We start from the raw sequence: 72,089 nt of genomic DNA, 5'->3' as shown, positions 1-72,089 counted from the left end.
AAATATTTTTACAGGGGAGGCAGTCACGAACACGAAAGCCTCAGGTTGTTGTGGCGTCTTGAGCAACCTTGAAAAGCGGCTCTAAGCTGAAGACTGCTCTCTGCTTCTTCTCAAGGGTCTATTTACCAGGAAATGCTGATGCCAAATAAGCAATCAGGTGGTTTTCTAAACAAACGCGAACTCGTTTATGTGGATATCCTGCGAGCTCGGCGACTGGCGTCGACTTGTGCTCTCAGAAAAAGGTAAGCTTCGTGCCAGCGGGTACCATGGCGTTTTCGCCTGAAGGGCTTACAGTCCATAATGTAGAGCACCGCTGAGCCACAGACAAAATACACCATGGTATAAAATGGTCTTAATGCACGATAAATGCACGGGCTCTACTGTGACGTTGAAGGCATGATGACTGGTACTTGCAGTGCCCACCGGAACACACAGCTGACAAAGCAGGCACGAGATAGTCGTCACAGACATCAAATGCACCTCCCTCGCTTGGAAAATCATGGCTGAGCTCGTAAGAAATGTCACCACATAGAAATAGTTCCCCTGTTCGGCCATCCACTCTGGCACCACACATATGTAGGAAATTAATCCCATTTATACCATTATGTGAGGATCAGCGGAGAACTGCATATTCAGTCGTGAAAACTTGACCGCCCATTGAGACTTGCGCGGTGATAACACCAGCAGGCCGCAACGAATCTCCACTCACGCCCCAAAATATTGGCACTTCGTTCCATTGAAATACTACTTTGCGTCTTAATACCCTTTTAAAAGCAAGGATCATAACAGAAACGAAATAGCACCAGTGTTCACTAACGTCACTGTTGAGACACCGTCAACAGGGACTTCCAATTTCTTTTTTAATATAAACACAGGCAGAAGCAAATCTTACAGCCGCGAACCTCAAGGAACTCACCTCCATTGGCCGCGGATTCTAGTTTTCCGGCGCTGGTGACCTTGAACGAGTCGTGGTAAAGGAGACCGGCGCAAACCAGGAACAGGAGGCGCCGTTACGCTGCGGTTGGAGGAAGGTGAACAATTCTGGACGTTTCCTTGCCAAAAGTTGCTCCTAGATGGGATGGCGTCATTGAAAGCCATTCAGTGTTGGATGTTGGGGCTGCACCTTGTTCATACCGACACATTCGGCGATAAAGACAAAAACGTGATATGTGACCAAAAACGCCGCAGATAGAGCGTGTAGGAAGCAGAAGGCTTCTGTGATAGTTTTCAGAACAGTCAGACTTTTCCGCATGCCAACGACGAATGAATGGGTCGTAACTCGGAGCATTTCCACTCGCGGGGCGTGCAGAGCAACGGGCGTAATGAGAACGAGGTTCAAATTGTGTATCCGAAGAGTAGTTGCCTGTCAATTACAGTGCGTGTCGATACTCTGATAAATCCACGACGTTCACCGATGGATGCCATACATTAAAAGGTGAAGTAGCCAGGGCTTGCACGAAGGAGACGTCAGAGACATCAGTCAGGCGACGTGCATTCTATTTATGCTTGTACTTCTCCTTGCGGACCATGTTTCTTATGTTCGATGCTAGGTAAAATGAAGAGCTCATGTTGATACTGGCCAAGGTGGTAACTTTGGCCAATCGGCCAGGCTTTTGCGTTATTCGGCGCATATTTAGTGTCTCGAACGTACGGCAGTGTTTTATGACATTAGACACTGAGTACAGACTCAGGAAATTGTACAGATCCTCAGCTGTGCCCTTAAGCCAGTGCCCGACTTTGTCATCCTCGGAAATTCTTGCGCTGGCTGGCTTGCACAACTTCAGAATCGGCTCAATGTAGGATTCAAAGTCTGCCCTGGTATCTCTGTATCTATGCTAGGGTGTGCTCTGCGTATTCCTTTTTTGCATACGAATCACCGAAGCATTTCTTTAGCTCATCGATGAAACATTCCCATGTTGTTAATAATTCTTCATAATTTTGAAACCACATCTGGGCAGTGTCAGTTAATGCAAAGAGAATGTTGGTTATTTGGTTGGTAGTGTCCTAGGTGTTGGACTTGCTTACCCGTTGGTAATGTCCAAGCCACTCGCCCACATCTTCACCTGCTTTCCTAGCGAAAACCCTAGGTTCTCGGCTGTAGCGCCACGTATCAGTAGTCATTGATCCTGAAGTGGCAGGCATCCGTCCTTGAGTGTCTCTGTTTTTGGACATGTCAGTGGGCGGCAATGGTAGCCCATGGAGGCGACGATTTTGGCGCAGCATAAAGGGTCCCGGGTACGTCGTTACTTTAATTACCAAGCCCATCCGCCAATACTATCACGATATGGTTTGCTTAATAGGCTTGACGTCGAGCCCCAAACAGGACAAAAACGTCTTTCTTCTCTTTTTCGTACACCCACTCGCACGTTATTTTTTATTTATTTTCAAGGAACAGCAGGCAGCAGTGCTGCCCAGGCACGAGAGTTTTATCTTTTTCTTACATCAAGTGCAATGACAAAGAACTCACAAAGGCATTTACATTTGTACTATCAACAACAGACGCTGGCAGATATTTCCCCTCTTCAATTGTAAGCGAAAAAAAAAACTTCTGAAACGTTGTGGTCCTTGCAAAGTACGGGTGGTTGACATTCGATTGATTATTTTTTTTTATTTACAGATACCTTACAGGCCCCTAGAGGCATTGCGTAAGGGGGGACAGTACGCCCAAAGATTATACAATAATTAAACTACACACGTGAATACATATACAAAAATTGAGTGCTAGAAATGCGCTAACATACATTAATGTGGTGTTAAAATTGTACAAAGGACAAACCCGCGTGCTTTTGAACGCTAGAGGTCAGTGAAGAAGAAACGCTCACAAAGTAAGACATAATCAATAGAATGAGAGAACATTTAATTCTAGATGACCTGTGTTGTGCACGGCAAATATAAGTTTCGCGTGGCAGACCAATTCTGTTCTGCTAGATCAAATAAAGCATTTTTAGTCTCGCAATCTTTAGCCGGAGACGGAGGGGCTCCAAATTCAGTCACTGCAGTATATGGGTAACAGATGAAGAATATCGATTGTCAGGTGCAATAAACCTAGCAGCGAGGCGCTTAATTCGTTCTCTTGTGCAATATATTTACCGTAGTGTGGGTCTCACAATACGGAAGCTTACTCAAGGACTGGTCGAACTATAGTGCGGTATGCCCAGAATTTAACACTTGACGGAGAGTCTTTTAATTTTCGGCGCAGAAAGCAAACTATTTTAAATGCTGTTGTGCAAACGTTCTTCAAATGCTTATACCATTTTAGGTTCCTTGCGAAAGTTAGTCCTAGATATTTGACAGAGGTTACTGACAGAATATTTCTATTAGCAATGTAATACGTATGAGACAGTGGCTTTTTCTTTGGGGTTATTGTCATAGCAGCTGTATTAACAAAATTGATTTGCCAGTCCCCAAGTTAAGAGAGGTTCTTGTTCTGTAGTGTTTGACAAGAGGAGCTATTAACTACACTCTACATCACGAAGTTGTCAGCGAACAGTTTTACTGTAACAGAGTTATCGTTGTGAGAAGCAATACGGTTTATATAAATGAAAATTAACAAAGGGCCAAGGACTTCTTCCACTCATGCGCCTAATTTACTGCAATAATATGTTAACACTATTTCCAATAAAAAAGATGCGCCTTACCTGGACTATCAGCCGATTCCAGCGCCAATGTGGCTACACAGCCGTAGGCAGAAATTGCAATCAGCAAACCTACTGCGGCAGGATGCATCTCCTATGAAAAAAAAAATTCCATAGAAAGCTCTCTGTAGCGCACTTGCAAAACCCAAACCAACTGAAAGCTTTACTTCACGAGTTGTGAGCCATGTTAAATGCTTCAGCAATAAAGGTCACTTAGCTTTGAGTAGACCCATCTAGAAATAACACAAACTATTCTGTCTACCGTTATTACTATTACACAGTAGATAGATAGCTCAGACGTTAATAGCATTTGTCTCCAGTAGTTTATCCATGCTAATTGTTTCTATGTAGCTAACAGCAGACTTGCAATAAAACTAAGGAAAGGAAAGTCATTATAGACTTTTGCAGAGCCTAGCATGTAGCATTTCACCGATCGCCAAACGGCTCACACATCAACAGAAAAAAGATCGTGGACATTAAAACCAATGAATTTCCAAGTCGGCGATAATTTATTTCAATACAAATCTCCTATTCATTTTACCTCCTCTTGAAGAGAGCGTTCTGCGCACTTATTTACTCAGGCGCAATGATCAGGCGGTTCCATTGTTTTACAGCGAATCTCCTTGTTCAACTAAACGAACTTGACAAAGTTGTATACTAGTCTTTAGGCATGCGGGGGAAGTCGTATAGATACTTTTCTTATAGTTGGAGAAAATGCGTGTTATGTCAAGGGTGACGTGTACGAAAATTTTGAAGTGTATAGATGAAAACTGCCTACATGAAAATTCCTAAATTCTAGTTTTCAGCCTTCTTGAAAGTCTCAAGTGAAACAGTACTTTGACTTCCCTGGAAAGACCAAAACTCTCAGCTGTTTGATATCGCACAGAAGCGTGAGGGATATATTTTGGGTGATGTGTAGAGTAAACTTGAAGTGTGTAGGTTACCTATAGGCTTTGAACATAACTATTCAAAACAAGTTTTGTTCATATCAGACGAATATCAACATTTCAGACAATGTCTTGAGTAACAAGTTGGCCTTTATTGTGGATTTTGGGGGACTCAAGTTGGCGTCAGTTAATTGCAGCCATTGCGAAACATTCTTGCAAAGCAAGGTCTCCAAATTCTAATACAAACAATATCCACAATGTTTTCTATTGTCTTTGGAGAGATATACCTGACACCAAGTGCACACACAGTGGAAAGGGAGGCCACCCAAGTGTGATGAGTAAAGTAGATGTTTCTGAACAAAACATTCACATGCATGCTTCTTTCTCTTTCTCTGGCGATCACTTCACACCGGCTAAAAAAATTAAAGGGTTAACGCTCGACTCAGGACGTGCCTGCATGTATCAGACGTTTCTCGAATGTTATCGATCGTTCTTTCCATTGTCTGTTGTCATGGAACCTTTTGTAATCTGATTCTACGCGTGGCGCAAATTGTGTAGCACGTTCTAGAAGCCATGCGGGCACCAGAGATTACGCTGGAACCTTCAAGGAGTCATGTACACTCGCCGGCGCGCTGAACGCGCTGAGAAGAATTTCGAAGGTCGTCGACTGTGTTCGCCGCTATCGTTGTGCTTTAAGTGCGACTTGTTTTGCTCGGCAAAGGATCGCCCAGTAACGAGCTCATGTTTTCAAGTCACATTTTGACTAGCCTGTTTCTCTGCGCCATCACGTCAGCGTGACAATATACAATGCAATACGTTTATTTAACATCATTCGGATGTTGGTGGCGCCAGCAAAAAGCCAATGAGAAGACTTGACGAGGCCGACGTGCCCTACAGAGGCTTGGCAGTCATACACGAGAACATACAGAGAAACAGCGTGAAAACGTTTTCAGATAACAAACACCAGATAACAAAGTTGGCATATAACTGTTGCAACTAATTACTCAATGCTTGTTTTTCGCTATAACAAAAAGCGTTCTATGAGGTACGCAATTGGTTAACCCAGCGTACTCACAGAACTGAAGTAGGTGCCTTGTTTATATTTGAGAAAAATAAAAGGCACCCTGTAGGTTATTTGTAGCAAAAGTTTGAAAAGTTGTAGCTAATTGCCGCTTATGAAGCATAATACGAGCGCAAGCGCCGCGTAGCATTACAAAAGTTTTTGATGAAGGAGGCCGATTTTAGCCTGCTGTCCTAGGAGAAATACAACAGTCACTGAAATCAAGATTGGTGGAAGCGAGGGAATATAGTGGCTGATGCGCCTGCATAAGCAAAAACGTGTTGATACATTACAGCGTTTCTAAGAACATTCGTAACCGAGTCCTTAAGGGCAGTAACGAACATCTTCAATAATGTTTGTTATTTTGGTAGGTGAACTGTGTGGCCAAAGTCGCAGTTAGCAGAAAAGAAGTTGAGAATAATTGCACTGCCATACAGAAGTCTATTGTTTGAGAATGAGCGTTGTAGGTAGTTACAAAATACCTGTTTTTCCTTGTTTCTGGCCTTAGTACAAGACATGTGGTAGCTTTTATCAATGCCCTTGATGAAATACTCAAATGATATTGTGTAGAGATAGACAAAATAAGGCGCAGGCTGCGGGCAATGCGGAGGCATTTTTAGAATGATTTCAGGTAAATTACTGCTTTAGGAGAAAATGGGCTAATAAAGCTACAACTTTAAGAATACCGTTACAGAGAAATCCGTCGTCGTCGGCGTTCTTCGCGCGTTGACCGTGCATTGTACGGGAGTGAAAATTTCCAATAGGAGTAAACAATAAAAAAATTCTTGACAGGTCACACAGTGTTCGCGTTGACGCCATATGTCTCAGAGAGGTTCCTGTAACCAAAGGAAAGCAATTGAGCTGAAAGAAACGATAGGAGTTTAGGTGGAAAGTTAATCCAGGACCCTCGGAATGTAAAATGGCCAGAAACGCTCATTTCTTCAAGCGTGTTAGAGGGGCTGTAGTGAATAATTTGCCGTCTTAGACGTAGTAAAGTGTCTTATAGAAATTGATTGCATGACAATTATGATTTCGGTAAATAAGAATGAACGAATTTGTCTGAAGTGAATTCGAATGTTAAAGTGGTTCATTGTGGAACGTGCTTGTTTGTGTGACGTATCGTTGATCAGGTTGTGTTCTCACTTGGTGATGTCAAAACATCACACATGCATGTGTATGTGTTCTGTATCAATGAGAAGGGTGTGGTTCGAGTATACGATATCGTTAACGAGCGCATGTGGTAAATATCAAGTTCATTACAGGTGTTTGAATGCCTCATCCAATTATAATTGATGTGATTTTGTACTAGAGGAGTATGTCACATGATTGAGTACATATGAGTGTCGCAGTAAGTGGTGATTGATATTCAAGTGGTGATCGATATCGATTGGTTATTTGTGATTCCTAATGTGTGAATAAGTGCCCGTTGAAATTTGTGCTGTAATTTTATGTAAAATTTAAATCATGAACCTAAAACGTCGAATGGACTGTCGGATTGTCAGGTGATACTCTAACATTTTGGTATGTGATTCACGTGATGTGTTCGACATATCTACATGCGGCGTTTACGAGAGTGTCAGCACCTTCGGTGAACACAGCTGGTGGAAAGTACAAAGCCCCTGAGAGGCCGTTCTATAGGCCGTGGTGGGCCACAAGAAGGCCTAGTGCAGCTAGAGGAGTGGAAAGTTCCCGCTTTTCTCGTAGGCCACGAGGGGAACTGCTATTGTTGACGCCATCATTTGTCTTCGAGCAAAGCGGATCACACCAGGCGGTGATCGCTCTGCTGCCGAGGGCGGCGCAGCTCTGCCAACGCATGTGCACGAGTGCTTGAACGACAAGTACATTGCTTTCATTGCTCGCCGAGGCCGCTAATAGGCAGGGCGTAGGGAAGACGTCAGCGGTACGCAGAGCCGGAGCGCTTGCTTGCTCATAAGACACACATGATGGATGGATAAGAAATGTGTGCTCAAAGCGTGTGTGTGTATGTATGTGTGTCTGTGTCCGTGCGTGCCCGTGTGTGTGTGCCAAGAATCGAGCCGGAAACTCAGTCTGTGTGCGTAAGCGAACAAGAGACTGTAGTGTGTAGAGACGATGTGTCGTGCATAAAATGTCGTTCAAAGTAACACGGAGCAATGCATGCAACAAAGAATTGTATAAAGTAGTTAAGCATTATGAAGACAATGATACATCGAAGCAAAAAAATTGTAAGAGCTCAAAAGTCCGATCAGAGCATATAAACAGCGATGGGATGAGAAGCAAGTAGTGGTGCGAAATGAAAAATATTGTGGTGGAAAGCAAGTATTTGTGTGAAATAAATAAATTGATGTGGAATGAGAAGCAGGTAATTCTCTGGGTGGAAGGCATTAGAAGCAGGTCGTGTTGAGGGACGAAAGCATGAGAAGCAATCAAGGAGCCTCTAATGATGGGGCGTTCTACTCTTAAAAGCAAAGCTTAAGCGTCCGCAATTTTTTTTTATTTCGCTCTAAAGGATTAAAGATACGTTTTACCAACGTGGTGTAGTTTAGGACACTATATTTAGACAACAGTCACTGCCATAAAGGTTATATAGGGTGAAGAAGGGGGAACATAATGGCTGATATGCTCGCGAAGGTAAATGTCTGTGTATAAGTTGTGGGCCTTGTGGAAAGCTCATTTTCAGAGAAATAAATATTTGCTGTTCTTGCGCAAGGAGGCGAAATATTACTAATGTCACTATAGTCACATGCATGCGTAACGTATATCTGAACGCGAATGTTTCTTGCGACGTCACATCGTACAATTAAAATATAGCAAACTCTAGAGGAAAAGCTCCCCATAGGGCTCATGCATTGAAATCAATAACTGCGAGGACGACGCCATGTTCCAACGTTGCGCAGGCGTACAGGCGCAGAGGACGGCATAGGCTGCAGACGAGACGCGCACTGAAACGCAATACTTGGCGTTACTCAGTATGATGATGCCATTTATTTCAGGTGCCTGACAATGCAAACTAGCGCAATTTCAGTACGTTATTTCCTGAAATAGCTAACGAATCACTGCCAAAATTACATGGCATAATTTCTGCACATTGTCGATAACTACGTGCTTGGTGTGAATGCTAGTTTTTCCATCGTATTTTGATTATTGTTAGCGTTACAAAAAAGAAACGCAACAACATGGCAACGCTTTTGCGCTTAGCACTTCTTTCGCCCAGCATTTTCTGTAGAGTAAGTATACTAACTCGTATTACTACTATTTAATTCGCTTTCTCACCGTCAGTAGTACAATCATAAGATTTTCCTGATCTATAATGTGCAACACTATTTTACATTGTCGCAATAGTGCAGCTTTTTCTGACCGGTGTGCACGTGTGCCAGATCCACCGCATGAGATGATTAAGGAATGTAGATGTGGGACTGGGTGGGTAGTTCATTTTAATGAAAATATTTGACGCCGACTTGGAGCACTGGGTATATGTCAGTCGGCTTCTGCTGATCTTCCATGAGCCGCATTGATTACAGCTTTTGTCACTGGGTATGTGCCAGCATTTGCGTGCCGCTCTACAATCACAAAAAGAGAGCCTTTAAGTTTTTTCGATGCTGAGCGGGATCGAAGCCACATCACACTGTTTCGTCAAAGACAGCGACCTTACACTTTAGCAGGCTGCGCCACAAGTGCCTTGGGTACATGTTTCTTTTTTTTTTTTCTTTATTGCCGACTTTGACATTGTACTGAAACAATACACAAAATATAAAACGTGTCAGGAAGAATGTTTGCGGGCCCGACATATTACATTTTTGTCTGTGCTGCCATCTTATGAAGCGTGTCAATCCACGTTGGCTGTTCAGGGAGTGTCCGATGGACATCCCTGAACCGTACTACACCTTCAATGAAATGATCGCGTACAGATTGCAGTTCAACATAAGCATTTGCTGTACTGCGCTCTAGTTTTCCACAAACTGTGGAGGCTAAGGAGCATTATAGCGTCACACAGAAAATGTTCCGTTTCTACCGGTAAGAATTTTATCCCCTGTGGATCTAAATGATACTCTTTCTTTAATGTCCTTTGAAGTAAATCCCAGAAAATAAGAACTTGGATCCCAGCAGTATAAGAAAACCTGCTCTATCGTTTTAGTTTGCTTACATAAGAAGCACTGGGTACGTGCCACATTTGCATGAATGTCTTTGACGCCAACGCTTTAGCGACTTGCGCCATGTATGCACTGGGTATGTCCCCTTATTCAATGAACCTCTCGCGAACGTGAATGCCTGTGTATGGGGCACGTAGCGCGCGGCAAGCGAGGGAACAAGTGTCAGGGTTTGCTGGCGCCGGCGCGCCATGCTTTTCCTTTCGGAGCCCACGTATTGACTTTTGGGCAGCGCCACTACAGGGCAAAGCGTGTCCTCAAAGAAGCGTTGGAGAGGAGCCGCTGTTGCCGCAACCCTCTACAAAGTGTGACGTAAATATACTATGTAGAACACGTCGAGAAAACGGTCGCTTCCCTCAAGAAGACACCATGGAACAAAAACGTTCGGACTGTGATGATTAGGAAATACCGTAACAGAGTATGTACACTACCAATGTGATCCATGGACTACTCTTTGGGGCTTTGAAACCAGCGTCTGTGTAGCTGTTAATTTGCAGAAAAAGGAAGCTTTACCACATAGGACGATGCGTACATATTCGTTATGTATGTCCGAATTTGAATAACACCTGCTGTGTAAGTGCTGCTTCCCCGGATAAGCGAGCGCCGCATTGGAAAGTGCTGGTCTGTCGTAAGGTACGTTACCCTCGTCGTTATCCTTCGGAAAACGTACAAGCAAGTAACCTGATGTGTTCGAGGTACCACATTACAGTAAGCCGATTGCTTATAGCATGTTCAGATTTACATTTTGGTGTTTCACGTGACAACATCACCATCACACTATGAGGTACGCCCTGTGGGAAAACTCCCGACTTCGTTTGACCACCACTGGTTATCTAACATGAAGCCGATGTCCGCTACAAGAAAATCTTTCCATCACGCCACCATAGGAAAGTGGCCGCCACAGGCGAAACTGAACCCGCGACTGTGTTCTCAGCTGCGTAGCGCCATAGTAAGCAAGGTACCCCTATGGGTGGCGCTACAAGATGCACATTCTTTTAATTAAGCTAATTAATCGAAAAACGATATTACTCACACTAAGTTGATTAGAACACTGATGCTACATACAAACTTGGTATACCCGAACTGATAAACATTTTAATACAACGAAGACATGCACAATATTTGTCTGCTTACCAGAGAAGACAACACGCGTGCTCCTAAAGAGAGACAAGACAAAAACCGTTCCAGGCCAGCTCAGTTCACAGTGGAGAACTATTTTCACACTAACATGTGAACATTATTTATATCAACCCAGACTTGCACCTCAAGCATAGTCATTTAGCGTCATTCGTCATGTGCAAAGTTCAAACAACCAAGCTCGCATCACTCGTGTCAGCCTTGTGATCAGCATTGTCCTTTACAGCATTTTTTGTGTGTATGGTATTTTTCAAATTCATTTTCTCTCTCTCGCCTATCGCATCCCTTTGCCCCTCACCCGATACAGGGTAGTGATAGCCAGCCGGGGGTAATCTCTGGTTAATCTCCCTGTCTTTCCTTGCCTTTCTCTCTCTCTCTCTTTCTTCTTCCACTCTTAATTCAATATTATTTTATTATTGGCAGCTATTTTAATCCATTAAATGTTGTATGTTAATGCAGTACAAAGCGTTTTCTGCTGCTAGATTATTCTTTGGCCCTATCCAGTATAATTCTAAACTAATAAACTTGTGATGCAGTTCACATTGCTGTAACTATCTTTTACTGCGAAGCTGTTAGCCTTTAGTTGGTGGAGATTTTTCGTGTTGCCGGCGTGGGGCTCAAACGAAAGCAAACGGCAGCTGGAGAGCTTTGTATTTCAGTTTGCGCGTAACAGAATTATATTTTCTGGTATATTCCAATTACAGTCCGATGCTATCATGCCTGAAGGTTGTGTGTAAGTCGTACTTTACCTATCTTATGCGGTATTTTTCTTTGAGAAATTTAATTACTTCTATAACTTCCTGGTGCTATAGGCGGAATCGCCTACAAAAATGAAGATGTATCCTGTGCTAACGATACTGCCACCTATCGGCCGCGGCACTCAGACCTCAAACGGCTGCTGAAACGGCAGCTGAAACGGCAGCTGAAAGAAGCCTTTGAGTTTCGGTGTAACAGATTTGCTTTTTTTTGTATATTCGAATTACAATCCGAAGCTAACATGCCTGCAGCTTGCATGTGAGTCGTACTCTAGGCATATTCTGAAGGAATTTACCTTTAGAGATTCGTTTAGTTCAATTATGCGCTTGCGCTTGGCGAAGGGCAGTAGAAGAATAAGGAGGCATGCTGAACTTCCGTACACGTGCGTGCGTGCGTGACGTACGTCCCTTGTGGTGATGAAGCTTGTGTAACGGCGTCAACCGCTTCGCTGTACAATCGCTTTCACAGGGTGGAATCGAGATGGAATTTCTTTAATTTCGCTGGATAGTAACTGCGAGGCATCAAGCGCGATACGTGTGCGGTCAGACGTGCAGTGTGAAAAATTCAATTAGTAATTTTTGACCTCTTCGCGCGTATCTAGCGATCCGTGAAAAACATGGCACTGTAGAAAAGGCACGCTTGCAGAAGCGCACCGTAGTGTTGCGCTTCTGTGGTTGACAAAATATAGACCGTGGTTGGCAGGGGGGGGAGGCACGCCTATCTGTATCTGTCAAAGCAAAGGTAGAGATGCGGCACGTTTCACGCGTTAAGGAAACGAACAACCTTTATATCTCATGTCGTCGCCTCCCCAGTGCTGTAGAGAAGTGATAAGCAACCTTCTTCCCTACAAAAGTAGAATTCCTATATGTCAAGGTCCAGCGCTTGCGCGGATCTAGAAAGAAGATTAAAATAAATTGTGAGGTTCACCATCTCGAACTGCAACTGGGTTTCTGAGGGATGCCGTAGTGGAAGGCTCCGGAATAATCTTGACCAATTTGTGTTTTGTAACGTGCAGGTTAATGTGAGTGCCGAGCACTTTGGCATATTTATTCCATCAAATTGAGTTTTGTGTGACCACGAATCAAAACCCTAATGTGAGGCTTAGTACCTGATCGTTATAGCCACTGCGTCACCATGGCTCGTGCGAGATATAACAATGATGTGAGTTTTTGAGGAGCTTTAGTTGCTGGTAAGAATTGGAATAAATTATGGATGAGGAAAATCTGCCAAAAGCCCGGCTTGGTTTCTAGTAAACTATATTCTCACTCTTGAAAGTTTTTAAGACCAAATCAAAGAAGACAACGCATCAGACTAAATAGGTTGCGGTAGCATCATATTGCATAACTGTGTGCCCAATACCTGCGTTGTTCTCTTTCTGACGTTTCCACTTTCATATTGACAACATTTAGAGCGAAGATCTGATTACGTCCGTTTGTTGCCTGCAGCGAAACGTCTTTGATGTGACCATTTTGTCAATGTCGCTCTGCTTTTTTCATACTTTTGGAGAACCAGTGCAGCAAAATATATGCTGTGTTTGCGTGTGACGTGAAATTGTGTCATAATACTTCAAACGAGTATACAATCCCACGCCTGCGTTCCCCACTGTGGAGGTCGTCGTAAACACGACCCTGAGCGAACTTGATAAAGAGCACGGATGGTAAGATGAACGGAGCAGTAACGGCTGCGTCCAGCCTAGGCGATGGCCGAACGTTTGTTCGGGGCGGCTGTTCGCGTGGTTGTCTTCTTTGTCGGTGGTGTGGCTGATGACGATGCCCGCTACAGGAGCTCTCCACCTAGTGCGTAGCACTCTGAAGAAGCGCTTGTTTATGCTGAGGGTACAAAAACTAATGAAAGCAACATGTGCACCAATATATACAAGTCACATGAGCGTGAGTGTCGTAGACGCATGTACTTACAGGCGATCAAGTGGGCTGTTCAGGTGACCAGTAGAGGGCACCGAGGAAGCCAGTGGCTCTTTCGCGTGAAGGAGGCCGAAAGAACTGCGAAGGGGCAGGATCTTGACACCTCTGATGCATTTGTAAGCCAAGTAAGCACATGTACGCCTGGAGGGGGGAGGGTAGGAATAAACTTAAGGGAGGGAAGAATGGAGCCGAGGCAGGACAGGAGAACTAGGTCGGGGCCCAGGGAGCTGCAACACTAGCCCACCACTCTGCCAGCCTGGTTTCAATGACCAGGCCTGTTGAACGCTGTGTCGACTCCCGCACTTCAGGTGAGGGAGGTTACTTCGTGAGTTATCTAGGGGGCGGGTTGCTTAGGCATTCTCATAAAATGTGGTACTGGCTCGCTTCCGCCAGGCCACTACATGTACATTTTGATACATCATAATCTTCTATAATGGCAGCTAGGCACCTGGGGCTTAAAACGCTATGGGTATGCGCTTGCCTTTGGGCGGTGGCCTGCGAATGCGCAAGGAAATCGTGCGTTGGCGGATAGAGTCGACGTTATTTTCTGTGGATGTTCAGCCGGTAACCCTACCTTGGGCCTTCACGTTGGGAGTCCGATACCTGAGGCTGGCCTACCACCCGGTTGGTTGTTGCTCGGGCAGCAAGGTGGGCCGCTTCGTTCCATGTTGCACAAACGCTGTTGAAAGGCCAAGATACATACTACACGGACGCTAGCCCGTATCCCTGGTCGTCACGTTGCGGGCCCAAATACACACTCGCCGTTGTTAATCAGGGGAACCTGGTAGCCTCTGCCTCCATCCGCGCCACATGCAGCGCAGCAGCAGAAGCAGCAGCGATCGCTCTCGCACTTCGCGACGCCGAGAGCAAGGGAAGGTCCGCCCGCATCCTTACGGACTCACAAGGGGTGTGTCGTTTATACATGAATGGAACAATCCCTATACAAGCCATTCGAATCTTGGGTCGCTCACTAGAATGGACCTACGGTATCGTCTGGTGCCCCGCGCATAAAGGGCTGCGGGTCAACGAAGAGGCGGACTGCGCAGCTCGCGGTCTCACTAGCCGAGCGGCAGACCACACCATTCTCCAGCCCCCGAGAGACCGACGAGCGACCCACGAGCTATTAACGACGAGTCAACAAATACTACAGGACCAACGTCTCGGAAGAACACAATACGCTCCCCCACACAAAGCTCTCAATAAACTCCAGGCAAGGAACTGGCGCCGCCTGCAAACTAACACATACCCACACTTGTCTCGTCAACATGCAATCTCCCCCGACAGTTATACGTCCCGGACATGTCCCTAGTGTAGCAACCACACAGCGACACTCGCGAACATAACACATGAATGCGCTGACCGTCCGGGCGACGCAATTTCGCCACGAGTCACAACACACACACTCACTACGTGTTGTTGGGAGCCGAGACTCACCGAACTGGACCGGGGAGGCCAACTGGCGACCCTCGACCAGGCCCGGCGAGCCATCACCAGTGGAGCCCTGTCAGAGGGAACCACACAGGAATAAACCGCGCAGCGGTTTCTGCAATATTAAAGTTCCTCGTCCTCCTCCTCCTGGATTTGCCGTTTGGGTAGGCTCCCAGATGAGCTTGATCTCTTGAAGTGCTTTTAGGATATTTTGGGCTGTTGGGCTGACACATCCAGACATATAACTTTTCATGGCGGACATTCAGTTGGATACGACGAACCGAGTTCCCGTGATAGTCGTTCCTAGAGCAATCGCCGCTTCTTCGGCTTCCGTGATTGAGCTTGGGAGAATCTTCATTGACTGCAGCGTTCGGCCGAGGACATCAGCCGCAGCTAAAGCGTATGTCTTGTCTACCTCGTGAGTAGCGTCAACGTAGGCTACAGGTTTGTCATGGAGCCCTTTTAGTAGTGAGGACGCACGTGCTTCTCGTCTTGCAGTGTTGTGGTTCCCTACATTTTAAGGTTGGGGGGGCAACTTTTATTTTACCCCTCATGGGACTGGGAATTCTGATTCTCTCGGTTATGACCGACACCGGTTGTAGGTTCATGTTTTTAAAGATCTGCTGTCCTTGCTGAGTGCAGGAGAGGCGCAATATCTGCGACGCTCTTTGCGCTTCGATTATCTCTTCTACGGTGTTAGGAACTCCGAGCTATCATAAGCGGTCATTGCTGGCCCAGCTCGGGATCCCGAGAGTAACTTTGTAGCCTGATCGTATCATGCCGTTGATCTTGTTTAGGTGGGTCTTTCTAAGGTAGAAGAATGAGCATGTATATTCTATTCTGCAAATCAGGAAGGCTTAAGCCAGCCTGTTGACATCCTTCTCCTTGAGGCTGAATTTTGTTCCAGTCACTCATCTCAGTAGCCCCTTCGCCTTACGAGTTGTGGTCTGTAGTCGTTTAATGGTTTGTTGATTGAGTAGGTTTTCCTGTAGCAGCAGCCCGGGCTCTCTTATGGCCCAGACGACTGGGACGACAGCATTTTGACTGTAATTTTGAAAGTGACTTTGACTGCTTGAGGTATCTTATCGCCGATAAAGCGCGCTGACTTTGCCGATGAGCATACTAATCTGTTGCACTTGACATGAGCTTGCACAACGCCTGCAGCTCTTTGGAGCGATTCTATGACTTCGACTCTGGACCACATGGTCACGCCATCGGCATATATCCCATGTATAATATGTTGTATGCGGTAGAGCTTGTGTGGGAGTCCTCTCATAGTGCAGTTGAAGAGAAATAGCGAGAGGACCGCCCCTTGAGGCGTGGCGCGCCAACTTAGCTGAATTTAAGTCCTGTTAATGTTGCCGAATTGCAAGGTGGCCATAGGGTTCTTGAGAAAGGGCCCTGAGATGCGTAGTTACAGGTTCGCTCCCCCATATTTTGGTCGGACACATTTTGAAGGATAGCTTGATGAGCCACGTTGTCGAATGCTTTTTTAATATCCAGACCCAATATAGTTCTTGTGTGAGGGATCTCTGGGTCTACGAAGTCCCTTTTAATTCGCCACATCACGTCTTGCGGGGACATTCATGTGCGGAAGCCGAACATTGAAGGCGGGAAGAGCTGGTTTGTTTCCACGTATTCCACCAGCCATTGAGGATGAAATGGTCTGGGGATTTGCCTAAACACGAGGTCAGTCATATTAGTCTAAGATTTGCTGTTTCATTTATTTCGTTCATAAAGGCCCGAGGACATTAAATTAGGAGGGGCTCTAATTCGTGTAGGAACAAGGCATAATAGAAACATAAGCACAATGAGCACACACACTGCAAATATGGAGAGCTTAACGGAATAAAGATGAACAAGAGATTAGTAGGAGATTGGCAATGTACAGAAAACAATGCACGTGCGGCAACGTGCACAGATCAAAGTTAATGGGTGACACATGGTGAAGTCGGCGAAATACTCCCGCGTTCTGACGAGGAGTGGCGAGTTTTGCGCGAAATGATTTCTGATAACTGGACAAACTATGTCGTTTGGTAGAAATTTCAAGAGGAATATTGCATCCGGGTAAAATGAATTGCTCATTGCCTGAGTACGGCATTTGTTACTGGCTCTGGGGTTACTGTGGCTAAGTCGAGTGGAAGTTCGGACTGGTGGTGTTAGCATGGGGTGTCTGGATTCTGGATAATAGTAAAAACTGTGCAGCAGGCAAAGGCGTGAGATGATGCCACGTGACTGAAGTGTGGGGAGGGAGATTGATCGTTTGAGTGCAATGATGCTAGTTTCTTTGGAATATTCGGAGGTGATAAATCGGGCAGCACGGTTCTGGATGGCCTCGACTTCGGCAGTGAGGCATGCTTAAGATGGGTGCCAGACGGACGATGGGAACTTAAGTTTGGGTAGAACGAATGTTTGATAGGTCAGGTTTTGCACTGCTTAGTGAAAACACTTCTCAGTGTTTAGAAGCTTGCCCAGTTTGGGAATAAAACCACCTTAGCCTCCTTCCATCCTTTGGGTAGAACGCCGGAGGGCCTAATCTGGTGAAACAGTTTGGTGAGGCTCTGGATAGATTTGTCATCTATATTCCTTAGCATCTTATTGGTTACTCCATCCTTTCCTGCTGGGGAGGTGGCCTCCAAGTCGACCAGCGCAGTTGGGACCTCACCTCGGTGATATCTTGTCCAAGTTGTAACTCCTTTTTACGAAATGCAGGCATTGTCGTTTTTATCTGTGCTCATGTACCTGGAGCAGAGGGAACAAATCATGTTTTATTCCGAGCCAGGAAAGGTGTGGACTAGCTTCTGCATTCTTCTGTGTGCTGCCTCTTTGGTACTTTCCAGGTCTAGCACGCGTTTAAGTAGTAACCGTGTTTTTTTTTTATCCAAGCTGTCCATTGATCCGATCGCATAATTGCATCCATTGGCTGGAGGTGAGCTCTGCGGAGTATCCTTGAATCTCTTTTTGTAGTTATGAGAGTTTAGGTTTGAGATCACGATTGAATTTGTTTTTGAGCCATTGCTCTTGTCTGTTATTTTCCCCATAGGTTCACCAGCCGGGAATCTGGATTCGTGCCATCCTCCTCGACTGCCGTTTCTACAGTGCCTCCGTTAGCGTCCTCGATGAGGTTCTTTACCCATTCATTGATGTCTGTGATTTCCTAAGGTTTTTTCACATTTCGTTCATATCGGAAGAGGTCCTATTTGGTGTGCTTAACAGCGTTTGCTTCCTCTTAGAGCCGATTGATGGAATAGTGATGGCCAACATATGATTGCTTCCAAGTTTGATCTCAGTGTTTTTCCCAGGTAGCCCTTTAGGCATGATGCACAAAGCAGAGGTCTGGGATGGTACTTTTACAAACGCTGTTGCCGATTCTCGTCGGTTGTTCCGGGTCTGTTAACAGCGTGAGTTCGTTGTTATTGGCCCCGTTGAAAATCGAAGCACCTTTTTTGGAAACATTTACGCAGCCCCATGCTGTGTGGTGGGCATTTAGTTCACCCAAGATTGCCAATTGTAGCTCCCCGGCCTCTTGTACTTTTCCGACGATGGCGCTGAATGCGATTGTTTTTGCTTGTGGCAGGCTGTATGTGTTCAGCACGCAAAGGCACTCATTTTTTTATTCTTCGTTGGTAATTGTAGGACGGTGTAGTGGACATCAATCTGCATTGATACACTATTACGTTGATACACTGCATTGATACACTGTTACGACCTAATAAAAGGCTCACGAGCAGTGATACGTTCATGACATCTTTCTTCGCTTGGTGAGGAGTACAACTTGTTAGGAATTCAGTAACACGTGGCAAAATATAGTCGTTGGCTCAAAAACAAGCCATCCACGACTACGTTCATTGATAATGCTTGACTCGAAATATGTGCGAAACCTGTTTGACAACGCTGGCGCCCTCCTAACCTATCCACGTCGTTGACGTGCAGTCTCGGTTTGCACGGTGGATGCGCACTTGCACGTGGAGGACCAGAAGGTCTCCAGTGAAGCAAACGACGCACAGTGCATTTGCATGGAAAAACGACGCGCCCAAGTAGATGCGTCATTATGCTCCACATTTGAAGCTGGGTCAGGGCAGTGAGCTGCCTTTTTATGCCGCCTGACCTCAATAACAGTTTCTAGGACCACGCTAGAACCTCGTTCTTTCCTTTCCGCGGTCCCGAGACAGTTTGCAAAAATAGTACAGAACAAGGCGGAAAGCTTGTTTGGATACGCTTAGCGTTAGTCTAGGGTGCACCTGTATCACAGTTATAAGTCTTTTCAGATAGCGAGGGAGAAAAGGCGCGCTGTGAGACTTTCCTCCGCTGTGGCTTGATTGAACCGGCGTGACTCGTCTTGAATATGTTGCGGTAGTGTGCCACCGAACAAGTTGGTAATATTTTAACTGGTTGATCAAACATTTACGCGATGTGATTTCATAAGAAGCCGTCGCGGAACCACTGCAGATATTTTGGATCAGCGTGAATTGAAAACCCTTCTCGTTATCTGATTGCTAGGCGTAGCAAATGAAACACACCAAAAGCTCGTGTTCACCCAACGCAATGAAACCCAGAAGCATCTAAGCCCCCCATGTGTAACGTAATTTGCGTAAACCATCGGCATCGGTCTGAGGCATCTCAAGCATAACTTGCAGCGGCTAGATTACCGTCCCACCCCAGCCCGATGGTGTAGCTCAACAGAGCGATCACTACGATTAGTTATCCAACTTTATGCACAAGTTTCAGCTACGGCATTCTCTCTTTGCCCTGTAAAGCAGTAATATCCAATGACGATTGCATGAAAAGGATGAAACGACTATTCTTACGGACACAATTTTCGTAAAAAACGGGTCAGCCGTCGACACTCATTGGGAGAGAGGTTCCGCAGCAATATTTTGATTGGCCGAATCATGCATAAATGCCGTGCGCACGTGTCATATTTAATGTGTAGTTTTAGCGATTTCGCGCATTATACTGGCGATGTAGGCTTGGCCCAAAATCATTTAATTATACGTGGAGGGCGGCCCGCTAAAACAAAATAGAAGTAGATGCAAATGCTATTACGGTATAGCACCCTTTATCAGAGCAGCAATTGTCTGGCCTACGCATTACACAGCCTGGCAAACAGTATTTTTTTCCTTTGAGTCAAGAAGAATATCGTGTTGCCCCGTTTATATTCTAATCGACAACTCTATCTTTATGTATCTTAATCTTCGCCAAACATATGTAACTTCATCGCGCATTGTGTGGTCTTTAACCGATTGTGAAGTTTCTTCGGTAACCTCCAAATTGCCCTCTAAATTATAAGATTCAGCTTACAAGTAATGTGTCAGATGAACAACTGTCAACTATTGAAGCAAGAATGTTAGCAAACAATTGTTGCTTATTTACTATTTTGAAACTTTCTTAGAAATATTTGGAAGACGCTTAAGCTTAAAAAAAACTTAAATTATGGGGTTTTACGTGCCAAAACCACTGTCTGATTATGAGGCACGCCGTAGTGGGGTACTGCGGAAATTTCGACCACCTGGGGTTCTTTAACGTGCACCTAAATCTAAGTACACGGGTGTTTTCGCATTTCGCCCCCATCGAAATGCGGCCGCCGTGGCCGGGATTCGATCCCGCTACCTCGTGCTCAGGAGCCTAACACCATAGCCACTGAGCAACCACGGCGGGTGACGCTTAAGCTTCGCCTTTAAGAGTAGAACGCGATAGCATTCAAAGTTCCCTGACTGTTTCTCCCGTTCCCCGGCAACTACGCCGTATGTAACCGTAATGTTTACTGGGAAATACTGGCGGAGAACGCTATGCACGAAGGCGTTCTTTCTGGTACAAACGTGCGCGTCTTCCACGGTCTACGATGCGGCGGATGCGAGCGCCATCTGGAGTTGCTACAAGGAACTGGGCGCGCCGCTCCGTGGTCTCCGAGATATTCGTGCGCTAGCCGGCGCAAATGGCGGAAGCCGTGGCTGGTCTAGGAATGTAGAAATGCTGGGAGAAGGGTTTGTTTGAGTTTTCGCATAAAAGAATTATGTTCTCTCGCGTATTAAATTTAGAACCGAACGATACCATCCCTGTAAGTTGTGTTTAAGTCGCCCTTTACGATTTTTCTTACCCGCCGTGGTTGCTTAGTGGCTATGCAGTTGAGCTGCTAAGCACGAGGTCGCGGGATCGAAACCCGGCCACGGCTGCCGCATTTCGATGGGGGCGAAATGCAAAAAACACCCGTGCACTTAGATTTAGGTGCACGTTAAAGAACTCCAGGTGGTCGAAATTTGTGCAGTCCCCCACTACGGCGTGCCTCATAATTAGAAAGTGGTTTTGGCACGTAAAACCCCATAATTTAATTTTTTAACGATTTTTCTACGTATTTTAACTTGAGAAATTCAATTAGTTCGGTAAGTTCCTTGCGCCACATGGAGGGCCTTGGTATGCGTGGCTGGAAATTCTTTTTGCTTTAACGACGTCTGATGCTACACGCGGGGCGCCGATGGCGAATTTTCTGTGACGTGGGGCATTTAACGCTATCGCGCTAAAACCTGGCTTGAAAACTGTAACATTAACTTTTTGTTTGTGGGAGCTATACAGGGCGTAGCTTCAATGATTGAGCAAAGAAGAACCGTGAAAGAAAAGAAATCCTGTGGTAAATATCTTCGTGCAAAAATGGCTACGTGGCTTTGAGAAAGTGGGGAGCACGCGAGGTTGCTTACCGAGTAACGCACCGACAGCAAGGCCAACCCAAGAACGTCAAATTTGAAAGTCAACTTTTGTCCCGCCTTGGCTCCTTACCCTGACGCGTATTAAATAGAGAGAATATATATTTGAATGGTTGAGTACTTTTTCGCGGTAATTAGAGGACATTTGGCATGAAAGAATGCTTTGCTGCGCTAATATTTTTCGTATAATTATAACTGAACTAGTGCGTTCTCTATCACCCATGTGTCTCCTTTAGATGCTAGGTTTACAGAAAATCAGACCAATGCTTACGGCTGCTAAATGACTAATACGTAACACCAGGACACAGAAGACCCGAGTGCTGATTGAGTGCCATATAATGTGATAGAAGGAGAGCCCATTGAGAAAGGTAGAGACATAGAGGCAGGCAGCACAACCATATGCAGTGGCAGAACGAGTCCATCGAGTTCAAGAAATCTTTTCTTCAAGCATTCTCTTATCTGACCACTGAAATGGCGAATCATGCGCCTGAATCACTTCTCCAAATTTCGCTCGTCATCTACTATCGTGTGGTGCATGTTACAACGCATACAATGAAAGTCCATTTCACAAAATGTTGCCTAGCAGAACGTTGTGGTTAGCCTGTTTATTAGTTTAAGACACATTCGTTCGAAGTCATGAAGAATATGAATGCTGTATAGTGGACTTGATACAACTTGTTCGAACGTAAGTTAGCTGTGAACATATATACAGTGGCTTCGTGTAGCATATTTGAGGATATTATAGGTCGCATCTTGAGTTTTCTAGCATTTTTAGAATAGGAAACACCTCCGTCAAAGAAAATCCCGCGTACTGGTGCCACGTATTACTTTCTGTCATGCATGTGGAATCGCAGTTCTCTTGAATTGGAGATCATGAAGAACAATCTCGCAGAGTGACTAAATGCGAAGTGCTCTTTGGTAAATTACAAAAAAAAGCTACTTGGAGATATTGTTTAAAGCCGAAGATGACAACACAAGGGCATCGAACACAGCCAATTAGGGCAGGTTAATGTACGCCTAATACCGAGATGTCTGGATCATGGTGATGTGATGTGGAAATATCAATAAGATGGCGTCTGCAATACAGTGCAAGTCGGTGAAAATGTCAGCAGAATGTCACTGAACAGTTAGCCTGGAAACAAGCAGGAAATATCAATCCTTAACAGATGGGCACTTTTGGGAGTAACAGAGAGCAAAACGAACTGAGGTGGATGAACCAGTATGGAAATTATTAGTTGCACGAGAAAGTGCGCTCGGAGCTGCGTAGTCGCTTTTATTCTTCAAATCGTGGCTGGTAAATTAGCTGTACTAATTTCAATATGCTGCGTTACACGATAACCTAACAACTCTTATTTTTCACGACCCACTGTCGTGCCCTTTCATTCAGAAGGCCAATACCAACCACTTGTCGTCTACAAATCGAAAAATAAACATGTTCGGCAATCAATCAAGCTTATTGCGGCATAAGAAGGCGTACTGCTGACCTGGATCTGCTGCATAGCTCATTGAGAGGAGCGCAAGGGCGCGTCTGCGTGACATCGTTATTTTTATAGGAAAGTGCTCTGCGCGTCTCTTGCATGTATGGACACCTTCTGGTCCTTTACGTTCAAGTGCGCATGCGCTGGGGATACCGATACAACATGGCGTCGGCGCGGAGACGCTTCAAGGGCACATATAAATGACGACTTTATAGATAGCTTGGCACAAAAAATAGCGGTCAGTTGATTCTAGAGATTAATTGAAGGTTGAAGAACTGCATGCACTGAAGTGAGAAATTTAAACCCCCATATGAAAACTTGCGAGGAAAAAGTGTAATCGCTTCTCGTCCGAGAAATGAAACTCCCGCCTAGCTTAGTGTATTGCTCATAACCTTGTTGCTACATGAATGACTTTGGAGGGGCCGTAGCATCCCATCAAATCAGAATAAGGAGTATTACCAAGATTCCGTCAGTCAGTGTTGCCAGTGCAAACTAAACAACCTTAAACACTATTGCCGCTAATAAAATTTGTTAGTTCCCTGCCTTACGAGAAGTTCCCTTCATAAAAAATTATTCCGAGGACATCTAAGTACTTCTCATCTGTTGCGAGTGCGAAAGCGTTACTGTCCATGGGAACGCCGCTGAACAGTGCTTCTGGTTATGAGTCCCTCGCGTGCAAGCGAGCGCGTTGAGAGGCTGGGCGCGTTTTGATTTGGCCTTAGCGCGGCGCAGTGAGAACGCAGGCCAGAACATGTGCGGACACGAACGCGCGGATAACACAGGCTTCCGACAGCGAGAGATAGCGTGACGTACTCGCGACGATGCCCTCTTCCCTCGCACAACACCTGGCCTGCTACTGCGGCAGGTGTCCTCTTTCGCCCACCCTGTTCCGTCGAGGCGCGCTCGTGACCTGGTGTCACAGCCAATGGAAATTTAGGGGCGCCGCTTCGCTGCTACCGATGCCTTCATTTTCGCTCAATGAGTCATTTGACACTTTCCCAATATTGTTAAGCTGCAAACGTAGTTGATAGCAATGACGATGTGCTGGAGAAGCTGGGCATGCCCTTGCTTCGGACCAACTAATAGTTAACAGCCGCCCAAAGACCTAATAGAAGCCTCACCAGGACTCATAGGCCCTGATATCTTACTTGGCTTCGTGACGAGTGCAATGTGTTATTAATGTAGTGACACGCGGTAAAATACACTACTTGTCACAAGAAGAAGCGATCCCCGATTACGTTTACTGATAATGCTTGGCTCGAAACATGTGCGAAACGTGTTTGACAACGTATAACGTGTCCTCGTAACGTGTCCGCGTCTTTGTCTTGCAGTGTTGGCATGCGCGGTGTGTGCAGACTCACACGTGGAGGACAAGAAGGTGTCCCGAGATGCAAGATACGCGCAGTTGATTTCCATGTAAAAACGCCGCTGCCAAATTGATGTGTCGTTATACGCTCCACCTGCGAAGCTGAGCCAGGACGCCTATTTATGCCGATATAACCTTGAGTTGACCGAGCAGAAATTTTGCTCAAGCTCTAGGGCGAAAAAAAAATATGAAAAGGAAGCGTCGGGCTTGCTTCGTTGAAGTGCAAGCGCGTACACTTTTTTTGCAAAGATAAAGATGAACATCGGCACTGCATTTTCCGAACATCTGAAATGAACTCCTGGTCGTATGTACCTCAAGTTCATCGAAGCAAGCGTTGTGGTCTTTGTAATCTTTTTATAGCTGCAATTTTGTTTGCGTGTTGAATTTTCGTAGTTTGAGTAGCACCCTCAGTGCAACGCATGAGGGCAGGCTTAGAGCGACACATGTGATCATCTCAGTAAAAACACGAAATTAACGAATTTCGCGTTCAATGCATGGATTATAGAATGGTGGACGTGTACATCCTGATGGAGTGGAAGGTAACGGTTGATTTGTTCCACTGCTTTTCATTAAATGAACATCACGGTTCTCTTTTATACATGCAAGCATGCGGTTTGCCTAGAATTCGTGGTTCCTGACACCCTAAAAATCATTTTCGTTGTGACGGAGCATTGACAGTGCTTATTTAGTTCCACTAACCTGGGATTTCAGTTGCTGTCCATTGACCGCGAAATTAAAACAGGGACGACTTTCATGATGAGCAAATTGTCTTGCGCTACGATAGCTGTTTGGCCTCTTGTGTATTTCGGGCAATGAGGACACATTTGTGCTTTCTCAGAAAATGTTTCCTCAATGACATTAATTGGGCATTTTGTGTTATGATGTCTCTTTTGGTCTGCGTTCTGTACCTGTGAAGTTCACAGCGCCTATCATTCAATTTATTATTGCGAAACTATATATAGCTTTTCTGTATAGCTTTCCTATATAGCATTTCTGTCGTCCGTGAACAACTCGTGAACTAGCTCGGCACCCCGAGCTAGTTCACGAGCACGAGCGCGATCGCGCTCGTGCCACTGGTCACGCGTTCATCGTCGTCGTTTCCTTCCAGAGCGGGCTCCGTTGCCGGTTATTGCTTAAGGGGGTGTGATCCATTTATTGGCAAGATGAAAGTATTGTGATCACCAACAACAACTATCATCATGAGCAAGGGATGGAGCATCGTCGTCTTCCACAGCTGACTCGTCTGCGCCCTTCAAAACCACTCGAACGCACTCGTGCCTATGCTCGCGCGTTCGTCATCGTCTTCTCCTACAGCTGGCTCCGCTGCCACTCATTATTCCAGCGTACAATTTGCTTTCGCTTCTGTCGTAGTATTGGGGTGGCCGCATTACATCTTTTTTGTGTAGGGTAGTATGAAGCATTGCTGAAGGGGCTATGACCCATTCATTGTATTACGTGATGGGTGCATTTAATAACAGAGGCGTTACGAGAAGCGCGTGCGTACCTGTAGTCATAATTATCACCGACCAGTACAATGGTTATGTACGTACCTTTGTTCAAGATTCTGTGACGTCTGTGTCGTGGGCTAAGCAGCTTTGCTGTTCATCAACCTTTACAGAGAGGAATGGCTCATTATATTTAATCATATTCTTCTCGAGTAGCATGCAAGATATTCTTTGAGGCAAATCACTTTGTGACTGATTTATTCATTTATTTTTTTCATTTACACTTGAAGACCGAGAATATTACGTAGAGGCATGGTAGTTTACAGACACAAAATCAATACTAACGCCTGGACTGCACAAACGTTTTCCAGCATAAATATATGTATGAAAAATTAGTTCCACGATGTTAAAAAGAAAACACTCCATCAGATAGCTAGCAGAACATTCTTGTCAATAAAAGTATGCAGAGTGAATACCAAAGCAGTACAAGCAATATCAGGATTTTCATATAATAATACAAGTAAATGCGTACAAATGAGACGCGTACAGATAAGCGTTCACAACCCAGCATGAATCTTTCATTTGTGAGTGAACGATTCATGGTCGGCAAACACAATATGTATCCTGGTAGTTCTTTGCGACGAGCATCAGCAAGTACAAGAGGTTATAGTAAATACTGATTAGCTTGGGCAAAGATAGGTCTATCTTCAATAGGTGGTTCCGACGGGAAAATACTCGATGAGCAGGTTGATAGAAATCATAAAGAACTCTCTCTCAATGTAAATAGGAAACACTTAACATTCGCGCTGATTAGGAATGCGCGAGAAAAGCAGATAGTTGTCGAATATAAATGTTTCTTTCTCTCAACGGCATCACTGTGAAAAATAATTATCCTGCCTGCATTGGTGTTTTGTGCAGGGCTTCGGTGTCTTCACGACTTCATCCCATTAAAAGAACCATGGACAGAGTAATTGTTTTTGCTTATTTTTCAGTAAGAGAAGTGTGGAATTGCATCTTTAGTGAATGAGGTTTTTTCAATACGGGCTGTAACCATATCGCGGTTTAGCAACGCCTACTGCGGTCGATTAATCCGTAGTAATTGCCTACCTTTCTGCTAGGCATGCCGTCAGAGAGATTCGCTGCGCTGATTCCTAGCTGAAAGTGAAATATCAACAAAGGCATAGCCGGCATAAATGTATATTACACTTATTTGCATCATTGTTTCCTAGTTGAGGCTTTCGGGTGTTCGGAGAGATCGTTAATTTTGCGATCCGAGCGGTACATAACACAACAGTGAAAATAAGTTTCAGGGCAAGACGCTGTTATTAGTTACATCAAGGTGCCTGATTCTGGATGAGCTAATTTCCATTTTACTATTCAGTGTCCGTCACGGATTCAAATACTCAACGTGTCTCCAATCCTGCAAATAGGAATAGATAGTCCTTGGTGATTCACATATTTTACAGTGTGTGCGTTAGCACGAAGATCTCATACGTGTTCACCATGTCTTCCCAAGTGCCTTCGAGGTGTGAAGTTTAGAGAGGTAGCACTTTTCTGTTGACTGAGAGATCCCTCACGAAGCTGAACATTTCGGAACCTAACATGGTAACTCACATGGGAAAGATACGTTGAAATAATTCCTGAGAGATTCTTTTTTAAGTGAGCCAAATAAATACCGTATTTAAAACCTGGCTTCAGAACTGTTACAACAACAACTTTTTGTTTTCTGGGGGCTACACATTGCATATCTTCAAAGAGGACGCAACGAAAAACGGCGAATGAAATTAATTACGTGGTCGGTGATTTTCGCGCAAAAATGGGTACGTGGCACTGCGAAAGGAGGAGCAGGCGAGAATACTTACCGAATAATGCACCGACGGTAAGGCCAACGCCAAAAACGTCAAAAGTGAAAGTGAAATTTACACGCCCCTTTGGCTCCTTACCATGAGGCTGAATAAATAGAGAGAAGGCACATTTGAATGGTTTAACGTAGTTATTCGCGATAATTAGAGGACATCGGGCATAGGAAGCTTTCCAGCAAACATTCTTTTCGTAGAGTTTTAACTGATGTAGACCATTCTCTATCAGATTATGCCTCACCTTCAGAATCTACGTTTACGGAAAATGAGACTATGTGAACTACAGCTGTTAAATGCTTCATGGGTAACACTAGCATACAGAAGACGTGAGTGCTGAGTGAATGCCTACTATTTTGATATAGGTTGCGCCAATTAGGAAAGCTGGAATCCTGGAGACAGGCGGCACAGGCACAGAACGAGCCCATCGCGATAAAGAAATAATTCCTTCAAAATATTTCTTATCTGAGTGCTGCAATGAAGAATCGTACCAATTATAGAAATTTTGCGTGATCATCCATCATCATGGGGTGCATTTTACATCGCGTACAGCGAAAGTCGATATTCCAAAATGCGCGCGGAGTCAAACGTTGTGGTTATGTTATTTATTAGTTTAAGCGACAGGCGATCGAGTATATGAAGAATATGAATCCTGCGAAGCAGACTCGACACGACATGCTCAAAATTACATCAGCTGTGAACATTTGTAGTACATGAATTAAAGATCAATCCTGCCCTAGTATTCAACGAGCTTTCTTGAAGAAAGGTAGTCCTGGGCTAAGTGTGCTATATCCGTGCTTAACATATATCGCAACTTCAGTTTTCTTGCACTTCTTAAACGGAAATTCCTCCATGAGAAAGCTCCTCGGTGTGGTAACACGTATTACCGGTCAACTTATGTATGGTAGCATGCTTTTCGCAGATTCGAGAGCACGGAATAGAATATTGAAGAGTGGCTAAATTCGAAACGGTTTCTTTCGTATATTACAATAAAAAGCGACTTAGAAATATTTTTTGTCGGATATGCCAATGATGACAGCCAAATGACATTCAACACAGTCTATTAAGGAAGCTTAATGAACGCCTAATACATATGTCTCACTCATGTTTCTACGATGGGGAAATATATGAGTTGACGTCAGCAGTGGATTGAAATTCGGGGGAAATGCCACCTGAGTGTCGCTGTGAGTGTTCCTATGCACATGAGTAGGAAATGTCAAGCAGTAATAGAGGCGCCAATTATTTTCAAGCCACGGACAGCAGAAGACACTTAGGCGGATGAATCACTACGGCAATTATTATAATCGCACCAGTAGTTCGGTCTCTGCTGCGTCGACGCTTTTTTACAAAGCGTCGCCCTAAAACAGCCGTTTTTATTGTCAATATCATGGGAACACATGTCAATTCGATTCTCAATATCATGAGAACCGAAAAACTCGCACCCACCATCTTGTAGTTTCATTCATATGTCCAGTAGGAAGGGATGATCGTATCCAAAGCGAAATATAAACATGGTTGGCAAAGAATAAAGCTGATAGCGGCATAAGAAGGCAGACTGGTGCCCTGGCTGAGCGGCGTAGCTTAGTGAGTGGAGCCATAGGACGTGTCTGCGTGGCTGAGTTATTTCGACAGGCAAATGGCCTGCGCGTCTCTTGCATCTCTGGAGACCCTCTAATCCTCCACGCTCGAGTGCACTTGCACCGTGGATACAGATACAGCATGGCGACGGCGCACATGCGCTACGGGGGTTCATATAAATGGCGACCTACCGCTGCATTAAATCGTATTACCTACCACGGCATTTCTTCTTAAAACGTAATTTTGATAAGTGTTTCCTTGTATGTATTGTGCCGTACTCTTTCCTATTTCATGCTAGTGTATGTCGCGCAGCTTTATTTGTGTCTAATCCTTAAGAGTTTTCTGTATCTTTGTTTCTTCGTTTATAGTTTTGCTGCCAATTCTTCCGAAAGATGTACCCCTGTAACCATGACCATCGGTGCCGTTGGAGTCCTCGGACTGACACTAGTCTGAAATACTTTTGTCGCTATATTTTGTGCACTTTGTAGTATGGATCATAAAAAAGAAAACGAAAACGATGCAGGCGACATTGCTCTAGAAAAAAGATGGCGGCTCAGCAGGTAGTTTGGAAACTTGACGGAAAAGTCGTCTGGGCAGAAGAAAATGTAGTGACGATTCCTTATCCTCCTTATGTAAGATACGTTGGGTCGTGCATAGCTTCGCGCACGTGAAAAGTAATATTGCCACCGGGTAAAATTAGTGAAGCTTAGGTATACTAACAAGTTATTTACAGACTGCGGTCACGCTGCATACACAAGACGGGTGCCCGATCCAGCCGCACGTTCTTCCTGCAAAATCTTCTTTGTTGACAGTCGGCATGCAGCCACACCACACCCTGCTGTTTCGTAATAGTACACCGATATGATACGTGCTTTTAATATCATTTCTTGCAGCCCTGAGATGGCGTGACGTCGCAGAGACGTTTTAAATGTGGTTCCAGGCGGGTGGCTGTAGTTAGGCTGGATGCTTTCTTCTTATCCGTCAACGTAGACTGTCTACGTTGGTGGTCATGCTTAAAACACACCCAAGAAAGGGTGCGCAACGTCAGATTAATTCTACGTAGCCTGAGGTACTACTACGAAAGGACTAGAGAATGCGGCGAATCCCGAAGCTGGCGTAGTCTAACAAACCGCCTCAAAATGCTCTACAGCGTCTGTGACTGTAGGGAAAAGAGAGCACTCTTTCGGGAGAGCGCACTCGCCAGCATAAGTAACTTTTTGGTATGCAGCGTGTATCTCGCGAAATAAAACGCTAACCGTGTCTTTCTGTGTGACTTTAATAACTGCGAGCACGCCCGTTCACGTCGATGCGCTAGCTCTGTTGTTGAAACGTGGCAAATGCGCCAGTAGTGTCAAAGTGCAAGATGGCGCAGGCACAATTCATGCATGCTTGTTAGTGGTGCCTAAGTCCCACAATAAACTAAAGTTATGGCAGAAACCATCAAACATGATACTCAAAGTCGGAGACAGCATTGTTGTGTAACATGCCGCATGTCTCCATTCCACTCGTAATTCACGAAATGACATGGACAGAACAGCAGACACGAAGTGACGATTCCGCGGCCAACCACTGTGCCAAATGCTACCATTAGGTAGTATTTACTGTTGTAAACGCTGCGCCCCTGCGAAAACTTTGTAGCAGCTCCTTAGTATTTGTAGTATCTTGCCTTAACCTTCGTCACAGTGGCGTGGCAGTGCCACTGTTGCCGTTTCAGTGGCGGTTCGGGCGCATTCCTCATCTCCTCCTCTCTGAGTGTGTAAGATCACCCACACCCTCAGATCTGCGCAGGTCTGTATCTTGCTGATGAGGTGCTTGCATATGTCGTTCGCTCATCAACACTTACCGCCATCTTACTCCGCCCCTCTGCTTTCGGTCTCCATTTTTTTTACTCTCATCCTGGTCGCTCATGTTCTGCAGATCTTCAGAGTGGGCCCCACGCGCTGCCCCAAATCGCCAGCCACCGTCCAACCTTACAAGTGTTCGAAGTGCCTAAAGAAAGCTACTGTTTAAAAAAATCAAATAGTCGGGGTATAATTGCTAGGAAGACGGCTCTTTGCACGGAGAGGGCGGTGTTCAATTTCCTCATCGGGCGGTTTTATTGCGGCTCATGCTTTGGCTTATTTCAGGCACTTCATCTTCGGCACGATTTGAAATCGCGTAGTCCACCTACAAGCAATAACGCGAGATGTTCTAGCGTTGATTCTTTCACAACCTAGCACAAGAACCATAGAAAAAATTATATTCCGCTTAGTTTGGGTGGCTTGTAGTATTACGATGACCACTCCTTTGTCTACTCGGCTTCCAACCAATGTAATCACAATATACGTAAATACACTGACCAACAGAAAAATATAGCGTTTTGTAGGGCACCCCCAAGAAGCAGCTATTGCGAGGAATTCAGACGTATCATGACAAGCCATCTGAACGCTATATCTGTAGTTATTTAACTCAAGAGCACTTACAGTCATACAGAAACTCGGACATATATATATATATATATATATATATATATGTATATATTTATAGCGTCGACTGAAACATTACGCCGGACCTCACATTAATAAAGAATATAGGCCATCCGAAATGGGCCATCCCGAACATAAATTTAGGCAGCGATCCCTGCATTGTGAACACAATGCTACAAGCCGGCCCGCGTAAAAACAAAGGCAGAAAAATAAAGCGAACGCAATGGGACACCTCTTGTAAGAGCCGGGAGGACGATCCCACAGAAACCAATGAATACATACGCAATTGGAGAAAGACTCCAGCGTATCGTGCAGAAAGCCACCAAAAACGTTCCCGAAGAGGTAGGCATGGATGAAATGAACAGAAAACTCCAAACACATGTGGCAGGCCTAACACAGCTTGCAAAACCACTGGAATGGTTAAAAGCACAATAGGTACCTAAGAAAGACAATCGTCGCTCTCGACAGGAAAATAGAAGACCACGACAATCCGCCATCTCAGCCGCAGTGGGAAGCCACATACATTCTAATGAACAGACAGTTTGGAATGTTCAAAACTTGGATCGTACTGCGAGGCATTCTCGACCAAGAAGGCACAAAAGCAACACAGTGACAAAACCTGTAACGGACATTACACAGCTATGCAGGCACAGAGGCAAAGCTCCTACGAGATCTACGCCAGATATAGACAGGAGATGCAACAAAGACACTACCAGAGCACTAAGGGAGGAATAACGTCAACCTCGACGCCCCCATAACGAATGCAGAGATTCGACACGAGTTGGAACGACTCAATCCGAAGTTGGCTGCGGTTCCTGACCATGTAACCAATACAACACTTCGGAACTTAGACGTCGAATCCGTCACCGCTCTCACAAAACACATAAACGAATGTTGGGAGAAGGGGACCATACACCAGCAATGGAAAACCATCAGAATCACACTAATAACAAACCTGGGAAAAGAAAGCACATAGAAAATCTCAGGCCCCTCTCACTGACGTCCTGCATGTGAAAGCTAACGGAAAAAGTAGTTCTAACGTGTCTCGCCAGATACATGGACGACAACGGGCTATACCCACGCAGCATGATCGGCTTTCGACCAAAACCCTCGACGCAAGAAGTCATGCTGCAACTAAAGAACCATATCTTCGACGCTGAAACACACACCCTGGATAGAAAAGCCACCCTGGGTCTCGAATTGCCCAACGCATTGTATAATGTCCCCGACGAGGCCATATTGCGCAATTTGCCAAACCTCCACGTAGGTCAAGGAGCATATTACTGCGTGAAATATTTCCTGTCTAATCGTAAAGCCACAATAACGGCAGTACTGCTCTACAGTACTGCCGTGACCTATCGGCAGTTCAGCTCTACAGACCTACAAGCAGAGGGCGCAAGCGCAATCGAGAATGACCCAACTTCAATATGGCGACAGGGGGTCCCTAATACGCCAAGTACAACACCTAAGAGTGCTGTAAGTCCGAATATCTCAGAACGGACGTAATGGAGAAGCAATAAGAATACTGGATAACAGCACCCAGCAAACTGTTAGGTTGATTCGAAGAATCGCCAACAAGAACTACGGCATGAAAGAAGACAACCTAGTGCGGCTCATTCAAGCCTTCGTCGTTAGCCGAACAGTGTATGTGACCCCATACCTCTAGCTACAAGTGGCGGAAAGACAAAGAATAGACTGCATCATCAAAAAGGCATATAAGCGAGCCCTCGGCCTACCGATGACCACGTCTAACGAGAAGTTCGAAGTGGTAGGAATGCACAACATGCTTCACGAACACATGGAGCCTCATACGATAACATAATACGAAAGAATCTCGCCAAGCAAGAAGGAAGACACATCCTTCACAAGCTTGGTATTATGTAGGCTGGACAAAGGAGGGCTAAATACGACATCCCAAGAGAAACCAGAAAGCGCATCATCATACCCCCGTTACCCAGAAACATTCACCCTGAACATCACCAAGAGCGGAGGAATGCAAGAGCGAAAGCACTACACAAGAAGTTTCAAGAGGATGCTGACGTGGTCTGTGTAGACGCGCCGAAATATGTAGACGGTGGTACTGGTCGCCTGGTTATGACCTGGTTGGTTGAAATGCTTCCAAAGCCGTCGCCGAGTATTTCAACCAACCAGGTCATAACATTTATCAACTTAAACTCTACATCTTACAATCAAATTTCCGTTCTGAACGAGAAAGAAAATACAGAGCATTAAGAGAAGGGCGGTCACCCAGAGTACCACGGGGCTACCAACGAGGAGCTGGACGCGGACTTTTCCGTGCAGGAAATTAGAGCAGTCCTCCCACTATTGAAGACCGACTCGACGCCCAGTCCTGACAGGATCACGAGCAAAATGCTGAGGAAGCTGAACGACTACGCCATCGAGAAGCTCTGCGAGTGCATCAACGCGTGCTGGAAGAAGACCGCGGACGTTATACTCATACGAAAGCAGTGCAAACCGCTAGAGGTCCGAAACATGAGGCCGATCTCCCGCATGTCCTGCGTGGGAAAAGTGATGGAACATGCCTGCCTCAACAGGGTGCCGACGCTCCTCGAGAAGCAGGACGCCTTCGGCACCCATATCATTGGTTTCCGGTAGGGACTTTCTACGCAGGACGCTATGCTGCAGATCAAGGAACAGGTCATGAACGCTCCGAGCACGCACTTGCGCGCCCTGCTCAAGCTAGACTTTAAGAGCGCCTTCGACACTGTGAAGCACATGGCCATACTGGACATGATCAACCGAGTCTATCTCGGGGCGAGGCTCCACCGATATGTTAGCAGCCGCCTGAATGGCCGCGAGGCGACTGTCAAGACCAACAGGGCCCCTCCGCGAACGGTCCTAATGGGTGGTGCCGGAACGCCGCAGGGCTACGTATTCTCCCGCATGCTTTTCAACTTCGTCATGATCGGCCTGTCGGAGCGTCATGACGCGATAGAGGGCATCAATCACATGATCTACGCAGATGACGTGACGGTGTGGACCACGGAGAACACGAGCGTCGGCGAAATGCAACACCGGCTGCAGGGGGCCGTCCAGGAGGTGGAGCGGCACTTCGAAGATACGGGACTCGTCCGCTCACCTGACAAGTCGGAGAGCCTGCTCCACAGACCGCGCAAGAAAGGACCACTCCTGCAGGGCGTGCTAGATGCCCGTCGTTTGGGCGTCAGCGTCACGACGAGGAAGGGGACACGAATACCAACGGTGTCCAAGTTGCGAGTGCTCGGCCTGTGGCTGCAAGAGAACGGTGCCAATCGCGAGCTGGTTGCCCGACTGCAGAAGAAAGTGGCCGCTGCCACACACCTCGTGCGCCGCGTCGCGAACAAGAGCAAAGGAGTGAAGAAACACAACGTTACGAGGCTGATACAGGCGTACGCGCTGAGCCACATAGCGTACGTCGCCGCGTATGCCAACTGGAACAGGAGCGAAACCCACAAGCTCAACGTGGCAATCCGCGGGGCGTTCAAGACAGCCCTGGGAGTACCCCAGTACACGCCAACCCACAGGCTCCTCGAGCTGGGCGTACACAACACGCTCGAGGAGATCGCCGAGGCGCAGAGGATCGTGCAGCTGGAGAGGCTGTTGAGCACCAGAACGGGAATAAGAATTTCAGACCTGCTCGGGATTCGATATTACAGTCACGGGGACTGAAGGAAACACTGCTACCGGAAGTCAAGGACGTGATACAGACGGAAAACATGCCGAGGAACATGAACCCAGTGGATGACGTGCATAGATGTAAACGCAGGGCGGTAGCAATCCTCGAGAAGCACGGAAGACGAGAAGACGTCCTGCTCGTCGATGCAGCTAGGTAGCCCTCAGGGTACTCCACGGAGGTGAGGAGGATAGCCTCATCATTATCGACTCCAAATCAGCGATTCGGAACTGCACCAAGGGTTGGGTGTGCACGGAAGTTGCGCGCATGCTCAACGCCAGGGCCGGGGACTTCGGGTCCAGCACGATTACAAACAATTCCCTGAAGTACTTTCCTCCGCATATCGGGGAGCTTGGCACTAACAACAACAACAACAACAACAACAACAGTCGCGACAACAACGACAACAACAATGTTAACGACCAAAGACACACCGACACCCTGCCCAACCACAACGACCGCGCCCACCTCGTCGCGAGGCAGCTTACCCGCCGTGACGCGGTCACCCAGAGGGCAGCCGCTGCCATTGTTGTGCGGAACCCCAGCGGAGGAGTGACGGCGGCGGCGGCGGCGGCGGTCACCCCATCCGGCGCCGCCGCTGTCGTTATCAACACAACCCAAATCGCGGCGGACGGAGCTGGAACTCACGGGGACGCCGACAGCCATGTCGATTAGTTTCCGGCAAAGTTCCGAGAGGTGCTTGGTCACTACAGGCAGGCAGGAAGGAAATATCCACGACCCTACGGGCGGCTGCACAGGTCCCAGGCGGTCAACCTGAGACGGTTGCAGACGGGCACTTTCACCAATCCTTACCACCTGTACCGCCTGTGGCCCGCGCTTCACCCGTTGCCCGGCTGCCCGTGGTGCGAGCACTAACAACCTCGAAACCTTTCTCTTGGCTCATTGTCCATATAGCCTCATTAGCAGCCACTACCGCTATTTGTACGTTTCTGTCACGTACAGGCACCTCCGGCACCGTTCACACCACGATCTGCACCTGAGGGGACAGCTCGCACAAGTCGTCTACCCCCATCGCCAAGCCTTGGGATAGTCCGGTCCCTTGTTTGTTTAGGATGTCATTCAGCCAACCTGCTACTACGACAAGGTGCCACCCGTGGGCATTTTCCGCGAGCTTTGCTTTTGCTCGCTGCGGGACAGAACCCAGTGCACGCCCTGGAAATGTCCCTACCGCCACACTTTATCGCTTTTCACACCACTCCACAATTGCTTGTGAGCACGTAGCCAGGTTTGAGTTGCCGGCGATAATCACCATTTCATTCTCTCCTACTCTTGAGGCCTCTCCTTGCTTCCTGACTTGACAAGGGGCATTGACCCCTACGTTCCTGCTTTTCCTTTGTTGTGGCCTCGAGGTAGATGCAGCTCTTTCCAGCTACCCCTCCACACGTTGCACGCATTCCACGTTCTTTATGTGGCTCTTGGCAAGGATGGTACTGCAAAAGGAGAACTCTTCTGGGATGACGGGGACTCTCTAGGTGAGATCTTAGCACGTTGCCTCTTAGCACGTTGCCAAAATTGTTTCTCGCGAGACGTGCACGCTTATAGCATCAGAGACGAAATTCACTTCAACGGCCTAAGAGTACACAAACTAACGAACATTTCAAATCGAGTTCCTTCCTGCTCACCTCGCCACTCGTGAGTTCACAGTCTAAAGCAAGTATACAATCAGCGCATTAGCTTGATGGGAACGAGTGCGTGGCCATGGGCCTCGCAATCTCACCACTTTAGACAGCGTAATGGTCCAACATATCCACAATGTCGGGCCACGACGTAGTTCCAGTTACCATCTGACACTGGAAATCTCCAAAAATCTATATATTGCTATAAACTGCTTCTACGGTAAGGTCCCTCGCATGCTACAAGTAAATCTTGAGAAGCTATTCGTGACTGGTGAAGTTCACTTCAAGCGGGGCCGTTTTAGGTACGTTCAGATACGTTGCACGCATTCCACGTTCTTTGCTGACGCGTCGGGAAACTGCGTTCCAATGTCACGACCATTCTCGTTCACGTCTTTTTTTTGACCGCGTTCCGAGCATCACGCTCCATATTTACCTCATTTTCGAGCTCTGTGACCTGTTTCACAAGCTCATGCTGGAAATCCTCCATTTCTTTACCCTAGCATCGACATCACAATGTCTCCCGATTCACTCAACGTCTCCATTCTCATCCTTCCCCTCGTCTACCTTGAGAGGCCCCCGCACACTTTCTTGTCAAGTTTACCACTTAGCTTCTTCAAATGCAAGCACCGAATGTTTTCAGAGGACGTTTCAAAGGCTGATACGCATAGTACCTAAATCCTTAAGATGCCGCAATGTAATTATCACCAGTGTTTTAGAAGGAATAAATGCAGCTCAGATTTAAGGTGTTACACGTGTTCGCGCATGTACAACCACGCGCCCACACACTCACTGTCCTACCAAAGGAATAGTCCCGACACAAATACATCCGCAGTAAAACCACTAATAGGCATTAGTCTTGCCGCTTACAAGCTACTATTCAAAAGCTACAAAAATTTAACGTCCCACGCGATTGCACGTGTTGAAGCACACATGGCGCGAAAGGACGCTCCGCCTATACTGCAAAATCCAAACAGACATGAAACAGACCCGCGCACACAAAAAAAAAGAGAAAGAAGAAAGCTAGCCAAGTATTATTTAATGGCTAAAAATAAGCAAAACGAAAACGCAAGCAAGCTCAAAGCATGCACAAAAAGCTTATGTTTTCGTTGCCGCCAAAAAGCCCTGCGAAAATACCTCCGTTAGCCGCAAACATCACAACTGCTGAAGCGCTTCGCTTCTGTGAACTCTGGTTTCCGATTCATGCACTTTGCCGGTCATTAATGGCGATCGCGGTGCGCCCTATTCACCGCGCCCTCTTCCCTGAGGACAGTCAGAGCCATCTAGCGCAGTCGCGGCGAAGCGTGCCCATCGCCGCCAAAATGCATGGCGCGCCGGTGCGTGCGAACATTGAGAAACGCGTCAAGCAGCAACCGCGCGCTCCTCTCTCGCCGCTCTTTCTGGACACGTTGCGCCATCTACTGGCACTGCCGAGAAGTCTGAGCGTGGTCTCCGGGACGACAAGTGTTGCGCTGCGGTGCCTGCGAACGCTGAGAATTGTTGCTCCGCTTGCGGCAAACTCAGTGGCACCCGCTTAAGGACCATAGTTGGCGAGAGTTTCATTGGGGAGAACGGCATCACAGTGCATTCATTGCGCAGCTCACTGAAGCGTTGACGTGGAATGCATTTATTGAAAGCGGCACGCACCCATGCCAGTGCTTTAGTAGCATTAAAAGTAGCGTTTAAAGTAGCATTGAAAGCATCAGCAGCATGCTAATGCTTTTCCACAAGCACACTGGGTATGTTCGGCACCTGTTTTGTTGCGACCACTGTGTTCGGTTCATTTACTCTGCGCTGTTTACCATGTCCTTTTGTGGAACGTTCGATTGCTATGCGTTTGTGGCCCTCTATGCTGGTGCGTTTTTTTTTTACTTTTTTGTAGGTTGTGTTTAGGAAGAGGAGCGAACACGTTGAACTGTGCAAAAAGGAAGTGGGTGCAGACGTGGCTCATTGCTTGGATAGCCAGCTGACCACTAAGAAGATGATCATCCTATACTTTTTCTGATTGGGGTGCCTGCGAAGCACCCTCAAAAACCCCTCAGTAGTGATTGGACTGTAAATGTTTGAGCACCCATGGCACGCGCTGCACCGTCATGGCCAAAAGCGTGGCACTTTGGGCAAGTTGGTATGTCATGACTGTTTTAGGCTTGTAGCGCAGCTCAGGACGAGCAAAAAAGGAAGGAGGTAGGGGTAATCAAAGGGAACGGAAACAGAGCGCTCACTATGTTTTCCGTTCCCTTTGATTACCCCTACCTCCTTCCTTTTTTACTCGTCCTGAGCTGCGCTACAAGCCTAAAACCGTCGTGGCACCCGCTGCACCGAGCAGTTGTACTGGACTAAACTTGTGGTGCTATGCACCGTCGGCTCCGCCGATGTAGGGTCGCCCTATAGGTTTTTCAGTTCCACGTTGCCTCTCTGTGTAACTTCTTGTAAATACATAATGTCTTCAAGCTTTATCTGTGTTTGCTTCCATCCATCCATCCATCCATCCATCCATCCATCCATCCATCCATCCATCCATCCATCCATCCATCCATCCATCCGTCCATCCATCCGTCCATCCGTCCGTCCGTCCGTCCGTCCAAAGCCTACAGCTAAATTATCGCCGCTGTCCTTAGCGAAAGTAGTCCCCACTTACATAGACTGTGTCTGGTGGTGCGTTTGGGACACCCAAGTGGAGAAGTAATACCCATACCTTCTAGCACATAAGTTGAAGAAAAAAAAAGTCAGGCGTGGCTTTTCAAATCTTGGGTTTCAGTGTTGTACTACTTGACCATGTTTCGAAGAACTGCATTTAACTTCTCTGGATCAATATACGCTTACAACTCTGAACAGGGAAAATAATGATATTGAAGCGGGAAAGGTTGGCGCAGTTGTTTTGGGTACACCGAAACAGCATCTTCTCGCTGGCAACCCGTGTTTCTTCCCATTTACTTCCGTGTGTCCGTGAATATGCAGGTCTCCGTGTGACTTTCGTGTTATTGTAATATTCAGAATACCAATATTTATTAAAAGCAATAAAATCTTTATTCTGAGCATAGAATACAAATACACGTCAAGTTGAACATGACGAGGAAATATGCAAATCACTAGGCACATAGAATAGTCGCATAGTCAGCATAAAAAAGTTATTCAGACTTTTAAAAACCCTTCTTCTTAAAGTTCTCGATCGATATTTAACACATTGTGTTCATCCATTTTCCCATTATTCGCATCCATTGTAGACGGTTTCAGGAGCCGCAATTTCCTCAGGCTTGTTTTACCGTTGACTGTCCTGGGCAGCTCGTCTAGAAACACGACTCCGCCGTATAGGTGTTTGTAGTACGCTGTCTGGCCTGCAACAATTTGTCAGGATAAATCAAATGCATTCTGCTTGTGTGCTCCTGAATAAAACAGTTGGAATGACACTAAACTATAGCCTAACAATACCACTAAACAAAAGCGCTATGCTATATTGCTGAACTAGTATAGAGGAATGAGAGCTGGAAAAATTACAAACTTGAAAACAAAGAGCCCTAAATATTGTGTACTAGAAGACAGCATAGCAAATAGACTACAGTGAAGCCGAAAAGCAAAAGCAATATAGGACAAAACTTACGACAGTTTGGGTGCAGGGGCCGTAAAACTCAAGGAATGAATGCTAAGCTAGTTTAATCATCACACATATGTAAGGATGCTAGTATTGCCGGGACTGTTTGCCGGGATCATTTGTGTACACTCGCCTACCAACTATTGTGGGACACACGAGTGAGTGGATGCGCATCGCGAAGCCCAAGTGCAGCGGCTCATGCCGCGCATCGAAGCAAACCTGTGCAAATTGCAGTAGCCACGTTGACATGAATGCGATAGTAGCGCGTTGACTTTAGAAGCGCTTTTGGCAAACCCGATGCGATGCCCTTTACATGTAACGCAATAACTCCAGCGAGAACGTAGCGCCATGACCGTGAGTCGACTCACGCCCGTGAACCTACGCTCGTCTGGCGCATTATTGAGAGGCTGCTTGCTGGCGTGCATTACTGTCGTTTACATGAATGCGATGCGCTGGAAATGCGATGCGATGCGCCAATGTCGCATTCATGTAAGAGTGATGCTTGTAGGCGTGGTTTCATGCCATTTTCTACAATTTCTGCGTGCGCCGACGAAAAGAACTACTATTGTCGATGACACGGTGTACCTTGCTCGAGGTCACGAGACCACCGTCACATCACATGACGTACGCAAGAAAACCAGCGCATATCCCGTTCTTCTGGAATGCCCGCATCATGCTACACTATTACGGCGAATTCAATCGTTTTTAATGGCTTTAGAGCGTAGGCAACTCAGGTAAAGAAAAAGAAATCTTGACGTGCTGTCCAATAACAGCCGTGCAAAAGTGGGCTTTATTAGCATTAAAAATTTATTGAGGACAGCAGAGGACAGCAAATATTTTGATCGTTAATCAAGCATTAAAAATGTTTTGTTTTAAAGGCATACTTATGTTATTTTTTACTGTCACGCTGTATATGCGATATTATTCTGGTTCGCATCGCTACTGGAGTGCTGCTTTCTACAGCGACTCCCCTACGCGATATTGTTTTTAGCATTAATCCTTAATACTTGCTTTGTAACATTCTAAGGGTTCATCCCGAAAAGAGGCCCTATAAAGATTTTTTATAGGTCTCAGGGCTCTCGATATCCCGCCAGAGCATTGGCAAAATAGTTGAGCATTCGGCCCTGCTGTGGGAGGCAGATGAGTGATGCAGCCTGGTATCTACCGCCAAGATATGCAGAAGATCGCTTCCGGCCCTGTGCTCTGCAACTGCGAGAAATCCCAGACGCTTGTAAAGACACCCACCTGTAGGCAATCTAGTGGCATGGGACCGCCATACTGCTTTTCGAGGGTTTTGTGTTTGGTTCTGATTCTTGCGCAGAAGCATCGGTCTGTAAGACATTTTCCCAAAAAGCAATGCCCGCCTGGGGATCTGGCAGCTGCTTGCAACCTTTTTATAAGCCGGCGAGTGTCCAGCGGTGGGGATCAAACCACGCACTTCCCCCAGCTGAGGTGGGCGTCCTACCCATGGGGTCACAACTGTGGCCAAGACATCGGGCACGTGCGTGCCGCCCCCTAAATTTTTTTTTGTGTTAGTAGGCGACCTGCCCAGCACCCTCTTATCCTTCCAGTGGACGGTCTAGCTCGTGATGCGCTCGAAAAAAGAAAGATTCTAGCTACGTGATTGCGTTTTTATATGACGTGATTGGTCCGTTACCCCATTTTCTGACACTAAGGCAAGATGTGCTACTACTTTTCACTTTCTTTTTCATCATAATTTTTTTGTTTAATCAGCTTGCAAAAAGCTGTATGAAAGTTCAAATATCAGTATTCACTTACTACCGGCGAGTTCATCCTCGCAGTGACCTAAGAATAAACGAACACAACAAAGGTGGCGCATATGAATAAATACCGAATGTTAAACCTAATTAGGAAATAATGGTTTGCAGAAAGTCGTAGTGCTATAAGGAGATGGAAATAGGATTTTGACTGCCGGGCCACAAAAGCCCGACTTCCTCCCAGTTTTTGCGCTGGACAACGAAACCTGTGATTCCTTCCCAATCTCCCTGTTTTAAAATATAGTGCCTGATTTTTACCTCCTGAAATTCAAGAAGATATAAATCCCGAAAATGATGGACAGTATTTAAAATATTCTGCCTTACATTTTCGGCGCTGTCAATTGCTGTAATTTAGTAACACGTGAAAGTTTCTTCGCTAATGGTGTATCCCATAATGTTTGGAGCTCCTGGAAAGAGTTTTGTTAGGTTGTTCGCCGCAGCTATGAGGAACCATTCATATGGCACCGTCTTATTATGTTCAACAAATGATGTATAGCTTACTCGCAACAAGATCCACCAGTTCCCCTTCCGTGACAGGTGGACCACCAAGCGCGCTTTTCCTGCATACAACAAACGCTGTGGGTGCTTCGCTCACTTTTTCGTCCGGAATGCCTATGACGCATGCTTCGAGAACTGCTGGATGTCTCAGAAGGATAGCTTCCAGTTCTCGCGGCGCAACATTGTAGTCGTGGCATTTGATAATGTTCTTGAGCCGGTCAATGACGAAAAATCTTCCGTCTTGGTTGTAGTATCCTACGTCGCCTGAAAGAGTGTAGATGGCACGGACTTCGTTACGAATCTGGCATATCCACACGCCAGAATAAATATCTGTTAAGACTTGGCCAGTAAGAAGTTAAAGGCTGTGAAATTCTTGTTTTAATGCGAGGCAACAGTTGAGATTGCGAGCCGCACATGGTTAATTCGCCAGTGTCGGGAAAAAAAAACTAGATTGTTTTAAATTAAGATGCAGATACCGTAATGGCAACAAAAGCCAATACTGCAGCACAGGCCGTGATGAGGGCCGTAGTAGTAGCAGAAAGAAACAAGCGTTGAAACATTTGTATTCAATAACTGGCAGTGAGGAGTCCACGACTACATATACATGTGATAGTATTTAAAGTTATCTAATACTATGAATGGCTGACAAGCACAACAGCAGCCTGTAAGTTAAGCAATTTCTGATCCTAGTGAGTGTTCATATTAGTTTTACGTCTGCACAAACCACTGATGGATAGTTGCTCCGCCTGAAGCAATTCGTACTCGTGTTGTGAATAAGCCAATGACAAATAATGGAAAAAATCACCACCCAGGGAAGCTCAAACGTGGGGCCCCTGTGTGTATCACTTTGCTAATTCCAACGATTCATTAAAGGACGCCTTGATAGGATGCCGGATCCTCGGTACGCAGTTGCTGCTTGCGCTTGCTTGCACAAGTCTGTTATTGTACCAGGGCTGGAGGATCGGCACGGCGTAGACGAGCATATTCCCGGTTCTGCTCGTGGCGCTGCTGATCGAAAGCTGCCTGCTCCTGAGGAGTGGGTATGACGCGTGACCTCCCCATGTTGGAGCCAGAGAGAAACTGCTGCGCGCGCGCTCGGCTGTGACAGAGAGCAAGGACGTCACTACTGGTGCAGATAATCACACGCCTCTCCTTGTTTTTTTTGTGCATGTGCATGGGGTTGCGCCGAAGGAGTTTTCGGCATACAGGCGACAGACGAACGGACGTACGAATCGGCTTGTCATATACAGCTTCGCTGTGAAAACGAACCACTGTGCAATAAGCGTCAGAAGTTAGCTCTGAATACATGGAAGTACCGTGATTAGATGTCTCGGAGCTCATAGTGCGACTGAAGGCTGCCCTTGCGCGCATGTCTAATAGCTAAGGAAGTTGTGTTTGGTACATTACTGTTTTATATACGGGGCGCGCATGTGGGCAGCATATGCTCAAATTAACGCAACGACGTCACAAACATTGTGTGACTGGCTACCATTGCAGTATTAAACGCCTCTATGCCTTTTTCGTGACGGTATATGGTGTGTGCACGTGGGCATATCGACAAGTGGGCTTGTTTATGTTTTTCGGGTCAGTGCTTCTCACCCTCTAACAAATGTTGTCGCTCAGCGCTGGACGCGCCTGCATGTACCGGAGGTTTCTGGAATGTTATTGATTGATCCAGCTGCTGTCTGTTGTCACTGAACCTTGCGTAATCTGACTGCAAGTATGCACGACGCGAATGGTGTAGAACTTTCTGGAAGACACGCTGACACCAGCCATTACTCTGGAAGGCTCGATGGCTCGTGTATAAAAGCCGATGCGGTTCACCGGCAGATCAGGTTTCGACGATCGCCGGCTGTGTTCGCCGCTATCATTGTGCTTTAAGTGTAGCCGTTTTTTGTGGGCGCGGGTTCGCCCAATAAAAGGTAGTTTCGTCATTCACAGTATTGCTACTGTGTTCTTTGCGGTAACTACTACTTGCCAATCGAGAGTTTTAGGATGGTGCTTGTCGCCTTACGTATGTTAAACGTAATCACCTTTGCGGGACGTTATGTTGGGCGTCTTTTCAAGACTTTAGTTTACCGTACGGGAACGCAAACGTAAGGAAGACGTTACAAAACAGGGCGCCGTCTGCTGGATTTTACCAAACGTATCCAAGCCATGAGCATCCATTACTGTTCATCCTGTTGTTGCTATGCCGACTCGTCTCGTTAGGCGTACGGGCACCGGAATTGCTCGAATGATCTCGGAAATTGGACGGGCTATGCGCTTATAACTAACGTTTCAGGTTACTTTAGAGAAAGCGAAAGCTCATTTCAGTAGTTACTGGCGATCAACGCGAGTTAGAGCGCAGCCATCATGAGAATTCACGCTGAAGCGAGATTCATGGGAACCGCCATGCTCAACAATGCCATTTCTTAGCGTACGTAAACATTCGAACATTAAACTCGCCAAATAACGTACGTGATCATAGCGCACGAAAACCGCAGGAACCCAATAGCATTCACAGTATGCGCAGTGATGACAACGCTATATCTTTACGTAAGTAATGTGTTTACGTATGGTTGCAAACGCTAAACTAAAACAGTGTAATATTAAACCAACACCTACTGTGTACGATGCCGGTAGCCCCTTGGCAACCTTGATAGACTTACCCGCATAACAAGCGTATACTGCGGCGAATCATACTTAAGGAAATCAGGAATATGCATGTCTAAAAGACTTTTCCTGATGCGCACTCATCAATGCATCTCTCGATCTGAAGCAAACTGAGAGTTACACTGCCTGGACAAAAAAAGATCGCACTTTCTCCCGCTTTCTCCCGTTGATTAAAACTTGCTTTCACCACATTTCTTGCATCTTCAGAATCATAGAAAGTGTACAGCTACAGAAAATATTAGGAATTGTCAATTGTTTATTGAGTTATATCAAGTTTACAGAATACTTAAACTTAAATTATGGGGGTTAACGTGCCAAAACTGCTTTCTGCTTATGAGGCACGCCGTAGTGGAGGACTCCGGAATTTTTGACCACCTGGGGTTCTTTAACGTGCACCTATATCTAAGTACACCGGTGCTTTCGCATTTTGCCCCCATCGAAATGCGGCCGCCGTGGCCGGGATTCGATCCCGCGAATTCGTGCTCAGCAGCCCAACACCATAGCCACTGAGCAACCACGGCGAGTTTTACAGAATATGGACTGCATGGGAAAACTCACTGCAGGAACATCAAATATGAGAACAAAAACTGTCTCGTGTTTTCAAAAGCTTGAAAAGCATTTATCAGCCACTTGAAAATTATGCCTTGTGCATGAACGTTGGGAAAAAACACTGCAAGAAGTGAAACCGCTACGTGCAACGCACTGACACGGAGTGACAAGACCCAACCGTCTACCTTGCCAGCCATTTTGCTAAAATATTCTGCACATTATTCAGAATTGCAGCAGAATTCCAATCATGTGTGTTTCATGATGTATGCAACACATTTTATATATCATTACTTTCATCAGCGCTTTTGCAGTTGATGCACTATCTTGCTGTAAACAATTGTGTACACACCGTCTGAAAGGCTCATTTGGGCATCTATTAAAATATATGGGAAAGGAGAAACAGCTTTTTTTTCTCTGCAACCCAGCTGTACCAATCTTAATTATGTGTGTTGCATATAAATGAAAAGGATCAAATCTAGTGAGTGTTCCGAAACATTTCATTTCGGCCGTTAAGTTTTATGAAAAATGTTTTTTTGAGAACCACATATATTCAGAAAACAAGATTAGCAAATTTACAGCCCTGTAACTCAGCCATGAAAATCTTTTTCACAATTCTGTGAATTGCACCTAATATTGAATCTCAAATGGACAAAAATTAATCTATTATACATGGCTCCTAAGCATACAATTAATATGTGAGTATGACTTTTGCAATATCCTTGTACAAATTGCAGCATGTTCACGTAAAAGATAAAATAATACATCTTATTTGTCCGATGAGAATGTACTACTTGGGGCAGTTTACGTAATTGCGATATCTGTTCTTGGTGCACAGTTACTGATCGGCAAATTTCGAGCTTCTATTTCTTTAACCTAAGCAATTTGAAATAATATTTGACAAAAAAAAGTCAGGCCCGAAATCAAACTTAAGCATAAGACAATAAATAAAATAAATTTATGCAAAATTGTTTCAAAGTTTATCTAAAAAACATTTCTGCTTTTTACATGTATTTGTATAGGCTGCATAGGAGTTGCGGCCGAAAAAAAACTTCCTGTAAATGCGACTTCAGCAAACTACCTAGGGCATAATGGTAATTACGCCCTTCCCCAGTGCAAGGTAACCTACCGGGCTCAGCCTGGTTAACCTCCCTGCCTTTCCCTTATGAATTCTCTCTCTCTTGCTCTCACGAAGTGCTTGTAATACTTGACGTTATTTTTTTTTTTTTTTTGCAGCGGTGTTGATGCAGTTTTTCAACATTTTATGAATATGCACGTGCAGTCGGGGGGATTGGTCGGAGATTGAGAATGTACAAGGCAAATCGGGAAAATCGTTAGATATGCTAGGATATCCTTTACAGAAAAGGCCTCGTTAACAGAGCCTGTGTTCTTATATCGAATATAAATAGCACCGATGCATTCACCGTGGTTCGCGCTGAATGTGATGCTCACGTTCAATTGTTTATAGTTAATGTAAAAGCATGCCTACTTGATTGCTCATATTCAGACGGGAACATCGCTACGAACATGGACGAAGAGGAATGAAAATAAGAATGCGTCAATGCAACACGTCCTTGTCTATGCACCTTACATGTTCGCTTCGGCACTTTTTAGGTACCCTTGCTATATTGGAGTGTTATCTCTCGCGCTTTCCAAGCAGTGTTCATAACGTTCAATCGTGACATAGTGTTATGAAAGTCGGAGTCTTTCACAATGAACAAGCTCAACAATGTCCACTCACCAGTGTGCAGCCAGCCATGCTGATCCACTACGCACTCAAGCTGGTCGTCTTGGTTGAGGTAACCAGGTGTGGCACCGGGCGTTTTTACCCAAATCTCACCTAGTTCTCCCGGTCCCAGTGCTACACTTGTGCGACAGTCAGCGACCTAGATATCAAAGGAGAGTAATTAAGCACGGTTCTTAGGCCATGTTTTCGAAAACTACGACCGAAGGGAACGGCTGCTTATTAAACTGGCCAATATAGAAATATTGCAGTGAAAAACCAGGCACTAGAGAAATGAAAAACATGGATAAAAATCAGCACCCGACCACTCCGCACAGATGGTTAATAAGCGAAGCTGAAACATGCGGCCCCGCTGTTCATCATTGAGTTAATCCCGACGGTTCATTAAAGGATGACTTGGTTGGCTGCCCGTCCTCGGCATGCAGTTGCTGCTTGCGCTTGGCTGCACAAGCCTGTTCATTTGCCCGAGCTGCAGCATCGGCAGCAAATTCCTCGGTTTTGCTGGCGACGTTGCTGATTGAAAGCGGCCTACTCCTCAAGAGAACGTATGACACGTGGCCTACCCATTTCGGAACCCGAGAGAAGCTTCGGCGCGCGCGCTCGCTGGCGACGGAGGACAATGACGTCCCTATTGGCGCTGCCAATCGCGCGCCCCTCTTCCTCTTTCTTTTTTTCGCGCATGCGCATGTGGTTGGGCAGGAGGAGCTTTCGGCGTACAGGCGACAGACGGACGGACGAATCGACTAGCCATATAGGATTTCGCTGTAATAATGCGAATGTTTGAAATCTTTTACGATTTCTCTAGACTTTGCTTTAACCAAAAGAAAAATATCGTGCACAGTTACAAATGCATAAGTATCAAGTGTACTGTTCGGGTAGAACATGCCCTCTGGGAAAAGCGTGGGCCCTCAAATTATGCTGAAAACAGTTCTGCGGTGTTTTAAAATTCCGTTTTATTGCTTACGGTTGGGTTCTCTGTAAATTAGGTGCTAAAGCTACCTCCTCCCTGTAAGAGGTTTACGCTTGGACCAAACACAACTTCTTCTGATGCACGTTAAGTATGAATCCGAATATAAATTCGCTGGAATGCGAAACCTCGGCCAGAAACAAGAATAGGACAATAACTTTGCTGATGCAATTTTCGCGGATACAGCTGATGAAAAGCACACATCGCCTTTGAGACACATCAACAGAAAGGAGTATACAATACACTAATAAGCAGAAGATAAACAGGAATATTTGCCAACGATCATGACATAGTTGTAAGCGTCCCTACACTTACAAAGAATTTAAGCAGTGCATTACAATGTCTCCCTCAGTAAAAGAGCGGAGCTGAAGTGAAATGAAAATCTAAGTGTTGTTACCGTGTCGTTTGCGCTTCTTGTGTCTGCGTCTTCTATTTCATATTTGTTTGCCGTGTTTTTTATGCTGCGGAAGAGCGTTTAATTCGCAAAAACCCTTGAAACGTTCACGGCGATTACGTACCCTTATCTGGACGTTGGGGGACGGGAAGCCCACGCATTCGTAGTTTGTTTCACCTGGGGGAGGCACACAGTACGGTGACAGTCCCTCCGAACAGCCGAGGAAGTTCTTGAAGTCTGTGAGATTTAGCTGGCGGAGAATCCGCTCGCCGACATTTCGAGGGATGGATCCGCCCGTGCAGAGTACCTTTCTGACAGACATGAATTGTCGCCCCATGGCCTCCAGACCTCGCGATATCCGCGCTAGCACCGTCGGAAAACAGCATATAACTTGAACCTGTTGGAAAGCGTTTTATATTCTGTAGTGCAACCGACAATTTTTCGTGCTTTATAATACCATTGTAAATCGCTCATCTCCCTACTTCAAACCACAAGTGCCACTTACAGTAACACCATATAAACGTATAAGGGTTTCTTCGAAACACCCGTTTGTTCCCATATATCTGATGGTGCCTACAGCCACGTGTGACCGGCGCACCGGTGCCATGGTGTCATTGGTTGCATTGTACAAAAAAGGACCAAGCGTCCTCAATATGCGGAATCGTTCTTGTAAGTAGTGGCTGTTGAATAAATCTGGTTACAAAGTACACTGTATCAAAACTGAGACGCGCGAAGTTAGATTATTCCATCGCAAAATCGCAAATGTACGTTCAGTAATTAGGTTTGTGCTAGGTTAAGTGAAAGCTGCATTTGCTATGTATGATGGCTCGGCTCTTGGCTTGTCCATCTCTCGATGTCGTATCAGCACACCGCCAATACATGAGGCTTATACATTAATGTTCACTTTTCGAGTGAACATCTATTTTGGTGGGGTTTCTTCTTTGAATGAAATGGAGTCAGGGCGTTAGAATAACAGCAGAAGCATACCAGACGATGCTTGAAAGAAGAGTTGGGCTTCCCAGCTGATTTAGCTTATGTTTTAGTGCCATTATGAGTACTACACACGCCTGTATTATTGGAAAGATTCCTTTCGCTCGATGCTAACATTTTTGTATCATTCACTGCTGTCTCGCGGCCAATATGTACAGGAGTTGTCCTAGGCCAAGTACGGCTGTCACCGCTCACGCACGCAGCTTGAGAAGAAAACAATCAAACGGAATGACTGAATTGTTTCGAGCATAGTCTGACGTGCTGTTTTCGCTGATAGTCACAGTCATTGCAGTTATGCGAAGGGCTGTCAGCGAGCAGCTTCAGCGAGTGCTTTTACACATACACAGGTAAAAGCCGTGAAGTAATTCAAAGAAAATTAATTACTACATTACCAGATGTGCAACCGTGGGCGGTGCATAATATTTATTGTAACATATGTGCTTGCAGTATACCTAAATACACATACTCCGAAGGCTGTCTTCCCTAGGAAAACTGCGCTACCAGATGACCAAAATATGAAGCAAAAATAAGTTGTATCAACTTGTGAAGAACCGAACACAAGATCAAAACCAGATTAAGTAAAGGCCAAATGTGGCTTAGCGCAATTACAACAACTTCAGCATGGTCTTTCAGATGACATAAACTTTCGCGACATGCACCGGTAGTAGATATAAGCACACAAACATGATCAAATATTGCTCATTACAATATCAATACCATCACGACAAGGTTGCTTATTTCCGACATTACGCGCATGGTATACCAGACAACCAAACAGCGGCTGTGAACAAGGGACAAAGAAAAGTAGTACCTTGTGTTTGTTGACTATGTCGGCTAAATCATCAGATTCTGGGGTCGTCGGTGTCACAACCATCGTAGCTCCAAGACACGCAGCGTACATCGTGAAGAAGAAGCCGAAGGCATGTACCATGGACTCTAAGAGGACGTAGCGGTCACCGGGCTGTAGCAGATTACATGACCTGCAGAATTGCGATATATATATCATTTGCGTTGCCATTATGCCAGCTTATCCATGACTTTAAAAGCAAGGCCTCTATTGGCGGGCAGCAAGTGCCCCTGAAGTCGGTCAGCAGTCTGTCCTATGGACCCAAAGTTCATGTTCCTGTCATAGCACCTAGCTCTTGTCATCGAGTTCATTTCGCTTCCATTTCCTGCCATTCTCTTCCCGTAATGACACACCAGTTATACGCTATATGGGTGCTTGCTGCAGAAGTTCACCTCTTTTGCTACGTTTCAACTAAAATGTGAGGTACACGCGCTTCCTCTTAGGTCATCAAGCTCTACTCCTTACTAATAACGTTTTGCCTATAGTTTTCATGTCCAATATTGACCTGACTAATTCATCTGAAAAGAAAGGAAGCCGCAACGTACATTTCCGCGGCACACCCACCTAGCCGCCTGTCCTAGTGGACCTACCAGAACCGCTCAATGAAGATCCTTCTACTTAACACTTGCAGGCGGCTTTTTAATGTGGGATAAAATATGCACTTGCAGAGTGTAAAGCACAATCCTTAATTTGAATTGCTTAGATGTATAAAGGGTACACCATAAATTAACGATGCCGACAGGCTGGATTAATATGTGGTGATGTATCTTCCGAAATAGGTTGCTTGCAAACGGCTCGACTTCGCAAGGCTGGAATAGGCTACTGGCGCGAATGGTTTTTGTTTTGTTGATAAGTCTGACTCTAAGTGCTAAGCGAGTGAAATGCGATAATCAGACAGTGTGGTGGCCTTTGCCTTTTGCGCCACGGGATAGCACTGCTTCGTTGGAGGAGCAAATGAAGTCACAATGTGTCACAAAGGATCTTGTCCTCATCGTGTGTACCACACATAACTGGCTTGAGATCCCCAGCGCTCGGCAGTAGCACCCACACAAAAAATAGCACCGGCAGCGACGCGCTACGAATATCTCGTTTTAATCGCTGAGCACTGTACACTGTGGACTTTTACATGCTGTGTACACGTGTACTTGTTTGATTGTATGCGTTACCGGTGATGAAAAAACAGGCACGAAGAGTGCCGTCGGTGGAAGAGTCAAAGGCACACGAGAACGCCAATAAGATAAAGTGGATTCAATGAAAGGCACAGCTCATGTCGGAAGACGATTTACAGGTAGAAGCTACACACGGGAACCGATGAACAACGAGCAGTGAAGAAAACGCGAAAGGAGGTGTTGGCAACATCCGGAAATAAGCGAGGATTGCGAAGAGGTACAGAAGGACATGAGAAAAAAATGTTGCGATAATCAGTACGCAGTTGCTTGCACTCGTTATGCCTGCATCGTATTACAGTGTAATGGAGAAATAATTTATCTACTCAACTTTTTTTAATACCCCGCTCGTTTCAAGAGTACTGGCTTTTTCTGTAGACTGCATAGTAAAGCAACACAGTAAGCTCTAGTGACGTGTCTCCCCCCCCCCCCCCCAAAAAAAAAAGAAAGAAGAAAAGAAAATAGCTTTGAATCTCAGCGTCAATGTGATGGCAGAAAGTAATAAAGTAACTATAATATAATCTTCTATAGGCATACGGCAATTCAGTCTTTATATTTGTAAACACCGTAACCCGCCGTGATTGCTTAGTGGCTATCATGTTGGGCTGCTCAACGCGAGACCGCTGTATTGAAACCCGGCCACGGTGGTCGCATTATTAGGGGGGGGTTGATGCAAAAACACTCGTGCACTTAGGCTGACGGGCACGTGAAAGAACCCCTGCTGGTCCAAATTATTTCGGAGTTTCCCACTACGGCGTGCCTCATAATCAAATCGTGGTTTTGACACGTAAAACGCCACTTTTTTTGGCGCATTCATGAAATTTGTTCTTAAAGATCGTCGCCAGCGCTGAAAATATAGTTTGCACTTTCCGGAGGTAAACGTTGCGACAGGTGTTCTGTTCATAAATTTAGTGCAAATTATGTTTTGGTGAACGTTGCACGATCAACACTTTTTTACCGGGAGTATCATACGTGCCTTCCGGTGCCGTAAACGCCACTGAGAGCAATAAATAGCGGGATTGTGCGCGAGACTCTGGGCGAATATTGTTTTGGTTCAGATAAACTCTAAAGACAATTTTTTACACTTTCATTCCGAACAACGGATGCTAAACTATACAGCAAGATAGTGGGAGAGATTATTAAATTATCTGTTCACATACTTCCTCTCTGGCAACGTTAAGAAGGATCTGTATTCCCTTGAGTAAAAGCATGTGAAGTGTGAATTAGCGATAAAGCCCATTTCATTCTCCGCCTTAAAATATAACTTGAGGACGGTCATTGGAACATGGCGCTGGCAACTTCTGTGTGTACTCGTTGATTTAAGTTTTTGCTTATAAATTACGAATAAATGTACTTTTCTTTTCGGCAAGCCTGTGGTCGGTAAGCATTTGCTCATGAGTCTGCCACGAGCACCACTAAAGCAATTAGCTGTCATGGTTCAATCATTAAAGGATTTGTATAGATGCATACACTTTATATCAGCGATGCGAATCAATGGCCAGCATCTGAGTGCGAAACTTGTCTCTTGTCTGACACCCACCTCCGGTTTGGCGTAAGCATTCGACGCCTTCGCAGCACTTTCTCTAGGACCCGCCGTTTGTTGAGTACTCACCTGAAGATGGTAATACTAGAAACAAATGTGTAGTGCGTGATCAGTATCTTCTTGGGGGTTCCCGTTGAGCCCGAAGAAAAAGAAATAGCAGCAGACCAAGCTTCGGTTGTTCCCTTGTAGTGAATGTCTAGCAAGGTGCTTTCCTTCGCGGCTTGAAACTCGGAGACTGACTGGAATCCCGGAACATCGCCGCCTAGGACAAAGCACCTCTTGAGCTGTGGGAGTAAAGTGAGAAGATATTGAAAATTATACATTTGGCATACACTTCGAAGTACCGCCAAAAATAGCTACAGGCCGTAACTGGTGCTCCTGTAAATTACTGTCCATGAAGTGCAATCTGGCAATTTGTTTCACCGCAGTAATAATGTGAGTAGCCGTTTCAAGAAATCTGATATGAATGCTTCTCAAAAGACAAGAACAGTATACAGGGTACTGAATCTGGGGGTTCTAAAGTTGAAATGTGCAGAGCCGTTTTAAGAGCCAGGCAACCACCAAGAACAATCATCTTTGAAGTAAATGTTCCCCTCTTTAACTGTTAAGCAACTAAACCTCTATTTCGTGAGTCCAGCATACAAATCGTACAAAAAATAGGTTAAAAGCGGTTTTTTTCCGCCATGTTGTTTGCGCTAGAACTGCGTGTCTTTTCGTTCAGGAAATAGAACTGTGAGTCATAACTGTAGCGCTTACGGGCAGAAATTATAAGGAAGTATATTTCAGTCGCAAAAGATTTATTATGAAACTATAGTGCCTGAACGACTTCACCTTTCGTACAAGCGGATATTTAGTTCATCTGTGTCGTTGTAAGCGACAACCTAAACTCCCTTCACAGTGTGTTATTGCGCGCCCACACTATCACCAGCAAAAAAAAAAAAATATTTAGCTTTACGGTTGTCATATATTTTGTCGCGAAAACGAGACAACGTAAAATTGACTTCTGTCAGCTGTAGGCAAACTGCACTTTTCTGCGTAGATGTAGAAAAGCACGTGCCAATGGCCAGGATGGCCTGCGGCAATGCTCTGGAAGGATAGCAGACGCAGTACAAGAATTCTAACTCGGACATGTTTTCCGTATCAACCGTGCTGCCGGAAGCAACCACAAGAGAAACGATGCAAAAGGTGTGCAGTATGTATGCCGAAAAAGAAAAGACGCCTATCCATGCCTATGGTGAAACAAAATTTCTAATGTCAACCGAAAGTACCATGGCACTAAAGGGCAACAAAATATTATTATTCTCACAGAAGTGTTGGGTCTCATCTCATTGCTGGTTGGCGACACTAATTCGAGTTCGTGACAGTTGTATATTATACGTGGTAGCAAAAAAAGAACATCAGAGGATAAGGTTGCAATAACCACTCAAACGTTAATTATTCTATTAAACAGGACAACATCTTTACTGGTCATGATGGTTTGCAAATGAGATGCCACTTAAACGTTGTTAAACGTTGAAAATCCATATTTTTAATTGTCTGATGGTCACGCATTGTTCCACATTACATAAAACCGTAATTGAGGCAGCTTTTGGGTCAGGCTACACGGAGCAGGTGGGTATGCACCTGCTGAAAATGAGAGCCTTTCATTTTCTGCGCATTCCCCCTCTTGTATATATGTATATATATATATATATATATATATATATATATATATATATATATATATATATATATATATATATATATATATATATATATATACATGATGTGGCACCGCCATAAAATATTGCTGGAAGTCAGTGCTGTGTATGTCGTCTCTCGCAGTCCTTGTCCGTCGCGCTGTAGGTTCTTTTTGAGCAGCGTTAGACATGGAAACCGCCAACAGGATTACGCCTGTCGTTACAAACAAATTTCTGAGAAAAGTGTCAGTGAATTGAACTCCTATCGACGCATGGCGTCCAGCTTTGCGATCACCAGCAACCATGCTTCTTTTCAAATTAGAGTAATCTGGTTGTTTCGATAATTTTCTCCTTTACACGTAACCCCTAGCCCCACGTAGAAACGTGATTTAATCTTTCGTCCTGGGAATATTTCGACTTTCGAAAGGTTTTCTTTGTTAAAGCGAAGGATTCTTTGCCTCCAGACATTCTCGTTGACATCGTGAATTCGCATTGGGTTTAAAGCTTGCTTAATGTGTGCCTTAAAATCGAAAAATGAAAATTAGAAGGAAAATAAAGGAAGGTGTTGGAAGTTATAGCTCTATGGCTCAAGTAACGTCTGTGGCGTAGCCATTTTGCCTACAGTGTTAATTTGAACCAATGGTGGGTGCAGAATTGTGCTTATATGCCTTGCGACTCTTATCGCTTCCGTCCTTTTGGGACTGACACCTAATAATTTGATCTCAAGGCTGATGGTGATCGTTCGTGATGGTATCGGCAGCATATAGTTTTTTTTAGGGAAAGGTACATTACCTAAGTTATCACTTGTTGCAGATGTTTTAAAGAGACCAAAGCATTGCTTTAAGAACTTACAGTTGGTTTGATATCCTTGAATTTCTCAGCATTTCTTTTGTCAGTGAGAACATATTCGGAGTTGCCATCTTTCGCGTAAAAAAGCACTTCATCTGAAATATAAAATTTGTGCAAAATAAAAAAATACAGACAATTTACCTGCTTTTCAATTATTTCCGCCTATTATTTACATATGCATATCTTCATGAATACATTACAAGTTATTTAAATAAGAGGGAATTTTAGTCTGTAGTATAAATTATTTTTTGTCTCATAATTTGTGTATTGAGAAACAGACTTAATGCTTAATAACTGTGCAACATTTTAAACTTCTAGAACATTCGAAAATGTGTTTTATTGCAGGTGCACTCAGCGAAAGTGCACTTATCGGTAACACTCTCACGTCAAATACCGGCTATGGCACGCATGTTTGTACATATTAAAAATGTTTGTTTGAACCAATAAAAACACAAGTAGAACTTAAAAGATTTGACTGAGAAGTACGTATCGCAACAAATATGACAAGAGGTTAGGCGAGTGAAAACTGTGATTTCCTTTTAAATCCTTGAAAATGATCGGGAGGGAGACACAAATATGTGTGGGTTTGAATAGGTCATGCGAAGCACTTTCGTTGTTAACCATGCCTAGTATGATTTGTTCCAAGAAAACGAAAGTTGCAACGTGGAAAATACATATTTGCCTTAGTCTTTGAGGCAAGAAATTGAACACCGTCATTTTACAAGCCAACTTAAACATAATAAAATAGTATCAATTTACAATTAGGGCAACGCGCAAGGGTGAAGGATAATTTCCTTTGCGTTAAATTTTCTCTCATAGCGCTTGCGGAAAGGCATCAACATAAAATGCCCTTTATAAGAAAATTGTAGTATAAATGTTGTAAAATGTGCCTCAGGAAGGCTGGCCAACGTTTCGATAGGAGTGCCTATCTTCCTCAAAGGCCTTTAACGAAGGTACGTTCTCCTATCTAAGGCAAGAGAATCAAAACTATATCAAGTATAAATGTGAAGCTCATATTGTGTTAAAATTTATCTTAGGTTATAGACTGTATCAAGCATGCACCATAGGTCGCTTCTACTTTTCCACGACCGAATGATTATATTCGATACTAGCTCCATGCCTCACTGAAAATTCCTTTTAGTCCACTCTCTTACATACAATGGAATGCGCACTGAAACTGTCGATAATTGGTACTTGTAGAAAACAGAATGTTAAGGAATGGCATGCTGCGTTGCATGAACAGACCTTGTCGTGCCCCTGTCCACGCTCTAGGAACTGAGTCCATAACAAATCTTTTTACTGACCCGTTTGGAATGACATGAGCGCAGCATTACACATAGCCACATTGTCACTTCTAGCATAGCAATGACACGTTGATAGTGTCCTTCTTGCGGTTAATGTTATGAGTTAGATGAGATTTCTGTACTTTTTACCTGGAATGTCCGGGAAATGGTCGTACTTGAACAATGAAGAATCGTGCATAACTGTTTGCTAGATTTGCTCAAGTCATTCGCATCTGGCTTTACTTTGCATAAAAGAGGTGTGCTTTTCCCATCGTCGGTTTTGAGAGTTGCAACAACTGTTATATGTTCAACTGCCCGCATCAGTCTTCCAAGAATTGTGGCTCACTAGACGAGGACACGTTTACAGGCATAATTTACGACGTGCTTATTGCATAAGTAATGTTTTATTTACGTATGTGAAGTTAGATTCTTAGATTGCATATTGGCTAAGCGCAATCTTTGGGGAAATCGAACAGCGCCTGCGTAACTTCCGTGCAGGTATTTGAATTTTTTGTAATGACTTGTTCCTTTAAACTGAGAACAAGAACTGAGTAAAAATATTAGCACAAAGAAAATCAAGCAGCAGTTTCTCCTGAAATGCACGTTATTGATAGCGATAGTAGAGTATTAGACATTTTCACAAAGTGGCGTTAGTAGTTTTGTCAGCTGTATAAATAGCAGTAAACATTCCCTTAGAATGAATTTAACAAAGAAGGTGTCATGCGCGCATAGGCAAACATGAAGAGATGTCTGTTACCAAAAATACTCGCTGTAACAGTGCTCGCCCAAAGAAGAGTGCAAGGCGAGCGAAGCGGACGCTTCTGCAACATCTCCCTTCAACGCGTCTCCGAAATTCGAAATTAAATGACATCCAGCAGTAGGTGCACGGGAACTCAGTGCACTAGGAACCACCAGCCGTCTTGGCTAGCCCTGTCCTGGTACCTGCCGGAGATAGCTTCCAAGATAGAGTGCAGGCAATGCACGCCTGAGCCACGTGAACAGTCACGGGCGTGCTAGCGCAGAAGATGCGGTCTCACTGGCCCCCTCCTCGCCACCCAAGCGCACGCTTGACCACGGTACCGCGTCCTGACCTCCAAGCCTACCCCTCCCCCCTCGCGGATGCTCTATCGGGTCACCTCCATACTGGGCGCACATCAAGTCACTTTGCTTTTTGGCTCACCCTCGCATGCTTTCTTTCGCACCGACAGCGTACGGCGCCGATAGCACGATCGACTCTTATCGCCCTTGGACTTCATGCAAAACCTTCCGACAACGTCAACCACGAAAATTCGCCTGGAGTGCCTTTATAATTGCTGATGCAGGGAACCGCAATGAAAATATAAAGTCGTCACCTTTGGTGAGCTCGTCATCGGCAAGCACAGCAACCGCTCCGGCGAATATGGCACCGAAGAGGGCTGCGAAGGACTCAATACCGTTGGCAAAGTGACAGCAAATACGGCTTCCCGCTTTCACTCCATGTGATCGAAATGCTGTCGCGTAAGCTTCCATTTTATCGAGGAGCTGAGCAGCAGTGACGCTCACGTCCTGATCTATCTGAAAGTAAGACAAACGCGTTCACACCATATCGCTCGACAAAAAGCAGAATGCATGCATTACAATGTGGTAGACCCTCGCTCGTTATGGTGGAAGGAACCTGTCTAAAACGGCGATATTAAAGCGTATGCGCCATGGTTCTTGAAAAACATTTGGCTGCGTGAAGCGATTTTAATTGTAAAGCCACTTGATTTCGAAATCCAGTATACTTTTTAGACCGATACTGGTTGTCAGTGTGCAACTCTTGATTCTGTTAACCCTCATTGCACCTACAGCGTTCTCATTATCATCATGATGAGAACGTTCTCGGGGACTGGCAATGTATGTTGTGGGCGTCATTCATAGGTTCAGACTGCGTGTCATATACGCCACTGATTGCTAGTTAAAGATCCGGCTGTTCTGTTCGTGCTTGTGCGAAGAAGGCATAGACCTGAAAATGGCTGAGCATATGCTGCGCTAATGTCGCCGCTATACCACTACCCGGTTAGCAGCAAATACTTTACTTCGTATGCGCTAACAAATTCAGGCGAATGATCTTTTAAGGCATTGTGACAAAATTTAGTTATTAGATATTGGTGAGTCAGTCTGTGAGTTATGTCCTATTTAGTTCTTTGATTTTCTTGTACTAATTGTGTAAAGCTTTCACTTGTATTTTGCAAAATCTTTATGTTCCCCTGTGAAATCACTCTCTGTACATATGTGTAAAAGCAGTCATTTTTACGGAAAGTGTTTCTTAACTGCTGCTGCTGTGTAAAGGTGCAGCAGCCCCTTCAAGCTACTGATCCCAGTAGCTTTTTGGGGCTACTCCTTCCTTCTATACATGTTCGAGGAGAATAAATTCAAATTCAAAGTAAAAGCAGAATCCATGCCGAGGTAGATGTGGGCTGAACTGTGTTGGATGGTGTGCGCTTAGAAGGGAATTGAATACAACGGAAACCACGGGACGGAGTAAAAACGACTAACGCAACGCTAATAAGTGCTATTTATGGCATATTAACTCCAATATATAGGAAATATATAGCGCTCAAGCACTTTAAAATGTCAATTGATCACCAGCCACTATTACTGGCAGGCTGTCACACTTAAGATAAGCGTATTTAGTTGTAGTAGGAATCAGTAGCTATAAGTACCGTTGTTTCATAGCAATACGAAGCGCATTTAGCCCGGCTAATATATTTACGCCAGTAAGGCCTTAAACATTCTTTGTCCTTTTTTAGCAGTCTTGACTTGAGGTGTATATATATACGGTATTTTTCATTCTTCTTTTTTTTATCTTCGTGTACTGTCCTCTCCTCCTCAGGTCATCTCAAACTCCTCATCGGAAACAGGAAGCACTGCTAGCAAGGTCTGTAGGGCTGACATCTGAAGCTTTCATTGAGCTTCCTCTCTGTATCTTTATTATTGTGAATACCAATGCTCCCCCCCCTCTTCTACAAAGCTCGTCATGCAAAACAATATCGGGGAAGCAGACATGTCTTCGATTTCACATGCCCGCTTATGCAAAGGTATATTCCTGCGATATGCCTTGTTCGACCGACGTTATTCAACCCTGCATCTTCACATGAACATCTGTCTTGTGTGGTTATTGATGTGGGACTTTAACGGTATTGACTGTGTTTTGTGAATTCAGTTATGTGGAGCCATGTGGATCAGGGGAAATAAGGGCCGCTTTGCAACGTAAAGCTATTCAAATCACTTTCTACTCCGTTTCCTTCTCGAACCCTCCATAATTGGAGGGTTCAATCTTCGAAAATTTGGAGGATTGTGCCTCATTTCCTTGTCCGTCACGAGACGTAAACAAATCGTGAAAGCTCCCCATCTCTATATCACACGAGCGCGCTCATTACGCAGATAAGGCGGAACGACATCAAAACATTTCATTCTGATTTAACGCCTTTGTCTGCGCCTCTGTTATTACCCTTCAGCAATTGGTCAAACTGATTTTGAGCCACGCCTGCTTGGCCTGTATGTCACACAAAACAAAAAAACTGCGACAACTCTCACATTAATGTGGCGTATGCACAGTAAGATATCTTATTTAGCGAAAAATTCAAGGCCATTCCGCCCTGGGAAGGTGGATGACCGGCGAAGCTGTAAACATCGTGGCATGACAACTTGTAGCAAATACTTTACTGGCATCAGTTATTGTCGCTTAGGAACGACGGTCACAACGACTTTGCGTTCGCTGTGATCTAAACTGATCGGCATACTCGCAACCGCAAACGCGTTTCTTGATAATGTGAAATCGATGTACGTATGGGATGATTGGTTGCACCGTATTGGTGTGGCACCGCAAGCGATACGTCTGCAAGATGAAACTCATAAATCACTCCCTTTTTGGTCCCGACACATGCAAATACACATCAATGACCACAGGGGTATTGTCGTCGTAACTAACATGCGCAAAGTGCGTAGCCATGAACCTAACGGGGCTGTGAACCATTGCGTTTTTTTTTTTTTTGGCTTACTTACGGAGGTATTGATTATTGAAGATGACGGTTTTCGGCATGCCGTTCTATATGTTGCATGAGTGATTACAAAGAATGTAGGCACTGCTCGCTCCCCTTTGCTGAATACTTGTAGCCTCTGTCTTACAAGGATATGAGCCATGGCAATTTTTGCTTGCTTACGGGAGTGGGCGTACTTACAGCAGTGTGAGCCACTAAGGATGATAGTTTTTGTTTGAAGATACGAAAATTCTTTGTTATCTTAGCCATATACAGCTCCACTTTAAAAACCAAACTTTGCTTGAGTAGCCTTTGAGTGGCCCCGTTCCACAAGAACAGAAGATGGCTGTATATCAATGTGTTTGCTTGGCAGGGGCTATTCGAATCTGCCGGCACGAATGTATTTCTTCGTGCAAGATAATTTTTTCTAACCTTTTGAGCACGTCAGCCCTTCGTTGAACATTCGTTTTGGCATCATTTATATTACCGCGTTGCGCGCCGCCGCAATCGTCTATGAGCTAACCCAAGCTTTACCAAGGAGAAGCTGACCAATCGGAAGAGCGTGAAGCCCTCTCCTCAATATTTCTTCTTGTTTCAAGACGCTAGATCGGCCCCATCCAATCCCTCTCCTCTTCTGCTGAATCATCGCCTTTCGTCAGGCGAATGAATATGGAAATCATGTCACGTTAGGCTATGCTGTTTTCTTTCAAACCAAATAAAAGTCACCTCTCATAAACGAGGAGAGCGTTTCATTGGGCTGCTGAAACAATTTCGCGGGTGACCACGGTAATATTCTGGATCCAGATCAGCTGAGAAAAGAAGAAGGAAAACGAAGTACAACGCTGATTATGATTCGCACGCGCTGGTTTTGTGATGTAATTAAGCAGCTTTAACATTGGCGACGAGTATGGGACCTTCAATCATTAAGATATCTGCCGGCGGTGCTGACTCATTGAAGTTGGTCGCCAGCGGCACGCGATTGAGGGCGTCAGGATTTTTGATGCTCTGTTTTCGATCTTAAATATTTAACTGTAATTTGTATGTACTTAGTATAAGACACAATTGAAGCGTGCGTGGTGATTGAAGTTATTGTATTTGTCTTTCCGACTAATTATTCTGAGGAGAAGCTTATGGTCTGTCACGATTAGCACGCGTCTTCCGGCGAAGTACTGATGGAAGTGTCACCACAAACACGATATGACAGACCTTTTTTATGTCTGTGTGGGGATAACTTCTCTCATTCGATCATGCTGGCCTCGACGTAAGCAATATAGGTGCTTCGTGACCCTTCTGATACAGCTGAGCAAGAACTCCTCCCAAACTATACGGTGCCACATCATAACTCACAATGAAGGGAAGAGCTTCATCGTAACGTGCAAAGACGGTGCAGCCTTTCACCATCTCTTTTATCTGATTGAAAGCAGAATTTTGTACCTACTGTTTTTCCCCGCGGTGAGACATAGTCGAGAAATTGGTTTCGCGGCTCGGCGTTGAAAGGTTTTTCGTGATGAAACTGACGCGAAAAAACTGCCATGCCTATCAAAGATCGCAATCAAGTCTTGCTTCTTGGATCAGGTGTTTTCACTATCGCTTCTAGTTTTTCCGCTGTCAGTTGCATGCCGGAAGCACTCAACATATACCAGAAATTTTGCTTCATGCTACCCAGATTCACACTTCTCGAGGTTGGTCCCGAGACCTGCATGTTGCAAGTCCACACTTGCGTCATCGGTTACGCAAATTTGATGGGACGAGATTGTTATGAAGTGAGAATGAAATAACTTTACGACCTAACACTCATTTGTCTGCAAATCTTCACATACTTATGAATCACTGTTGTATTTGACGTATTTCTCTGTGCGGGGGTATATCATAGGACGTTCACTCACATCATTATGCTCGCATCGACCAGAACTACACGCCACCGCAGACATGATGCATTAACCCCTTACTTTACAACAACAAACACAGATGAGCTTTCTTTTCTTCCTGGAACTGTAACTGAATGGAATTGTATAAATTGATTACACTTCCTAATCTTGTTCTTTATTGTTATGTTTGTTTTGTCAATCTGATTTTCTTTGTATGTACCATATGTCGCCCTCCCTGCTTGGACCATGTGCCCGCAGTATTCAATAAATAAATAAATAAAATAAAACTGCAGCATCATCGCTCACAAAGCCTGAAGAATACATGTGGTGTGTTATAAATTTTGTTGCGCGGTTAGTATAAGCAAGCGCAAAGGACGTACGGAAGTGCGCAATGTAGTTTCCGTTGTGTACAACCTAAGAGAGTCATCAATGTAGCACTATTATACAAGGACGTGAACACGGAAACACACACATGACAAACCTGCTGAACTTACCATAACAACCTGTGGGCCTAGCTGTCGGAGAGCATCTCGCACCGCGGCGTGTATAGATTCGCGTGGAACTGGCCTTTCCAGATAAGGAGAGTGTACAATTTTATCGCGTATTGGGGCCTTCCATTTCAGCTGCAAGAGAGAAGTTTCAACAGAAGTTCGGTTTAAGAATGCAAGCCGCACCTTAGATATCTGGCATACGCAATATATATATATATATATATATATACATATATATATATATATATATATATATATATATATAATCTGCTTTTCGGGGTGTAAATGTCTATTGGCCTGCCCGCGTCTGCGTTCGGTAGACATTTTTCTGCGAACTTGGGTCACTGAGAAGATAGTCCATGGGCTAGTGGGTGGCACGTCAGAATAATCTGCTGAAGGAATACGGCTCTACAGCAATTGTCGTACCACCTGCAGCACCAGCTTTATTCATGAAGTGCACCGTCCATGGAACCTGAGACACTCATAACCTTGACCTTGTCCTATTCCAGTCATGCTTGAACAGTTTCAAAGTTTCATTTTTCCATCAGCGATCAAACACTTGAATGGTATTGACGGCTCACTTCAGGAGCTACCTCCAACGCAATTTGCGATGGAGATAGTATTCTAATTTATTCTGACGTATATACTTTTCAATACGAGATTTTTTGCATGCAATTTTGTGTTGTTACGACCTACTCGTACATGTAACATGATCTTCTCTTGCTTGTACGGTGACGCAGTTTGGTGTTTTGTATTTATGCTAATATACACTGTGTCCTGTTTGATTAATTAGCTATGAAAGCAACTTCCGTGCCTTCCTTTGTGAGTTCTCGCAATGACACGAGAGCAGATGTAAAAAAAGAAGCTTAGGCTTTGAATATGCAGTGCTGGTTATGCGCCGCTGTTCAATGAACCCATGTGGCTCCAACTTAGAGCACAGGGTACGTGGTACTTAGTTTCTGCCGCTCTTCAGCGAACAACTTCAGTCATTCAGGCTGTCTCAGAATAGTTGCTCATCAGGGATCAAAAATGATCCTTTAAATTTCATTCGGTGCTCGGCGGAATCGAAGCCGTACCACGCGCATACTTCGCGGCGGAACCACCAGTAGGCACAGCATGAAGAGTGGGAAGAACGATATAGGCGCCCAAGTGTATACGCGTTTGCGTGTTGGCAATACGACTAGTTGCTAAACTACTTCAACGCTTATGTCATTACCATCGACAATCGCCCTGAGACGGGTTCAGCCATGTTTTTTTTTATTTGAAGAAACCTGATGATTTTTTAGCAGTTTAATGTAAGGCAAAGAAGAAAACCTCAGAGGAATATAATAACATACGTTAGAAACGCAACAGCAAAAGAATAAACAAATAGAAAATAAAAAAAAAACATTATCCAAAATGCCCATGCAGTAAACAGACCATCGGTTATTTGTGTGCTAGGTTAAAGAAATGATGCGAACTTCTTGAAATCTGATAATTTACTGAAAGTACAACTGGTTATAGCGACGAAAATATTAACTAGCGAAAAGAAGAAACGAGTCGTTTGTATATATATATTATTGATATAAACGTTCGAATGGGATGCGCGAGACGGGGGAATGGGGCTCATTTCTTCATGGCTGCACCTATCTCGTGCGGCGGAACGTTGAAAAGTAGTAAAAAAACTAAATTTTTTTATCAACCCATTCACGCAATATAATATCAGGTTGTGTTATGACACAAAGAATGTTGCATACGCTATATGTTATCGCGTCTTCGAATAATCAATTAATAGCCGCTTTTTGAAACTTAGTCAAGCAAGCGTTTCTCAATTTCAAGCCCTACACTGTCCTTCGATATTCATATTTCGAAAATAAATGCCATAGTAGCGATTTGTAACGACTGTTTCATTCCAAGCAGAGTTTTCTCATTGTCTTGTCTGCCCTTTTTAGTAAATATTGTTATGAACTTATAACACTATGGAAAGCGAAAAGAAAAACGCCACACATGATTACGGCACCGTGTACAAGGAACGGTCGTAATATTCAGATTTTTCCGGAAGACCCGCATCAGGAAGCATGTCAATGCTGGCAATGATCAACACGCTCCAAATTCGCAGAAACGCTCAAGCTTCGCCACAACAGCCTGTTATTTACAACGCAGCTCCGAAAGCGCAAGCGATAAATCTGTGTGGGGCTGTATTTCACGCTGTCTCCAGAATACGACAACCACAGTCCAATGTCCCATGATAAATTGCGCGAGTTCATTGTAATGCGTCCGGTTTTGCATGAAAAACGTGTCGACGCAAATAATGAAAAAAAGAACAAGATACGTGACTTTCCATGGTCGGTGCCATCGCGGCCTGAAAACGCGCGACCGTTATTTGTGCTTCAAACGCTCGTGAGCGCTTGCAGGTACGCAAAAACGCGTTGTCGCCTTCCAGGAACCGGCCCCAAAGATTGCTCTTTTCGTCAACATAAATTTTACGTTTAAAGCACGGACGGATTAAAAGAAAGACTAAAAGAACTTTTAGAAAGAGCTTGAGATTGGATCTCTAAGCAGCACAAAGCATGAAAAATGGCTGAACTTGCGTAGAACTAGACGAACGATGTTCCATTATTATAACATTGCGTTCATCATCACCAAATCTATTGCGCTACTGTTTAACGTTTTTTTTAACATGTACGAGAGTCTTTATTTAAATGCTAAAGTTCGCGTTGTTTATTGAAATAATTAAATTAAAAATCGCATAGGTTAAGCTGAGCTAAATATTTCTCTAAAAAATTGAAGACACATTTCGCACTCATGCCATATGTGAAGTTAACATACTATGCACGCCGACATGATATATCATACGAAATTTTCCGGCAATTGTTTTAAACAGTTCACTTGATGTACAAAATACTTGCGAAATATTATCATTGCTGCGAGATAGAAAAAATGGAAGGAGTTGAAAAGGAGGTTACTATTATCGTGAAGAAAGCAAATACACTAGATATATACAGGTTGATCCCCCTAACTGATGGAGTAGTTTGGAGATGAAAAGCATGGAAATGATTATTTGGGAAGGTCTCTTTTGTGGTTCGTTGGGAAGACGAAGCAATCAAAATTAGGACATAAATACACTGTAACGACACACTTACCGCTAATGATTGTCCTTGTCTAAAAGAAGGAGCAATTACTCCCGACAATTCCGTTCTTATAACTTAGTATTACACTGAACTAACCATGAATTCCATGTTCACAAATATTACGAATACGTACTTGGCAAATATATATATTTATATATATACAGTTTGGACACTTGGAGAGTTAGGCATTTCGTACCTTCCTTTACTGGGGGCCTTCTCTGTCCGCACTATTATATTTATATGTATTTTTTGTTTTTGTTCTTGGCTTTTTTTTTTGTCACGCCTTCATGGATAATATTACGTCCGCTTTGTTATCACAAGAGAGAAGTGGGGTGGCGCAAACTTGTCGTCAAGCATTCTGCAAGATAAGAAAAAAAAATTCGCACTACAAACTCCCGCGCGAGAATTTCACCGGGAGAAAAGAAGACGCGAGACGCAAAGCACTGCAGTGTCAACGTTTTTAAAAAGCTTGGCTTCCCCTGTTTACAATGATAACGATGTTGCATATTTTAGGAACTCCCGAAGAGGATGTTCATCTTACACTTTCGTGGTTTTGGTCATCTTGTAGGTGGCTTTGGGTGCCTGTTCTTTGTTCTCGCCGAATTAGCAGATCACTCTCCGCCGACATGGTGAACATTGTCCTTCGTTATCACAGTCAGGAATCTGCCACACAGGGTGCTCTGTTAACAAAAAAGTTCCAGGGACCGGCATTTCTCCTATTTGTGCACAACGAGTATTCCAAATGTTCCTAAAGGCAACTGCATCAAGGTGTATTTGAACGAATATATATTATGGCTGGAACATTGGTTCATCATAACTACTTTCTTTTGTCATAAATTTGTAGCTCGTAGCTACGAACATTACAACAGTGTTCGCGCGTGACATATTCTGGTTGAAGCTTCAGTATGGATTGACACAAGATTATAAAAAAATGAAACGCGTATTTTTAGCATTTAGGCTAGAGGTTCAGTGTTGGTTCAGTACAGCCATCAAAGTAATCGTCAAAATAAGCAAACTGAAATTCTGTTGCAGTACCTTAATCACAATGTCCTTCTGCTAGGTTTCCTAATGTTGCAATATATTAGCAGGTTGAGAAACTTCAGCATTAGTTCCTTGAGAAAATGCCAATCCAAACTCTGCCTACAGGACTTCCCGTGAGAGAAAAGTACACGAATTGTGGCTGATTTACTCCTGAAATGTGTATTTGCCGAAAGCACTGATTGCCTTGGCACAGAGAGTTGCGCGTTGAGCTGCTTCATTATTACTGACATTCAGTTCAATGCAAGTTATATGTGGGCACAGACATGTCCAGGAGCTCTAGGGCTGAAGAAAGAGTACCTGACGGGTGTTCCGTAGTCAGCATGGTAGCCACAAAAGTGATTAGAATACTTACAGACATGATAAGAGTTTATGTGCGTAATGAACACCAGCAAAGCAGTTCTCAAAAATAAGTTCAAGTGAATGGTAACACTCGTGCTGCCGTGTAGAACAAAAATAATGTCTTAAAACATATACTTAAGTTTATGTCTAGTGCTAGACCATATCCCAAAGGAAAAGTTCTTACAAATGCTGCTCCAGTATACCCACGTACTTAGGTGACGTAACATTTTCTTGTTTTAGCAGTAATGAATTCCAAATGTTTCAGGTTTCATGCCGAGCTCTAATGTATTTATACTCATTTAGAAGAAATTCTGTTAGGCACTCTCTGAACGATATATGTATCCTGAAAAGTTGCAGCGAAATGCGTCGACTATTCACGTGAGTTATGGCAACCAGCGCTGAAGTTTTGTATCGTGCTATTAAGCTTTCGCTTAGAGGACGGAGTACTTCGCTACATGTTTTGAGGCCACATTAGCCGAAGTATGCGCTATGCACCAGATACCAGGTCAACAGACGATTTCTTTTATGCCCAGCTTCAAGTTGCCACATGCGACCTAAAGTGAATAAATACAACAATAATTTTTTATAATTGCACGGCCTACCACCCAGAATTCAGCATTAGTGCACTTGTAAGGAAAAGTCACCGCGCGCGTGTTTTTATGTGTGTGTGTGTGTGCGCATGTATGTATGTATGTATATATGTATGTATGTATATATGTATGTATGTATGTATATATGTATGTATGTATATATGTATGTATGTATATATGTATGTATATATGTACATATGTATGTATATATGTATGTGTGTGTGTGTGTGTGTGTGTGTGTGTGTGTGTATGCGTGGTAAAGAAACTAGCGAACATATTCAGCCTTTGGCCAACATACACACAGGAGCGACAAACATTAGGCTCTTTTGTGGCAACTATAAACACCAAGCTATCCAGGAAGTGCTTTATTCTGAGTCCTTGGCCCCTTCCTGGATCGGCGGCACTAACATTACGGTCCCATGGTGCAATCTCTGTGGCACAGAAGAATGGGTCCTTAATTTTCTCAGCGGTGATGTGTTCACAAACAAGTACTTGTCACACACATCTTCTTGCGTCATTACCATCCGCTATGCCTCTTTCGCACGCGTTATCCTCTTCGTCACCAGAGGGCAGCAAGTCAGAGAACACAACCTGAGGTCTGCCTTTTTTTCATAAATTAAACTGCTATTTCTCCATCTATTTTTCGCACAGTCACTACGTGTCAGCGAATAGAAATTAACAAATGTTTTTGACATCTTTGTTCAGTAGTTTGCTGTCGCATTTCTTTTGATTATTATTGAAGTTCGCAAGTTACATCCAATTCTTGCTCGGCAGAAAATCGGTTGCAAACTTGCTCACGTAAACTCGTTGCACCCTTAATCTAATAGGTCACACTTAAGATGCCCTATACTTGCCTTGGTGAGGCACATGATATAGGCTCATAAGGTAACCGACTATCTATTAGCTTCCTTTTACCAGTGTGCGTGGGAAAAAGGCGTAACGTTACATGCCCTAACAGTCGAGATGGAAAACTTTAGGTTGAAACTCGTTGGCGGGCAAGTGGGTTTGAATGTATCATAGAATGTGTAAGCGCGACTGAAGGAGAACGTAGAAAAAAGGAAACATGCTGAGACAGTGCTACTTTGAACTATTACTAATTTCAACACGCATCGTTAAATATATACCGAATGAGCGGAAACAAACGAGACAAAAAAGGACATTCGGTGGTGCATGTCGACGAACTGTACACATTCCAAGGCATGGTCACAACATACCCTGCAGTACTTACAGCGATAAACCGAGGAATCATATGTTTTTTTTTTTCAGATAGCGGCACTGATGGCTTACTCGTGCACCTTGTAATTTTGCAATTTTCGTAGGCCCCCACAATATCCCTTGACATCCTGCTATGAGCCTGGTGTAAAGTAGAAGTACTTTCAAACTTTGATTTGCAGGGACAATCTCGGCAATGAATGCCCAAATTGCGCGAGATTACTCTAGTGACATTATATTGATGGTCTTGCAGTCTCACATGAATGCATCTGCCAGTTTGACCAACATACGTTCTTCCGCACCAACGCGGAATGGCACAGACAATGTTACGAGTGCAGGTTACAAATTGTTTGTGATGCTGAGTAGAACATGCGTTCGTTTTGTGATTCTCTGAATTAACCGGTTCGCACAAATGTTGAAATTATGGGGCGTTACGTGCCCAAACTACAGTCTCATTATGAGGCACGCCGAACGCCCATGCGGGACTCCGAAAATTTGGACCACGTGGGGTCCCTTAACGTGCACATTAGTCTAAACACACGAGTGTTGTTCTTGCATTTAGCCCCCATCGAAATGCAGCCGTTGTGGCCGGGATTCGATCTGGCGACGTCGTGCTTAGCAGCCCGACACCCTATCCTCTAAGCAGCCACGGCGGGTCCTGTTTGCATAGCTTCTGTGGACGTTCAGGGCAGATAAAAGTACGTCCACCCCCGACATTGCCGCTTTTCTTCTGAGGTTATGTGAAAAACATTTGGAGGAAGCATAAGTTTTGCCTTTAAGAGTAGAACGCCATAGCATTCAAAGATCCCCCGAGTGCTTCTAACGCCAATGCTTACGGGGACACTCTGGCGGCGAACGCTATGAACAAAGGCCAGTTTTGTGTTTACTTTTTGATGGTGTGCAAGCAACCGAAAGGGCCTCGCCACTCCTACTAAGACAGACCTCAAACGGCGAGCTGGAAAGCGGTATTGCCTTAAAAGGGATTTGTGTTTTAGTTTCCCAACAACAGAATATACTCAAATTGCATTTCGACGCTATCATGTGTGTAGGTTATGTGTAAGTCGTGCTTTGCGAATTTTCTGGCGCATTTTACTTTGAGAAATTCAATTATGTCAGTAACTTTTTTGCGCTACAAGGAGGGCCTGCGTGGTTGGGTATGCCTGGTTCGGAGCGATAATTTTAGAGACGGCGATCGACGCTGGACACCCACGCCGGATTGCCTGCGACATGGGGTTCTTAACGATGTCGCGTTATTAAAATGAATGTATGCTACCGCAGCAAGTTTCTTCACTCTATAGTCGGACACAACTTAAGTTGGCAGTGAAGCACCGCCCGCGCCCTCACAACCACCAGCCACTGTTCCTTCACGAGGCGGCAAATAGCTCGTACTTCAAACTTTGCGAGTGACCTGATAAAGGCGGTATCCACGAAAAAAATCTATAAGCGCGTAATTTTATACTTTTTCACTGGTCTATTACAGTGGAACGGTGAAAGCCTAATTCTTTACTGAACGGAAATAAAACGCTTGCTTCGTTACAACTTATTAAGTTTCACATCATTTGGCAGCGAAGTTTCATGAGTTAAACGCTCTCAACAGCAAAATGAACTGTACCGTATACTTTTGAAAAGTGAAGTGCCCAGACTCCATACATTTTGTCCATGTCTGTTGCACACCTCATCGCTGCCACCGATGTAAAGACTCTTGGAGGACAACAGAGGTATCAAGTACGATGCCATTTTGAAAGGGTCGCACGACGACGATTT

General features: G+C 44.8%; 1 protein-coding gene and 1 long non-coding RNA gene across 2 annotated transcripts in view; both read right to left on the bottom strand.

Annotated features, from left to right (window-relative positions):
• Window positions 1-40,149: 40,149 nt before the first annotated feature.
• LOC126543422 (luciferin 4-monooxygenase-like) lies at window positions 40,150-59,222 on the bottom strand. The gene is made up of 8 exons (XM_055062320.2): window positions 59,026-59,222; window positions 56,394-56,485; window positions 53,932-54,146; window positions 51,118-51,286; window positions 49,441-49,713; window positions 47,953-48,097; window positions 43,014-43,274; window positions 40,150-40,480 (listed from the first exon to the last, which is right to left on the bottom strand). The coding sequence occupies exons 1-8, from the start codon at window positions 59,180-59,182 to the stop codon at window positions 40,302-40,304; spliced, it is 1,491 nt and encodes a 496-aa protein (XP_054918295.2). The 5' UTR covers window positions 59,183-59,222; the 3' UTR covers window positions 40,150-40,301.
• A 4,822-nt stretch (window positions 59,223-64,044) lies between these two features.
• Window positions 64,045-72,089, bottom strand: part of LOC140213801 (uncharacterized) — a 9,429-nt gene continuing 1,384 nt past the window's right edge. Inside the window, exons 2-3 of the long non-coding RNA XR_011890785.1 lie at window positions 67,685-67,823; window positions 64,045-64,165 (exon numbers count right to left, since the gene is read on the bottom strand). This is a non-coding gene — a long non-coding RNA (uncharacterized lncRNA). The remainder of the gene's footprint in view (window positions 64,166-67,684; window positions 67,824-72,089) is intronic.

The sequence above is a fragment of the Dermacentor andersoni genome, chromosome 10 (assembly GCF_023375885.2).
Source record: "Dermacentor andersoni chromosome 10, qqDerAnde1_hic_scaffold, whole genome shotgun sequence".
Taxonomy (NCBI): domain Eukaryota; kingdom Metazoa; phylum Arthropoda; class Arachnida; order Ixodida; family Ixodidae; genus Dermacentor; species Dermacentor andersoni.
The sequence above is the reverse complement of the archived record's forward strand: the minus strand, read 5'-3'. Positions and strand labels throughout refer to the sequence as shown.

Bases quoted from the DNA above. Each gene is read 5' to 3' on its own strand.
- LOC126543422 (XM_055062320.2), bottom strand. From the start codon at position 59,182: ATGGAAGCTTACGCGACAGCATTTCGATCACATGGAGTGAAAGCGGGA. The intron at 56,486-59,025 runs GTGACGACTTTA...TTTATATTTCAG, and splicing joins CGATGACGAGCTCACCAAAG to ATGAAGTGCTTTTTTACGCG. The intron at 43,275-47,952 runs GTGAGTGGACAT...ACACTCTTTCAG, and splicing joins GCATGGCTGGCTGCACACTG to GCGACGTAGGATACTACAAC.